Raw genomic sequence first — 72,089 nt, forward strand, 5'->3', positions numbered from 1 at the left:
GAGCTTTTGACAGGAAAGGTACGTGGGAAATAGGCCAAAAGTTAGCAGCAAAGTCAACATCAAGACCAGATTTTTTTAACAGTGGGCTTACAGAAGCAATTTTAAAAGTGAACGGCACAGAGCCAGATAGGGTGCTATGTTCATTAGGTTGGGAAATATAGGTGGAACTAACTAGAGCTAAGACCAAGGCCACTTGAAGTTGGAGTCAGATAGGAGTGTTGAATGAATGGAGTGAGGTAAAACGTTTGATAAGAGTTGTTATAAATGGAAGTTTGCTGAATTTGCTAATTGCTCGTTTCATTTGAATTGAGACTGAGTGTACAGGGTGGTCTAGATCTAATTATGCAGATCAAAGATCATCTGGATGACTTTGATTTATGCGTGGACGATTCCAGTTCGGCGCAAAGATGATTCTTCAGGTTGTCAGTTCACACACTTCTCGATGGTCCGGGATTTTTCAGGTGATTTTCTATGTTAAGATATAATATGTTATAGCAAAATAAAAATTGCATAATTAGATCTGGACCACCCTATACATCACGCAATAATGCTTGATTCTGCCTGCACATCATGAGGTCCCCAAGTGCCTTCCTTGAGTAGCGTGTTTCTGTCACAACACCCACAACAACAAAAGCATAGGCTAGGGGGGCTTAGGGATCTTGACATGATACTTGACAATGGCCTTGCCTGGCCAAATGATCACTTGGAACCAGGTGTGATGAGAGGAGATGTGATGAGTGGAGATGTTCAAATGATTTTACAGTTAGTGCAAGGTTTTTTTGTACACTATTAAATCTAAAATGTGACAATGCAATTCCCGAAAAGTATCTATATTAAAAATGTGTACCATTCCAGAAATTAAATTGTCACACTATGTATAAATGTGCATTAAATACTGTCCACACTGTAGCAAAGCATGACAACTAGAATGATTAGCAACAGGCATGAGAAACGTACATACTGCAATGTGTTCTTTTTCAGAAAGCCGTACTTCCATCATCACTATATTAATTCAGCAGTTGACAAAAGCCCCAGGAGATACTCTGAATCTTTCTTTATTTTCCTTTTCAAATGTATTATTATTACTGTATGTTTATGAGTTACTGTCGGCATAAAAACATTAAATTATTAAAATAATATACTTGGGAATCAAGAGTATACAACCACCATAAAATTTTACCTTTTGTTACTGAAAAGACTGAAATCAGGAGATATAATGTTATATCTTTTCAACTTTTAGTAAAAAATTTTATCTAGCAACCTTCAAGTGAAAAATATGGTTTTATTAGTGTACTGCTTTTTGAAGTTTACTTCATTATTGCAATGTATGTATGCTTTGGCTGCTAGTTGCGACTTTGTGCTGATTTTTTCTAATTCAAAGTCATACTTTAAAAAGCTCCCTCCCCACACATAACAGTCTATAAAATAATGTTATTGTAAATGTTTAAAATATACTGTATAGATAAAAAAAAATGTCTTACTGCACTGCAACAAACACTCTATAAAAACATTTCAATCCAAAATCGAAAAAAAACAGCCAGTTGGTCCCTGAAATCAACATGAATGCAGACATGCTCAAATGACCTCATTGCAAACTAAATTGATCTTTATGTTTGATATAGAGCTGTGATTTCTGAAGGTTTTATTTTTAGATGGATTTACATTTTCACCTTGTACAGTCAAAATTTTATATGCATATACACAGTATATACACACACACTGAAACCTGCAAAAGATCTGGGCTTTGTCCAGACTCCCTCTTTATTGTCGGAAGTTACAAGCAAAATAAACAAGCAAATGCACTATCAACAGTTACTTTAGTATTTTATTTATTAATACCTTGTTCTCCCTTCAATCCTCAATCTTCTTTCTACAGGAGAGTCTGGCTGCACATTTTTATCAGGCCATCAGACTACAGTTGTGGTGACATTGGGTGCCTTTTGTTGATTCACCATTGGACAAACCAGAGTCAAACCTGAGGTTAATCCTCTTCATCTTCTCTGATCAGCACAGTGTTACTTTGGAAAAAGTAGACAGACAAGTTACCCTTTCATTTGAAGGCTGTGATCTTTTCTGCATCACCAAATAAAGTGAAATACTTTCACTGAGTTATTTTATTTTCAAGATGACGCTATGCACTTTTGTCCAAACTTATAAAAAATATTAAAATGCATATATTAGTTAGTGGAACTTGCTGGCATCATCACTTTAGATAAGAAAGGTGTAGATAAGTAAACATTTTCTAAAGGCAGAAATTTTACTGTTTTGGAAATGTTTGTGAAAAAAGGTGGAGTTTTTAAATATCTGTTTTCTTAACCAGCTCAGACTAATATAAAGACACTGGGACATGCAAGGTAAAAGGTAAAAATCAGCCCAGCACAAACAGAAATAATAACAAAATGGACCAGAAAATGGGCGTAGGAAAATAAATATATTCAAGCTTAAATATTGTGTTTTATTTATTATTATATTCATTGTAATGTATTTAAGATTAAATACTACTCGTTTTTTTATTTAGAATTACATTCTGTATAAGTAGCAAAACTAATGATCAAGTACACAAACAAAACAAAGTTATAGCTGTGTGTCTACTTAAATATAAGTCTTACGGGGCCAGACATGATTCTCACACGAGGGATAACCTGTTAAAAAGTGTGCAGTGAATAGTGGCAAAATACTCTTCGACAAAAGCTATACTCAAAGGATTTCTACCTATAACACCCACCCCCAATTTCTCCAGTCCATGCATTTCAAACTGCTGCTGGGGTTACAGGGATAGAGCAAACAATACTGAACATAACAATTAATACTGAGAGAAAATAAAAAGCTAACATTTCTGTTATCCATTCAGGAACTCATTAGCACAAGGCAACTAAAGCTAAATTTTTTTATTTGTGTGTTGTAATGAGCACTGCAACACTGGAAGCAAACAGACAAACACACTTAGACCACTGCAACTACTGGACTCAACACGTCGGCTCTGTCTGCTACAATATCTTTCTGTTATTTTAACTGTTACATCACTATATGACATAACAACAGCAAGCAGAGATTCGATAAGTTTTATAATCTATGCATATACAAGTTGAAACAGTTGTAGCTATTTTGTCATTACATAATTGCATTTCCAATTCAACAGTAATATTAAATTTCTTTAGTCTTTTGTTTAGATGTACAATTAGAAGATCTATGTTGTGCAGCCTCATCTATGCTTTACTGGTGTTGTTAGGCAGATTTGTTGATTCAGGTTTTGAGTACTGAAACCTGCATGTCCTGTGGCTCTTCAGTATCAACTCTCATAACAGCAGCCCTTTTGATGGAGTTTGATACACTGTTTACTTCAAATAAATGCTTTGCAGTTCATATTTTCATAAATATAGCTGTCAATTTGTTCAAGCTTACATCGACTCCTACACTATTGCTGTAATGCTGAACAACAGACATCACACACAGCACCTGCAACAACATATCGTTCACGTTTACCATTCATCCATTGATGCTATCGAATTCCACTGCATAATCTAATGGCAGAGAAAATTTTTTCCCTTGCATCCCATTCTGTTTATTTCTAAAACAGGATATGTTTACTTTTAAAATGTGCAATGTGCTCTCTGTGCATGCAATACACATTTATATTTCTAGGAGAATTTTTGATTGTAGACAGTTCATCGTAAACAGACGCTTGCTCTCTGTTGGGCCAGGTTAGCAAGAGCACCTCTAATATTTGCAGTTCAAAATCATTGCCCCTGCTTTGAGCACCTCCTTCATGAGGTGTTAGATTGGTTTAGTAGTGTGATACTTAGTGAGCCATCACCAAATCACTCATAGTTATCTCCGGATATATGTATTATACATCTGGCTTCAGCAAGACTACTTAAAGACTGGAATGTGTAGCATGTAATGGTTTGGGAGATGCCAAGCTAGCTGTGGGCACTTCAGTATGAGTAAGGTTAAAAGCTGAAAATTAAAAACATATATATTATCATCACACTTGTGTATGTCAAAATTAACAGAAAATAAGATATTCTCTTACATATTTTAAACTTTTAAACACACTTTAAATATGGATTAAAAGTCCAATATGGCTATGCCAACCCCTGCTTTCTTTTAAATTTCATGTAGGTTTAACTCTCCATTTATTTTTTATTTTAGACATTTCATTAGTGCCTTCTCCTCCTATTCCTACAAATATCTATTTTCTAAACCTTATTTTCCCATTACAGGATCATGGAGAGATTCATGCACAATGGAGGAATTAAACCCGGTTGGGATGCTATGATATTGCCGGATAAACTGATGCATATGTGTGTATTTATTCAAATATGACCGGTTCAGAGGTACCATTCAACCTAAACAATTCAATACTCTAAACTGAATTAATTGCATAAAAACCTGCATGGAAAATAACAAGCACAATTCAAACCCATGTTCCTGAGCCTGAGAGATATCGATGCTAGCTACTGCACTGCAGTTCTGTACTTGTTACGGTCAAACCATGTCATAGTTACATGTATTTGCAACAGAGATGGGTTAATGGTGAATATGGATCTCAAAGCATGTGCATAAAGATCATTTTTAATGGTTCACTGCAATTTTTTGGTGCCTGTAGGTTCACAAATAAAAAATAATCTAGTTACTTTTCTTGTAATTATTTATGCCTTTAACAAATTAAAAATAATCTTCAGATTGACTCTAACTTAATATGAGTATATTTCGTAATGTCTTGATAGTTGATTTTATATTACATAGACTGAGTTAAATGAAAACTGCTCAATTGCTGTCTTTACAGTCCTTTGTGGTTATTAGTATTCAGAGGTTATAGCATGGGAACAATGGTTTATTTTTAAAAACATTTAAAGAAAAATTACAACCTATCAAGCTTTAAGAAATAACTGTGGTTAATAGCAGAGAATGTCATGAATGAAAATTGACCATTCGTTCAAAATGATGACATGGCTCATATGGTGACAAGACACAGCCTTGACAGAGTCCAACACCCACAGTGAAAGCCAAGTATTTGGATACAATTCTCACTACAGTTGTATGGGGAATATGCAGCATGCAAGGGCTGCCCTGTTTCCCCATATTCTTGAAGCACCTCCCATAACACACAACACTAGGACATGGACATATGCTTTTTCCAGATCTACAAAACACATGCAGAGTGGAATATCATACTATCATGTAGTCTCCAACAACTGTTCAACAGCCAGTATGGAATTCACTTTGGTTTTCCTGTATATTTGTCTCAACTATTGGATGGATTTTTCCCTCCAGCACCATGAGAGACAATTACTAATCTTAATATATTAATGCACAGTAGTATATTTTATTATTCACTAGGTGACTTCAAAGTACACAGATAAACCATTAAGTCATTCAAGATGTCTATGTCTACATGTATTTAAAGCATTTGTTCAGTAGTCAAAGTTATTTCTTCATAATTGTGGTATATATTAATTAGCCATATGAAATTGTGTTCTATTGTTAAGCATTTTTCATAAATTAAAAACAAAATACATATCCTATTCTAGAATTTTATAAAGGGTTCCAAGGTAGCATGAAAAAAGCATGAAATAAGTCAATTTTTCTAGCCAAAAATTTTATCGAGTATTGGTCCACATCTGGAGATTGCACACATAATGAGAAACAGCATATCCATGTCATCTTAGGAAAGAAAACTGTTTAAAAGCCATTAAACTAACCTGGCTGCTCGTCTTCATCACTCTTTAGTGTTGGGGCATGGTTTCACCTTAAAGGCTCTTCTCCAAATACTGTTATTGACATTACTAAATGTTAATGCCCAGATGTGAATTACTGTCTTTGATCTGTTGACAACAAGACAGTAATCACTTAAAAAAATCACACAATCATTAACAGTTTTCAATTATACAGCAAACTATTCCATCCACTCAAAAAAAAAAAATTGGAGTATTTCGAAAGATATTTTGCTTGCTGTTGCTATTATTATAATGTATGCATGTGTTTCAATAGTCTAGTGAGAGAAAGGTTCAGAATGCGCAGCAAAGTGACAAGAACTTAACAGATGTTATAGGGATACATTTAGCTTTAACCAGGTTGAATTTTAGTAAGTTTAGAACAAATGTTTTAGCATAGGCAGAGTGGTAGCGCAGGGCTGTCATTCCTTTCATTCTATTGTATTTCCTCCCCATATATTTGTGTCAGTGGGTTTAACCCCTTAAAAACATTGTCCTCAGTTCTTTTATTAGCACATTCTGAGTAAGAGAGATGCAGTATACCCTATAAAATTCAATAATTGGCTTGTAGCGCTTCGATATGTTTCATAAAAAAATGCAACGTGGTGTAATCAGCTCACTCAGATTAATTGTTATGTGTATAAAGTACAACGAAACCGTTATGTGTGCTGTTCACCATAGCTGTTCCACTCTGCGTGAATTTCACTCTGCAGGTTATGAAAAATAACAACAGAGGCTGTAATAGGCAGAAAGTTAGTGCCAACTAGGAAAAAAAATCATAATTTATGCGCACATCTGTCTGTTGTTTCAAGCCATTCTAGTGTTCTAACAACTGAAAATACATCATTTTAGAAACAAAAGTAGCATAATACGTAGCCTGTAGTTTCAAACATTCAGTGTCCAGGGGTAGAGATTTATCAAACCTTTTCCCATTATGCCCACTCAAGCAAGAAACATATCCTTACCTAAAAAAAATAGTACCAATTTATGATTAAACACATTACTTACATGGCTCACAAAAGCATAAGGCTTGTTTTCTTAAATTAAAAACTTTGCTGTGTTAAAGTGGATGTATTTGGTAAGTTTTAAGACTTTAATTTTCACATTGAACATAAGACATTTAACCAAAGTGAGAAGATCATTGAGTCTTCAAGCTCGTTTTTTTAGCTAGTAGCTAAGCTGTCCCAATATCTAATCCAGATTCTTCTTCAAGGTTGACATTGGAACACCAGTACCCTGAACCTCCATTATAAATGCAAGTGTAGTATTTTTAATGAACCAAATTAATACATACCTTGATTGTGAAGAAATAACTTGAAAACTTACCCTTTCCCTTTGGTTTCTGCCACAATGCCTCACTGTGACAGCCAAGTCAGAACATTTATTTTAATGATTTTCTTGCTTTACAGTCATGCAGGTGTGCATTCTGACCAAATTGTGTGTGTGTGTGTATTTATTTATTTAAAGATCTTCTGTACCAAGCCAAATTTCCCCCTAGGGACAAATAAAGTCTATCTATCTATCTATCTATCTATCTATCTATCTATCTATCTATCTATCTATCTATCTATCTATCTATCTATCTATCTATCTATCTGTGATAACTGGCCACATGCATAGTTTATAGTCACTATAATTATGTTGCAGACTTTCCACCACCAACTGAGTATTGAATGAATTGTCTCTTTGGTGTTTGCCATACTTAAATAAATGAGGGTTATGTGGTACTTTGTCCTGTGAGTAGCCTCACAGATAAAATAAGAATATTCCTTCCCCAAACCTAGCATAAGTATATGTGATTCTACAGAAACTTGATTACAGTTAGATTATTTAAATTTCAGATCACATAAAAATGTTGTGTTTAATAGTATACTTCAAAAATGTTAATAACCAAGACTATGCACACAATGCAGAACTTTCAACAAATCGTTAAACGTAGTATGATATAATGCATTCATAACAAATATGAAGAGTATATAAAAATGGGTAATTTATTGCAAGGCTGGTACCATTTTTCCATGCAAGTAATTATATTTATCTTGATTGTGCTTATTGTTTACACAGACTTACTAAGTCAAATAGGAGCATTACCACTTATCCTTGCGTTAATTAATAACCCTCTGTATTGACAGGATTAGTTTGAAAATTGCTTAGTGAAATGTACATGAAATAAAGCACATCATCTAAGTGACTGACTAGCTGGCTTTGCAATCTTTTTTTTAATGTGTAATGAATACCTGTGAAAGGTTATATGCCATAACCCCAGCATAATCAATTTATCTATTGATGAGCATGTTCCATTAAACTTCAACCAATAACATCCCTACATTATATATCCATTTTTGACTAAATTTATTGCTCAAACTATGTCAGCCCTTTCATATCAAAATGCATTTACCAGATTGTCTTTGAACTTGACTCACAAAACTAAAAATGTTCTAATATAAAATGAATTTGTACTCCTTAGAGCGTGCTGCAGGCACATTATCATTAAACAGGCCATCCCTATTAAAATTGGTGCATGAGGCAGTCCAGAGTGAAAACTTGGGACCACAAAATTATACAGCATGAGTAATTTTGCTTAAAATACAGCTATTATTCAGCATGTGTTGCTTAGGTTTAAAGCTTTATTTTTGAATAGGATTGATTATAGTTTAAGTTGTTAGTGTTACAACTCTTAAAACATAGGATTGAATCTCATCCTGTCTGCCTGGAGTTATTCTGTATCTTCCTGCGTGTGAACGTTATGCCTCTTAAGTTGACTGGTAAATCAAAAACTGCCCATTTATAAGCTGGTATATATGCACCCTGCTATGGGATGCTGTTCCATCAAGTCTTGTTTTCTGTCTTTTACTCAAAGCTACACCTCCTGCAACAAGATAATAACAAATATAAAAACTGAAACTGGATGATTTTTGTGTTTTCATTATTCTTACTGAATTATTTCATAGACTTCTGTTATATTGTCTATAAAAATATTTTAAAAGTCCATGAGTAGTAACAGGTAAGTGACTGCATCTGACAGAAGTTGTGACCCTCAGCATTAGAGTTTTGCATCGCCATGCTGAAGACTTTTTTTTAGCTCAAATCATATACAGGTTTACTAACTTTGTGTTATACCAGACACATTTCCTCATAATCACACCCAACAAAGAAAAACACCTAATGAATCTGTTATTCATGTTTTGGGTCATTTGCAGAAAACCAAGCTTTGATAAAAAGAAAATTCTCTCTAAGTTTGCTGTCAGAGATATCCATTGATCTGTTGTACAAGCGCTTAATCTTTTCTTTTACATATATTTACGACTGAAAAATGAAAAGACGTAAAATTTGAAAAGCCAATGAAAATGTATCAGTCTGGACCAAAGTCTTATAAAGCACATCATTCTATTCAAAGATGATTTTGTAAGCTTATATCAAACTTAACACTTAGAAAATAAAAGTAATTTTTCATGGTATTCATAAGAAAATTTTGAAAAAAGATCCACATGTGCTTATCTTTCATGAAAAACGCAGCAGCAATTAACAAAATTCAATAAATGTTGGGCCATTAAACAATTAAGTTATATAAATAAATTAAGGTCTTGATCATACTCAATAAGGCAGATGGAATTGAGGTTTCTTCTGAAGTTTCTGTGTTTTAATAAACAAAATAAATCGCTATACCTCTCTAAACACTTGAAACAATGGAGTGTGGTATAAAGCAAGCTACATATCAGCTTCTGTCTTTGTTCTATCAGTTCAGAATTTATAAATCATTTTTTTAATCTATAATAGTAATCAAAAAAAACAATATTTTAATTCTCCATATTTTTCAACTATCTGTAGTCCACTCTAATACATTGTGATGGACAATGCAGGCATCCCAGCCAGGAAGGAGGGTGGCTCCTTAACCAGACAGGAGGCCAGCCCTATGCCACTCCAAGAAACAGGGTAAAGAAAACTCATCCTACCCCATAATAGAGGCAGAGAATGTTGATGAAAAAGGGCATGTGTAATGGAACGACTAGAGAGAACAATGGATTTTGTACATTGCCTCCCCCAGAACATTAGATGGTAGTTTCCCTGGATTTAAATAGGGACCCTGGTTCCCACAGACCACAATGGAACTTGAAATTCTTTGTCTCAACCCTGTTGGGTACCTGTTGGTGCCGCCAGGGAGTGCTGCGAAAATGGAAGAGCCATATGGTATGGGGTTTCCGCCTAACCCAGAAGTGCTAGTAGACCATGTGGGCAGAAGAGCAAAAGCACCTCTGGGTTAACCAATATAAAAGGACTGGCCACCCTTATCCAGGCAAGTCAGATTCGGGTTGGAGTGAACAAAGCTCTTCTGGGTGGTGTTGAGGAGTAGAAGAAAGAGACAAAGTGAGAAAGAGAGATGAGAAGCTGAAGAGAATTGTGGTGATTATGCTTCTGGACCTGTGTGGAAGGTATTTGTATGAATAAATCAGCATTATTTGAAAGGAGTGGTGTTTGTGAAGTGTCTGGGGTTTGGGGCATTCTGGAGCCCCAATAATGGCTTACAACATATACATTTGAAAACACTGTTTCTGTTTCACAAGTTTTCTGTTCACGTTAGCATTTTCAGATCATCTCTGAAATGATACATATGCGTAAACCATTCCTATTGGGCTTGTGGGGTTTGTCAGGCAACAGCAATATGTGTTTACAAAGCAATGTAAAGTAAATCAGACACTGAAAGCACAAGAAAAGCAAAAGGCACCTGACATCAACATAAAATAAGACTTCTTTGTCTGGATAGATGATATACAGCTGCTTTTAAAGTTTACAAACAAGTATAATGTAGCAAAAGCCCTGGAAAATATAGATACGGGTTCCACCAAAATAAAAAGCATCAACGATTTCGAGACACAGTATAGGTTGGCTGATGTACATGAATTAAGAAAGAATTACAAACCTCACAGTCAAGATTTTTCTTTTTCACACTGCTATACAAGACCCACCATTTTCAAATGTATACATTTGCAGGCATTTTTGAAAAGGCAACACCGTTTTTGGCTGACAAAAAAGAATTGTTTTCAAATATATTCATGTTAGTGTGTACTAAACTTAAATTGTTACAAAATGATAAGAAAAGTGGAAATGTTTGCTGAACTATCACTCTTTATGCCTGCCTTTCATTGATGCTATTTTGATATGAGTTAAGGGAGAAAACTCATCATAAAAAATACTAAAATCAGAAAATATAAAAATGAGACTCCTGCATTTATTAATCAACTATCAAAATACACGTGCTTCGCAGCGGAGAAGTAGTGTGTTAAAGAAGTTATGAAAAAGAAAAGGAAACTTTTTAAAAATAACATAAACTGATTGTCAATGTAATTGTTTTGTCACTGTTATGAGTGTTGCTGTCATCAAGGATTTGATTATCATTATTTCTTTCAATCAGGTTCGCATTTGGAGGATGTGTTGTGTTCAAATTACATTCCATGTTTGTCAACCGCTGTAAAGATAATAGGTTTTATTCATCGAAGTGTTCACTACCCAAATCGCTACTCGTGAATGTAAGATGTTTAACAGGCATTCCCGGTATTAACTTGTGCTAAACGTACCATGGTGTGACGTAAGGGGAGCTGACTGTAAAAAGGCAAGGAGGCGCGTATTTTGAACGAAAAGGGAGAAGACAGCGAAGGAGCAGAAAAGTGAGAAGGAAAACTGTTTAAATAAAGAGCTAGGAAGGTGAATGGAAAGAAGCAGCCAGCGGTAAAGCAAGGAAGGCTTCGTAATAAGGATGGTTTGGTGCACGTAGAAGGTGTAATAATAAGATTGTTAAGCCTTATGATAATGTCCCCGCACGGAGGATTTAGAGAGACGCACTGGGAGAAGTATAATCTGAACCTCTCTACAGTTTTGTTTATTTTCGGGTTGTAATGTTCATCAAATTTACGTATCATCTGGTCCAGTGGCGGACCGTGCATTTCACACCTAGGCCTTCAGTAGTGTTCCGTCTGAATCAACCCGCCCCTCAAAAACTAATTTATGGTTATAAAAACCATCTTAATATGCAGAAATACAGTATAAAGAGCCGCTGCATCGCAGATAGATAACTCCTGTAGCCACAATAAATGCCTTTATTGAATAGACAAACCAGGGGTGAACAAGTTCCTTTCTACTGCAGCTACAGCTGTGACACACATAAAAAACATCAATAATAACTCATAAACTTGCAATATTATTTAGGAAAATCACAACATTTTACTCACCAAAAATTCGGATTATTTGTAAACAAAATCCAACCTCCTCTCTTTCCTCAAAAACAGTTCAATTACTCTGTCGTACAGATTATCCGTGTGCTTCAGTTCCATCAAAAAGTCCCTTTCTATCGCCATCGAAGCTAATGCTGAAAGTCGAACCTGCCCTGTCGTATTTCTGGCATAAGTTTTAATTCGCTTTAGGGCTGAAAATGTCCGCTCGACAGAAGCAGTGTACATGGGAATGGTCACCGCCAAATATACCAATGTGTACAGCTGCCCCATGCTCTCATTCAGATTTTTCTGATGAAGGAAGTCAAGGAGATCAGTGGGAGATTTTCCTGCAAAATCATCCATGGCATACATTACAGTCAGTTCTGTTTTTAGCCGAGACAGATCACAAACTGCTCCATGGCTCTTGTGTTAAACTGGAGAATGCTGCATGCGAGAAATTTTTCTTGTATTCCCAAAACCTCTGGGGGTCGAGGAGCGTGACAAACATCAGTTTTTCGTGGTCTTGAAATCTAGTCTGTGTCTGGCAAATAATATTGTCCAGAATCCTGCCATGGAGTTGGCAGTAATGCGCACAAGGATCTTGCGCTCGGAGCGCCTGCGGTGCGTTCAGTGGCCTCGTAGAATTCCTCATATCAGCTTCTATCCAATCAATGGGTCTGAATACAGTGACGTTGCCGTACGCCTGCTAGAGGGCCCTACTGACACCAACTCAAAATCTGATTGGTTGAAGCAACAGTCTAATCGACATTTATTCTGTGTTAGAGGGCCTGCAGAACGGATTGTGAAGGCCGCTCTGCCTGGCAACAAATGATGGCTGAAATGTGATTGGTTAAATGCTTTAATACGAAAATACATGTCTGGAAGCAGCACAACCATCGGAAAAGCTATGAAAGGAATCGGACAGACTATTTGGAATTATTTAATAAGTATTCATGGACAAAATATAATTAACATCAGTTTGTGATTCAGATATTTTTTTAGGCCAGCAGGGAAGGCCTTGCAGGCCCTGACGGCCCACCACTGAAGCTCATGATTAACTCATCAGGTTTTACATCACTGGTCAGCGCCTGAAACAATTCTCTGCCGCTCTCTCCAATAAGATAACGGAATAATCTGACCTTAGTGTTTTCCTCTGCCTCCAGCATTGCAAGTTTTGTGTATAATGTGAACTCATCCTTCGATGTTCTCCGTGACTTCGCCAGGTCTTTAGCATCGAGGCTTTATACCCTGTGTCTTCTCATTAAACTTGTATCTCGCGAATATCTTGTTCGATCTTGCGATGTCCATGGCTTTATTTAATTTTAGCTCAGACCCGGCACTTAAAAGTTTCTCTCGCACTTTTGCTGAGGGAGGGTTTCCGCAGTACCTGCACTTATGAATATGCTAAGCACAGTCCTTCACCCGCGAATATTTACCTTATATGGGCAGGCACTCAATTACGTGAGAGGCATGATGATGCAAGACGCAACTCCTCCTCACACGGCGACCGAGCTGCAGGCTATGGCCGTATACAGTATATGGATGAAAGAAGGTTCCAGTTATGACCGCGTAGAATTTCGAAATGAAACCTGCCTAACTTTTGTAAGTAAGCTGTAAGAAATGAGCCGGCCAAATTTCAGCCTTCCACCTACACGGGAAGTTGGAGAATTAATGATGAGTGAGTGAGTGAGTGAGTGAGTGAGTGAGTCAGTCAGTCAGTCAGTGAGGGCTTTGCCTTTTATTAGTATAGATTCGTTTTTTTCTTAGTGCGCTTGATCCTATTCCGGATTTCAAAGAGAAGACTATTTTGTCAGTATTATTATACACAAGATATGAACCAACAGTTTCAGGCTGCTTCAAAGTCATCAAAACACACAGTACATCTTTGAAATGTATGCAAAACCCTGAAATACAAGGAGAAAAACAAAAAGGCATGGAAAGACTATAAACTCAATACAAAAAAGAGACTCTTGAGTAAAATCTTTTTTTAAAATATACCAAATGCATAATACAGAAGTGAAAAACACAGCAGAAAATAAGAGAAAAAGTAGTAACAAAGAGAAGACAGAGTGGCAAATGTCATATCTACTAATGACATTTTTACTTTTCATCTCAAAACAAATAATGACAACGTATTTGTGTGAGAAAACTACAAAAAAGTAACTAAAAAGCTCTTCTGAATTTCTAGACTAAAATAATTGAAATAAAAAAGTGAATGAACAACATGAATAATTAAAACAGTAAGAGTACCATTTTCATTTACAAAAAGAATGGGTTGGAACTAAATTCTTTAGCTCCTAAAGTCCTCCATTAACAGAATTAAATGGACAGACACTAACATTTTAATGCATAACATATTTTAAAAAGTTTATGAAACAGACTGCTTGTAATGTTCAGCATCTTCTTCTTTCGGCTGCTCCCGTTAGGGGTTGCCACAGTGGATCATCTTCTTCAATATCTTTCTGTCCTCTGCATCTTCTTCATTTACACCCATCACCTGCATGTCCTCTCTCACCACATCCATAAACCTTCTCTTAGGCCTTCCTCTTTTCCTCTTACCTGGCAGCGCTATACTTAGCATCCTTCTCCCAATATACTCAGTATCTCTCCTCTGCACATGTCCAAACCAACGCAATCTCTCCTCTCTGACTTTGTCTCTCAACTGTCCAACTTGAACTGACCCTCTAATGTACTCATTTCTAATCCTGTCCATCCTCGTCACACCCAGTGCAAATCTTTAACTCTGCTACCTCCAGCTCTGTCTCCTGCTTTCTGGTCAGTGCCACCGTCTCCAACCCATATAACATAGCTGGTCTCACTACCATCTTGTAGACCATTCCTTTCACTCTTGCTACATAATGATCATAATCGCAAAAAGCAGGACATAGTTTAGTTTACTTCTGTCTTGTACATTCAGTTATCTAACATCCTTATTCTAATGCAAGATCAGCATTAGCCCGATCACTGAAGGATTGTTCATAAGGCAGGAATCAACTCTGCTTAATTATTATGATCAGTTTGGGCAGGTTAAGTGTCTAGTTGAACGGGGTTTATTATGAGTGAGGTAGAAATTTGTGAATGTCTTTTAAACAGAGAAACTAAAATAGTAGTCAAAAGCTGAAGCTAAGATCTTTAAAGCAAGTGTCCTTTGGAGGAAAACAGAAAAAATCCATAGTCAGACTCAAAGAAGAATGCTAAAACAAAAGATCTTCGAAAAGTAGTTTTCTTTCTCTATAATTGCTTGAGTTCTATTTTCTTACAAATCTTCGCTAAGGTTTCTGAAAGTTTTGACATATCACAATACATATGGCAATCTGTTATGGCATGTTTCATCATATCCACCAAACACAGGCTTACACAAAATGGTGGTGCCCATGAAAATAGCCACACAAGGTGGTAACTAAATGATGTTTCTGAAAAAAAAATCAACAATTGATAACATTCAAAATAATTAAATGAAACAAAAATGGACCTCTGTGTTTGGGACTACATGCAGGTTTGGCCCGTATTTCTGTTTTCGATATTTTCTCTCTCTCCCTTCTTTGTTTGTTGCTTTCATTTTATTTAAAATGTGTAACTTTGCCCTGGTCCTTTTGCCCAGCATTTCTTGTTTGATACTTTTAGGTGGGTAAATTATAGTTATCTGAGACAACAGTTGCCACAGCTATACCAAGCTGTGACGTTTGCTCCTACAGTAGTGTTCTTTAGCTCTGTTTGAGCTACTCACTTATTTAAGATATTCCTTTGTTTTGGATTGCATGCATGTAGTTTCTGGTTTTGTGGTTTCTGACTTTAGATTGTAGACTTTGGCTAGTTACTGTTCTTTATTAGAATTTTTTTTTAAGTGTTTGAATATTTATACGTTGGTATTGTGATTTTTTTTTTATATTGAAAATTTAGATGTTTCATATTTTAAACTTTTTGGACTTTGTTTTTTAATTTAAATCTATCCATAATAATAATTTAAATACTAAAAGCATGTAGAGTCAATTTTGTTCTTAAGCAAGTGGATATATATTAAGGAGGAGGAGGCATGACTATGTGTCTAATGTCATTTTCACCCCAATGACTTTGGCTATAAGGTGCTGTGTCTGCATTGCTGCATTCCATGCAGAACAAACGGTTAAAACCAGCAGCACGTGGGAAGGCATGCCAATGTGTCATCAAGTATACACCTGGTCTGACATAACCTACGCATAGCTAACCTAAACTCAAGTAACCTAACCTAACATTAGCATAATACATACATCATTTAAAGTGATAATAATTATTGAAATACAGTAATAATAATAAATTAATAACAATGTTAATATGGTAATACAACCACTTATGACAGACAGCATTTTAATGCTATTCGATTTCATTTATTGTACCTCCATTGTTAATGTGAGATGCCGTTAGTTGAGACGTTGTTAACCGTCATGACTGTATTCACATAATTTTTGCACATTATTGATTTTCTTTCTTGGTGTATCATCATATCTGCTTCTGGCTTTCAATCTTTACTTGCTCTTTGTGTAATCCATTATGTCATGGAATCATAGGATCATAGCTGTGCAAGTTGGTGTAATGTAAGTCTGTGAACAAGGTAAATCATCAACCCTACTGATTTATTTAGAATGGAAAGCTGTGTCAAGTGTAACAGTTGTTGAAAGATGTTAAAGTCTTATTATTTATTTGTCCCTTTTCTGCTTTGAACTATTTATGTATCTTTCTTTTTAGTTTTTAGTCTACTTTACATAGAGCTTTGGTATTATTTGTGTGTTTATTGAGAGTTAGCTTATTTAAGCAGTCACTCTTGTATGAGCAAGGAGAGTAAGACAAGTCCTTGTGGGGGGAAAAAAAAAACTAAGTTCTTTGTTTACTAGCTTTTTATTTTGGGCAGATAATCAGGTCTTAAGCAGAATCTGCTCTTTTTTATATATGACTCATTGTCACTACTGAAATTGCTGAACTTCAGCATCACAATTTGTGCATCCTAAAAAAATATGTATTTGTGTATTTGCAGCTGATTCATGGCCACATCTAGTTTTTCACATCTGATTCTTATTTAAATAAATTCAATGTTTGTCAGAAATCTTTTGATGCAAAGTTAATATTCAGTATGCCTGGTGGTATAAGGTCCATCTCAAAGGATCATGTTCTAAGTCAAATCATAAACAGGCTCTAAAATTTTCAAAGAGGTCTGTTAATACATAATAACAGCAAAGTGAGAGTGATTTAAAAAATGGATGTCATAACTGTGCTTATCTCTCAGAGAAATATACACATCAAATAAAGTTGTCTATAGATATGTAATTTAGATAATCATTCTATAGAAAACATCCTTTCCCTTGTTTTTTAAACTGAATGTTGCAGTTGGGGCTGACCAAAAACAGAAATGGTAAATTTCTAGTCAGTAATAAGAAAAGAGCCCTAAGGGTCAAAGAGTGAAATTATTCCAAGGCAAAGAGAGCTCCAGTAATTTATTTGAAGTAAAGAGGATGACCAAGGACAAAATCTGTCTGATTGTATTTTAGGGTAGTTGCTGTATTTGCCAGAGTTGACCCATTACATATAGTAAGCATTTTCCCATGGTGTACATACCCTGTGAAGAACCACAGAGAACATAATGCTCTGGGTGCCTCAGGGGAAATTGGTCTATTTCTCTCAAACAGTTAGGTGACATTAGTAACACAGAGAAAGAAAATACTGAGATCCCTCAACTTAATGGCAAGGGCAGGCAGCACAGCATACTTTTCTGGTCCCTGACTTTGTGGCAGGACTCAGTTGTGCAGAGAAACCAGACATTATTGGGTATTCAAGACTTTATTGGATGGTTTATGATTCCAAATGTGACTCTGAGACAGACGACTGTATGGAGTATGAACTTGGAATTTGGACACTAAGATCAGCGACTCTCAAACAGAAAGAACTGTCTGCAATAAACTGAAGTAAAATACAATTTAAAAGGTAAAGCACAGGAGATACTACAGGCAACAACCAGTGATCATTTAATTACTCATAAAAAGCCTAGTGACACAGAAAATTGCTATTTACAGTACAGTGCATTGAAAAAAATATTGAGCAAATATGCTTTTTGTAAGTATTCATGTGATGTCATTTTTAAGATGCTTAATCCAGACAAGTGTCTGGTTGAGGGGTGTTGCTGGAACCTGTCCTAGCTAGCCTAGTGTTTAAGGCAGGAATATACCCTGGACAGGGTCCCTGGCCAACGTAGAGCAAACATACACACACACCATAACACACTAGGGCCAATTTGGCGCTGCCAATTCACCTAATCTGCATGTCTTTGGACAGTTGGAGGAAATCCACGTAGACACGGTGAGAACATGTAAACTTCACACAGGGAGGATCCAGGACACAAACACTGGTCTCTTTACTTCATATTGTAATATTTTATAGAGTCAGCACTTGCAGCAATAACAGCTATACCAGCTTTGCACTGTGGCTTTGAAACATTCTCCAGTTTGATTGAGTCAATTATAGGATATTCAATTTGCCACACTCAAGCCACTCCAGGGTTACTGTGGCATACTTTTGTCCTAGCTTCAGTTTTTTAGCAGACTGAAACATGTTCTCTTGCAGTATTCACTTGCTGTTTTAAACTGGCCAGTTTTCCTTATTTTTAAATCAGTTTCCCTACACCATAATGCCTCCAACACAGGGCTGTCTCAAAGGGGTGAGCATGACCATAGGGGATGTTTGCTGTTTACAGTGACTAGATTTCCTTCTGTGTAGCATATTTGAGATTGGCATAGAATGGGAGGGGGGTTTGAGAAGAGATTTTGGCCATTTTGGGGGCCCCCCAATCTCTGAGTCCCAGGGTAACTTCCTCCATTGTCATCCATTAATGATGTCTCAATATCAACATCATTCTTCACTGTTGGTATGTTACTGTGTACAGTGATACATTTGCAACACACACATTGGGCAATAAAGTTTAACTCAATTAGTTTGAACACTAAACCGTTTCTTACATAACAAAGTGTTACTCTCCTGATTTTTGGCCATCTCCAGACATGCATCTGTATGACAATTTTTGAGTGACATTTTATTTTGTCATTCTCTTTCATCCAGGCCAGTGTTATGTAACAATGTTGATACAGCTGAGTGGTGCACTTTTACTCCAGTTTCAGCTACTGAACTCTGTAGCACTTTCAAAGTGATTATTGGCCATTGTGGCTTCTCCTTCATTTTTCGCTTGTAGTTTATAGTAACAGCCTTTTCAAGGAAGCATTTGGTTGGCTTCTGCTTCCTACTGATTGGATCAACAGTATCCACTGGGTCTTCCAAACACTATGCATTTGTATTATCCTTAATGACTTTGCTCTTACATCTTCTATTTCACAGATGTGATTCAGATTTACAAACTAAATAATAACTGTGGGGTTTTTATCCAGGAAATGTGGCCATTATTGTAATGGTTCACCGTGAAGGGCAACGGTAAGGCAGATATTTCCTTTTGCATTTTACCATTTGTTTTTCAGCTCTGTAAACTGAGTGTTTCCACTACACAGTGGTTGAACACTGATGAAAAGGGCATATCTTTCCTTTATCGTTAAGATTTTCCTAACAAAAACAATATCATATTACTAAAACTGATTTTGAGCATCACTGCTTCCAACAAAAAATTCAAAAAGAACAAACATTCAATGCCCGATTTAATATTCAGTAAAATTAGACAATTGGTAAACAGAAATATCTAATCTCATAATTATGATTTTAGTAATGATATTGCACATCATGTGGATGTGTTGATGATTAAACCCTAAAAATATAGCGTAAGGTTTTAGAAAAGGAAATCCGACACCCAATTTCTTTCTAAAAATGCTGATATTTATTCTAAGAAAACAAGGAGTTTACACTATGAAAATAAAAAAAAGAAAATGCATCGTTAGCAAGACTGCATCCATCAAGAATAAGGAATTGGCAATGAGAAGCCAACAACATATGTTGCCCAAGTGGAATTCATTAGCTCTAATAGCATCATCAGCTTACTGAAACTGTTAATATCATTTCAACAGCAGAAAAAAACAGCATTTGTAAATGTGTTTGCTAGCTTGTAAATATAAAATGTATTTCACATGAGAGGATTAATTGTTCCACCTGATTAGAAAATATTCAGAATTTTGATGAGAATGTGCCATTAGTAATGTTTATACAACGTTTTGTTTCTTGGTAATTGCAACTTTTTCTGATAAAATTACTATTTATAGTATGGAATTCATTTGTATGAGATCTGTTAATCTTGCCACAACAAATTAAATATGCATTGGGCTCCAAAGTAAAACCCAATGTGGTGTGAATACTGTTTAGTTTATTGCATCGGCAGCAGATTAGTGTCTAGTGATGCCCTATATACACAGATTAAACATAGCATATTAATGTGAAAAAAAATCTACTTTGTCAATGTAGTGTTTTATTTATTTAGCGGGTAAATAAAAATGTCAGTATTTGACATTTGACAATGTAACGTGTCTTCTCCAAATAAACAAATAATGGCAGCTAACTTTAACAATTCATTTTAGCAAATTTAACATAGTGAATATTTTTACGAGATATGTGGCTGAAGATCAAGAGATGATCTCTACAGTTGATTTAGGACTTTTGAAAGAGTTTTGGATTTTGAGATGAGATTATGTAGAAAAGTGAAGAATAATTCATTGTATAATACAGAAATAGTATTTTTTTTAATGCAGTGGTGTAGAAAAAGTTTACTTCTTTTTTTTCTGCTGAACTAGCTTAGGGACAGTTAATGAGATGGTTTAATCCTGCAAACAACTCAATGTTGTGAGAAAATTGTTTATAATTTCTTGAGTTTTTATTTTTATTTGTCTTACCAAACCACAATCTGACACTTTATACACTAATCATACTAATGAAACATCATTGGATTGTTTTGTATTTTTAAAGGCATTTCTGTTATAGCAATGTAAACAGTATCTTTGAATTACTCACTTGGATTATACATCTGTCTTCAACTGCTGTATAATAACATCACTGTATCTAGTCTGTTCTATTACTGTTCAATATAGAATACATGTGTAGTATCTGTGCCAGAGGAAAATATATTCATCCTTGTGAGAGGTGTTTCACTGCTTCTCTAATTGTGATAGGAGATGTTTCAGACATAATGCTACTTAACAATCAAAATTGTTATTCAAACCTAAAAGTTTTTTCCACTAGCATCTACTTAAAAATGTACATATGTTTGCACCAGAGCAAAATGTTATTGTGATGAAACTGTTAGAACCAAAGAGTGTAAAAGTGTGTGAAATGGAAAGAGAAAAACACAATGGTTTTTTGTAATGTTACTGTAATACACAAAGATAATGACTAATTATTGACCAAGGCATAAATGATACTTTTTGATAACTAGAAGCTCTGAAATATTCACCATATTCAATACAATGAAAAATGTTTGTAGATATCTCTGTGCCATTGGAAGAAGCACAGAACAGTTAGGGATGATTTTAAGGATTGTACAGCTTGTGTACTTATGAGCAAATAAACAACATGGGTATTTTTTTTTTTCTAAAATTGTTTTGTGGAAAAAAAATTACAAATATAGAGTATTAGTGAACATGTGTGCGTGCGTGCACCTTCTTGGACTTGGGCTGATCAGGGTTGCTTCCTGTGTTGCCCCCTGAAGAGCCAGTATGGGTGTAATAAACCTGTGTCTCTGATCTGATTAATCAAACTACAAAAAAAAGTATAGATGAATGGTTGCATGCCTGGGGACCACCCTCCTTGCTTTGGTGAAGTAAGCACTTCCACCCTCGGTCGAGAGGGGGCACTAATGCTACCATTGTCTTCCCCTTGCTCATCCGCAGCCAGGAGAAGATACACAATGAGAAGGTCTATCCCTGCCTTGATGCCCAGGGACAGCTCTGCCCCATGCAGTATGAGTCCTAAAAAGCTGGCTCGCTCCCGGAAGGTGGCGTCAGATGCCCAGCTCACACTTGACAAGAACAGAGCTCATAGTTCTTGCCTCCCTGTTAAGATAAACAGAATGTTATTTTTTTGTGTTGATGCCAGTCTTTTCGCTATTAAAAGGGGATATCAGGCTGGTACAGTCAAAACACTCTCTCTCTCTCTCTCTCTCTGTATATATATATATATATATCTAGACTAATAAAAGGCAAAACCCTCACTGACTGACTGACTAACTGACTGACTGACTGACTCACTCACTCACTCACTCACTCACTCATTTCGAAATTCTACACGTAACGGTCATAACGGTCGACAACGTCCGCCATGTTGAACTTTCTTATTTATGGCCCCATCTTCACGAAATTTGGTAGGTGGCTTCCCTGCGCTAACCGAAACCAATGTACTTACTTATTTCGATGGTATGACGCCACTGTCGGCCGCCATATTGAATTTTCCAAATGTCACTAATTCTCCAACTTCCCGTGTAGGTAGAAGGCTGAAATTTGGCAGGCCCATTCCTTACAGCTTACTTACAAAAGTTAAGCAGATTTCATTTCGAAATTCTACGCGTAACGGTCATAAAGGTCAACAACGTCCGCCATATTGAACTTTCTTATTCATGGCCCCATCTTCACGAAATTTGGTAGGCGGCTTCCCGCGCTAACCAAACCAATGTACATACTTTTTTCGTTGGTATGACACCACTGTCGGCCGCCATATTGAACTTTCCAACGTCCCTAATTCTCCAACTTCCCGTGCAGGTAGAAGGCTGAAATTTGGCAGGCTCATTCCTTACAGCTTACTTACAAAAGTTTAGCAGGTTTCATTTCGAAATTCTACGCGTAACGGTCATAACGGTCAACAACGTCCGTCATGTTGAACTTTCTTATTTACGGCCCCATCTTCAAGAAATTTGGTAGGTGGCTTCCCCAAGCTAACCGAAACCAATCTACATACTTATTTCAGTGGTATGACGCCACTGTCAGCCGCCATATTGAACTTTCCAACGTCACTAATTCTCCAACTTCCCGTGTAGGTAGAAGGCTGAAATTTGGCAGGCCCATTCCTTACAGCTTACTTGCAAAAGTTAAGCAGGTTTCATTTCGAAATTCTACGCATAATGGTCATAACGGTCAACTAGATCCGCCATGTTGAACTTTCTTATTTATGGCCCCATCTTCTCGAAATTTGGTAGACGGCTTCCCTGCACTAACCGAAACAAATGTACGTACTTATTTCGGTGGTATGATGCCAATGTCAGCCGCCATATTGAATTTTTCAATAGTCTTTGTTACTTATGGGCCGATCTTGAAGAAATTTGGTACACGGGTTCCCAACACTAACTGAATCCTACTTACGTACATATATACGTCCATAGCCTGCAGCTTGGTCACCGTGTGAGGTGGCATTGGGTCCCCCATCCCAACGCCTTCCACGTTGTTGGCTGCCTGCCTATATAAGACCGCCCATCGCTCCTGTTTCTACATTCCCTTCCTTGCTTCGCCACGGGATTCACGTCTCCCTACTGATAACTACAGCCTTTTTGTTTAATCCACGGTTTCTCCGCTGTTTTATTGTTTGTTTATTACAATTATAGTTATTGTATAGGTATTTTAGACTTACTTTACATTGCTCAGGTACCCATTTCCTTTATTATTCCAACCCCCATTACCATGTCTACCGAGATGATCACTATCGATCAAAGAACTGTCACTTACCAAGTGGTTTCCATGCCCGGAGATAGCACCTACCTTTTCCATTCTCTTTGTTACATATTGCACGGCCATATCAGGCTCACTCTTGATATCCGGAGGAACATTGTGTCTTATGTATTGAATGACTGGGACAGGTTCAAGGTGTGGACTGATGATGGTACAGGAGATAATTATACTACACAGGAGCACTATAAGAGTGAAATGCTTAAGCCCTTCACCTATTGTTCTGCATGTGAGTTGATGGCTGCCACTGAATTGTTCGGTTGTCGCTTTCAAGTGTACCAAAATGGCCAGATATTTTATACCTTTCGACAACCGCCAATGCCTCTTAAACATCTTAGATTCACAGGTGACGATTTCAGTAGTGGACACTTTGATGTTTATGAATGTTTAAACTCTCAAAAGCTGGATGTGATTTTATCGATGAAACCGGTTGTGTGCTTACAACGCTTGACAGATGCAGAATGTCATTTCAACACAACAAATCCTGCAAATACTGTCGTAATTGAAACAAACCATGAAACTCAAACCGATTATGACAGCAGCAATCCAAGCTGTGAGATTTGAAACAAGATTACTGTTCACATGGCCAACTGTAAATTGCATGCTCAAGAGTAAGCTCAGCGCACAGCTTGGTCATATTACAACAGGAGGGCCGAAATGACAATGTGGTATACAAAGAGATCCTTAACAAATAATTATTGGTATATTTTCCCTCAGTTTAAAAAGGTTTAATTTTCTTTTTAATTAAAATTTTAATGCAGTACTTCGCCGCTGCGAAGCACGGGTATTTTGCTAGTATATAATAAAACACTAAGGTCTCTGTTTCCAGTCCTTCTGAGCAATCTTATTGGTCATTTTGGCTTTGGTGACACAACAAAACATGAAATGCAAATGTGAGACGCCATATGAGGTATGCTGAGAGTAACCTTCATAGATGGCAAGTATAAAACCAGATATGAAATGATAAAGGCGCCTCAAAAATAATGACAAGGTCAGAAGCAGGCTTTACGGGAACATGTTTGAGAGACAGAATGCTGGTTAAGAGCTCACACATTTATTATCTAATAAACCATTTTGAAGTAGTCCATTAAGATTATAGCTTTTTTAACTGAAAATATTCATGGTTTTACTGTTAATTTGATTCAGCAACATTGTTGTACAATAGAAACATTTTGATCATGAGTTTTAGTTGAGTAAGCTTAGAGTACAGCTCTGACTTTGTACTCTTAAATCGTAACATTAACATCTCCTTGACAGATTATAATATGGGCGACGTTCAAAGTTTCCATACTTTTTTTAACTCTATTAAGAATTTCAAAGACAAATGACATCACTTTTCTATATACAGTAGTCATCTTTCTTTGCGATGCAATTTTCCCAGCGTCGTACCAACTTTTTAATGCCCAATTATTACTCCTCCTGCCTTCACCATTTCCAAGGAAAACATAAAAGTGCAGAAACTTTTTGAACGTCCCTTGTATTTACAATGTTAGAACAATATAAGAGCATCATATAATTTTATATACAGCATAAAACCTTAAAGTTGACAAATACTGTAGGTTGTTACAAATTACCTTCTAGGGTGTTAATTTTAACAGAGAATGTATACAGTATAATGAGATATTAATAATCTGTAAATAACTGGTTTAACAAACAATTTTGTAGAGTTTGGCATGTAGAAAATCCCTTCCAATTTTAAAATTTGTTTGTAAATTGGAAAGATTTTTTACAAAAAAGAAAAACACAACTCAGTGTTTTTTTAAGTATGGTGATTAATGCCTTGTTTCAGTGTTAAGTAAAATTATTTGTGTTACAACAGTCTCTATTAGCCTGTCTGTAAATAAACCGAGTTTTAAATGGTTTCCCATTAAACACACCCTAACCATGTATAAATATCAAGGCCTTGCACCCATATAAATGTAGAAAACCAGTTTGGAGACAAAGAAGATATATTGTAGTCTCTCACTGCAAAATCTCCTGTCTTTGGTAAGGTCCATCAAGTAAATACGTGTAAAATTTTATGTATGTGTGCATGTCCCATTTTAAGTTAAAATGTCAATGTTTAAGTAGAATGTAATTTCAAAAAGTTAAAAATCTGTGACGGACCTCCATCCAGAGTTGGTATCTGCCACACACCTGTCTTTCTTGGAATAAACTCTAGTCCACATAATCTAGAATACATTTAAACAGAAGAATAAACTTATCTTGATATGAAAGAAAATTAGTAAAAGAAAAAACTTGATGATTTCATTTTTTTTCAATTTACTTGCATTTTTCATCACAATGAACTAGTACAGATATACAAGTATAAGAATGACCCTAAGTTTGCACTCTGACTGAGCACCCTGACTGGTTCATAGTGACAGATCTTGTTGGGATGGCAATTCTCCAGCTTGTAGGTGTAAGGCTGACTTGTCAGGATGAATGGAAGTTGACAGGCCACAATACAAAGATCTGACATGTAAGCAGTGACGTGTGAGGTAATGAATCACCACAAGCAGAGCTGTCTTTGCTGATGTGCAAATAAATAACATGGCAAGGCTAACAACACTTGATGGAAGGCTGGTTATTTCTAGTAGCAACAAAAAAGACAACATGCTTAAAGGGTGTAATATGCACAAGGTTTTATTAGATTTGTCCACTGTATACGGACACAAATGTGGATAAATGTTTTCAAAATAATAAAATACAAAGCAACTGAAGTTTCTATAGTTAGAGTGTAATGGGCCAGGTAAATTCTGTTTTATTGGAAAACTTCACCAGTATTGACAACTTAAAGTGTTGAGGTGAGTTGGGATTTTTTGCCTGAAAATCAGTATCACATTTCAAGAATAAATTGTATTTTAATGTCTTTCAACATCCATGATAGTGCCACTGATGCCATGTGCAGTGTCCCTCGCAGTCAGTACAATACATTCCCTATAATACTACCTAAAAAATAATCAAAACACTTTACAGGGAGGTACTGGGACTATAAGAAGTGGGCTGGCAATACTTTCAGACCCTAACACTCTATGCATCTGGATACACCAGGGAGTTCTGGCAAGAGACATACCAGGGGCTTGGTTGATGTCAGATCAGTGAAAACTGGCACGGGCTGTTAACCAGCCAGGCCTGCAGGTCAGTCCTCTTTTATGTGACTGACAGCTTTCAGGAGTGATTGTTGACAGTCAGTGATTGGCAGGGGAATGATGGGGTCAATGGATGCTTAAAGAATATTGAAAGGCCCAAAGGCCCACTCTCTTGAGCAGAAGATTTTTATTATTATTTTCTTGCTTACATACACACACATTGTGGTAAGTTTTATTCAGTTTCACAGGTTGGCTAGAGAGTGACTAGGACTGTGGAGTATAAAAATAAAACAAAACAATGCTTTTAATTATATTGCAATTATAAAATTGAGTGTTTGATTCTTTGATTATTTTACTTACTTCACTATACTATTTTGCAAGCTGGCTCTGAACATTGTGTCTCGGAGCATACAACTGTTAATAAAATTCATGAATACATTTGCACTTCACATAACATCTTTTGAGTTCAACATTTTAAGAAAAGAAATTCTCAAAGCATAATTTTTTTAATTCAATTCTGTATGGATTTTTACTTGAGTGGTTTTTATAATAAGTTAATAATTTCACATTTAAAGACACAGCTTTTATACAGAACCACTATGTGTACATGTGATGCAATAAATTATATTGCATTTTATATGCTTCTGGTAGCCATGTTATGGTTAAAAGCTAGCTGATTAAGATTAAGATCAAGTTTGTCACATAACACAATTATACGAGTACAACATGTTGTGAAATGTGCCCTGATTGGCCAAGAGACTGTGCAATAAAGTTAGCAAATAGATTAAATTAAATTAGATTAAAAAATTAAATCAAAAGAAATTATATACAACATCTGACCATTTTAAAAATGTAATAAAATAGAATATCTATGTACTGGAAAATAAAGCACATTATGCTAGCCAGTGTAAAAGACTTGAATGACATGGTGGCAGCTGAGATACATTGAGGGAGAGAATTCAATTTGTGTTATAATGAACAGTTGATAGAATTTGTGGTGGCATGTTCAGCTTAAGAAGTCATATGGCTTGTGGATAGAGACTCTTCCTGAGCCTCTCAGCTCTGGCCATAATACTCCTAAAGTGTTTTCCTGCTTTCAGCAGATTGAACAGATAGTTAGTAGAGTGAGATGAGTTTCTGATGATCCTATAGCTGCTCTGGTCCTGCATCTCCTGGTATAAATGTCCTGTAGAGACAGTATATCAGATCTGGTACAGTGTTCTGCCTCCTGGATCACTCTCTGTAGTTCATTAATGTCCCATACACAGCTGTTCCAAATGTTCTATGTCAAAACACTTTCTAAAGTACCACAGTAAAAGGTTCGTAGGAGCACTGGAGAGACCTGACACTTCCTCAACTGCCTCAGATGGTAAAGCTGCTGCCTCACCTTTTTTTACTAGGCTTGAATATGTTCAGCCCATGTCTGATCATTGGTACACCCAGATATTTGAAGCTGCTCACCTTCTCCACTGCAATCCCGCTGATGTTTTTTGTGGGTTCAGGACCACTGCTGTCACCTACCAAAGTCAACCACCAGCTCCTCGGTTTTGCTAACATTCAATTGGAGGCAATTCTTCTGATACCATGATGCCTGGTTCTCTGTCTCCTCCATGTATGCTATCTCATCATAGTTGGAGATGAAGCCCAGCACCACCATATCATCAGCAAACTTGATGATGGAGTTGTAGGCATGTGTGGCCACGGAGTCAAAAGTGTAGAGAGGGTGGGGAAAGAGGGCTGAGTATACAGCCTTGTGGAGCTCCTGTATTGAGAGTGATGATGCTGGAGGCTCAACTACCAACTCTCACCACCTGTTCAGTCCCAAGTCACTCAAGTTGGTGAACAGTCTATGGGGGACAACTGTACTGAAAACTGAACTGTAATCAATGAACAGTTGTCTCAGATAGTTTCCATGCTTCACATTCACATGACTGAGGGTGGTATGCAAGACATGAGAGATGGCGTCCTTCATTGACCTGTTGGAGCAATAGATGAACTGGAGTGTCTGTGGGGCTGGAGATGAATGCTGTAATGAAGACTTTAATGAGTCTCTCAAAAACCTTCATGACTGCTGAGGTCAGTGGTCATTCAGGCACAAAGTTTCAATGTTCATTGGTACCGGAACTATAGTGGATCTTTGAAAACATGTTGGGACCATAGACTGAGCCAGAGACTCAGCTGGTCAGGGCAGCAGGCACCCACAGATGGCGTCCAGCCCTGGAGCTTTCCTGATATTGACCCACTGCAGCACTCTGAGGACATTGTGCACTACAATGGTAATGACAACACCGCTCTTCATCAGCAGGCTGTGTTGTCACCAGCATTAGCACAATTAGCCCTAAAACAGATGTAGAATGGATTAAGTTCATTGGTGAATGCAGAGTTGGTGCTCGCAGTCGTGCTGGATCTGCTTTTAAAGTCCATAATTGTATGTAGTCTGTGCGCATGAACCAGCGGTTTATGGCTGGCAAAAGTCTTTATTGTTACCCTGATATAATATCATTTTCAAACATTCCTACTAAGCTAACAAATACATCCACAAACTCATAGTTGTCTTCTGTGCTAATCCAGTCTACACCATGGAGTGTGTCCTGTAGTGTTGCTTCTGACTGGGCAGACCAGAGCTTCCAGACAAAACTGTTGCTTATATTCTGGCATGTGGAAAACAGTGTTATGGTCTGATCTCCTGAACAGCTGTTGTAAAGCAGCTTTGTAGCCCTGTTTATACTGCGTGTAACAGTAATCAAATGCGTTCGCTCCTCTGGTTATACACATAACGTGTTGATAAAGATTAGGAGTAAATTGTTTGATGATGGCTTTGTCCCCCACTACAATGATCGCTACATCCAGGTGTTGGGTTTGAGTCGCACTAACCACATTGTGTATTTCAGGCAAAGCCATACCTTTGTCCACATGAAGTGGGATGTAGATCACTGTGGTGTTAACCAAGCTGAAGTCATGAGGCAGGTAAAACGTACAGCAGTTTATCGTTAGATATTCCAGATGAGGTGAGCAGGAGTGAGAGAGAACAGAAACCTCTTTGCCTCACACCACTTGTTTTTCACCATTAAACAGATTCCCCCACGTTTAGATGCGGTTCAAGGAAAAGGAGTTACTGCTTGATCTGGCACTGGGAGGAACAGCCACGTTTCAGTAAAACACAGAATGTTGCAGTCCCTCATGTTCCCATTGTAAAGTCACTTTTGCTCTAAGATTGTCCAGCAACTGTATGTTTGTGAGCAGAATGCTGAACAGTGAAGGGTGATGGGCTCGCTTCCTCAGTCTGTTTTGCACACCGGCGAGGTTCCCCCAGTGTTTTGTTGTTTGTTGTCGGGGGCCTTGCCCCTGCATCCTTTGTCTTCATGCACTCCGGATTATTTCAGCTGGCCACAACAGACTGGGTTAAAAAGTTCAGAAGCCAAGCGTGAAACTTGATTCCCAATGTCCTGAAACATTGTACTATCATAAACTACTAAACCCATTGTTGTATGGGCATGAAAGACGGTACAAAGTAAATAAAATTTTAAATAAAAACACAGGTCAAAAACACTCTGAGCGATCAGAAAGTCATCTGAATGTAGCTACCCCATCTTGTATAATCTAAATGTTGTGCTATCTGTCTAAAATACAGTAGAATGAAATCTAGATAGTTAGTGTAGAGCTCAGTGTATTCAGTGTTACGTTTGTAGTGCACCATCTATTGGAATGTATTCTATAATGCATATAATAATTAAATGCATTGCACTTTTCATTCCAACAGATGGCGTAGCACAGACATTTGTAGTAACAAAATGCATTGCATTTTTCAGTCCAACAGATGGCATATTACAAACATTAGAACTGCTTTTACAAAACACATGCCAAAGACATAGCAACCAGACACTTAGATACAAAGATACTCTTATTATTAAGGTGGATTAAAGTATAAAAGACAGTTACGTTGAGTTATTTGACATATATTCTGACAAAGTCTCTGCATTCAAAGGATCTCGCTTCTTTGGAAGACATACTACCCAGTTCCAGTGCCAGTGAAAGTTAATCCATGCAAACTGAATGATTATAGCTTGTTGCCTTAATATTCTGCATCATGTAAATTCTGGAAATACTTATATACACCCATCTCAGAATCCAGATGTTATGACATTGATACGTTGAAGTGTTACTGTGAGAGCTTGAACTAGCCAGGATATAGCAACAAAAGCAAAAGAAAATTGGAGCAGCACTGGACACTGGGTAATAACAATAATGACCTTATCAACTTATAAACACAATTGGAATGGTAGGCACCAAGCACTTGACTATGGGAGGAGAGAATAATGGTTCATGAGATGATTGGTGAGCAGTGGTGATTTGCAAATGTCTTTATGTGAAAGTCTGGTTTAGTTTAAGTTAGTGTGAGTTAGTAACAATGTTTGTCTTATTCCATCAATCTTGTTTCTGAATGTTTTTAATCAATCCCCAAAATTATGCTGTGAAATCAATCAGATCCGGTCGATGGTTGATCACTGACTTTTCTTAAAAAGTCAGGGCCTTACTAACCACTACCTTGGCTTCCCCTTTTGTCAACAATAACAACATGCCACATTTATAGTGTGTAGTTGCAACATTGTGATTATATTGAAATCAAGATACAAAATACAAGGCTGATTCTTGTGTGCACAGTTCTCAACAAGACAAGCACAAAACCACGTAATTCACACAAACGACAGTTAGCAGTCCATCAAATATTAATCCCAACGATATTCCGGTTCAATTCATAATCAGATGAATTACAGTTGAATGCCATAATGAAGCTTCAAAAATAAAAAAACACATTTTATTCCCACCGACTCCTCTACAGCCTGCAAGCAGTCCAGGGGCCTCATGTATAAACGGTGCGTAAGCACAGAAATGTTGCGTAAGAACTTTTCCACATTCAAATCGCGATGTATAAAACCTACACTTGGCGTAAAGCCACGCACTTTTCCACGGTACCTCATGCCTTGTCGTACGCAAGTTCTCCGCTCGGTTTTGCAGACTGGCGGCACCCAGCGTCAAAGCAGTGCTACTGTTCCTGTGTGGTTACACCTTATTTTCCTGACGCGGCTTTATAAATACACCGAAACTAACCGCATGTTGTTTATTAGTGTAATGCATCTGATTGTAATTAAATTGTAACAATATAATGGTCCACAGAATGGTCAAACTATTCTAAATACCATAACTGCTTTAGCGTTGTTACTCTCTTCTTCTTCTTCTAGCTCCTCCCGTTAGGAGTTGCCACAGCGGATCATCTTTTTCCATATTTCTCTCACTGCACCACTCGGAGTATTTATATCACTGTATCAGAGTGTGAATCACAACAGCAGCTGATCGGAAAGGGAATTATCGATATACAGCTTTAAGGACACGCTGTCTCAGCCACTGCAAAACGTTTTAAAGCCTTTCTTGTACGGACCTCGCGGTTCAGAAACAGTTTCATCCCAAGAACTGTAAATGCATTCAATCAATTGCACCTTGTAGAACTGTTTGTACTTATAAGTACAATCACCCCACTGTAAACTTGCACTACAGTTATAATATCTCACAACCTGAGCCACTTTATAAAGCGCGTATTTACATATGATGACAATATCATTTTTAAGGTGAAATGCAGCAAAATATGTTTATTAAAATTATACAGATAAAACTTTAACTTCATTTAAATAATCTATATTCTTCACTGGGAGTGTCGTTAAGGGTAGAATAATTAAACATGTACTACGAAGATATTTCAATGTTCTTTAAACGTTTTGAAGAATCGGCGCTAAGCTTACAGATGACTTAACTATTATTACAGAGCTGATTGTATGGCGATCGGTTACTTGGGGAAAGAAAAGCACTGACTGCAGTGACGGCTACGCCAATATATATTGAATATAAAACAGAAAGAGAAAATAACAACACAGCTAAAAACGCAGCGACATATTTCGGCAAAAGTTAAATGCTTGTGTCATGAGCACGAGGCGGCTATGCACTGTCTGCAACGGACGTAGCCTTCTACCGTGCATAAGCTACCTTACTGACGGGCGGGCGAAGAAGCCACCGATTCTTCCTCTGCCCAGTGCCATCACAAGCCTAGAGCCGCCCCTGATACTGCTGCAATAAATTTCATCGAAGTGAAACACATGTTTAATAACGTGCTTTAACTCCTATCATCATGAAAATGACATCACGTATACATCTCAGTATTTTAGTTATTCAGAGAGCTGTAATATCATGAATGTAATGGATTCTGTGTCCAGTTGGAGGAAGAGAGCCGGTTTAAAAAGCAAGTAGTGATTCACACACATAGAGCACATAGAAGATCAAATACAAAACAAAGCATTTAACGTGCTACTTCAATTACGATGTGATTTGAGAAACTGATTAATTAAACGATTTTAAGATAAAGTTTATGATGTTCTACTTTAATGACAAAATAAACTACGTGATTAAAGTGGAAATTTCGAGATTGAAGTTGACATTTCGTGCTTTTTCCCCACTGTGTGCCTTTTTTCTCTGTACCCTAATAAGCTTTCATATGACACTCAGACAATGGGCTTACAACTCTTCTTTTCACGGCGACTTTGATATGTGACTTCTTTTTTATTTCCGGCACTGTGCTATTTGTGAATGTGAGCTTTCAAGTTTCTCCAACACTCTATGTCACTCGATCAACTTTCTTTTGTTGATTATACCACGGTTTATTTGAACAAATACAGTAGTATGTTTTTCCTTTGCCTCCACTTGGTATTCGCTGAAATTCTTATATTTTCCCCCGTGCTTTTCCCCTTTCCTAACTTGCCTTACCACAACAAGTATCCACCTCTGGATGGTACAAAGCCGGCATCCATCCTAGTAGGTTGAATTTCGTCCAGGTTCTCTCTTCTACCAATTGGTAAATCACTCTTGTGTTTGAAAATTCCTCCTTGTTTGGGACTTCCCATTGGCCAGTCCCTAGTAAATCTTCATCCATTAAAGGTACAGATCTTACCTCCACTTTGGAGCAATTCAATATAGTCAAACAATCAGACAAACAATAAGGGTGGACAACAACACCAAAGACAACACTGATTTGGAAACTGCTACTGTTTGATAGTGGTTATATTCCTATATATTTCTTATGCAGTTGCTTATACTAGATGATCAGATCTTTCAATTATTACACATTGCAAAAAAGCTTAGCTAAAAAATAAGATATAAACACTGACTTTCAGGAGGAAATGACTTACTCTTAATGAAATTATCTGTCCAAGCAGCAAAATTATTTAACTTGCCAAGACATCTTAAAATAAGTAAGTTCTAGTCTAGAAATAAGAAAATTCTGATAAGTGTTCAAGGGTTTGAAATACGTAGAAAATGCAGCTTTTTAGCACAAATTACCTGAGATTAGACTTTCTACAGTGGAAATACACTGAATACTAGAAAACACTTTTTAATTCAGTTATTTTGCATTCTTAATTTTAGCACACTGAAAAATGAAGGCCAAGGAACAAGAGAATAAATCACTAAAATAAGTGGAAAATTCTTAATACCAGTGGAGAATGATTGTTCTGTTACTTGAAACAAGTTAGGTCATCTTGAAATAGATAGTCCAATATTTAATTGCAGAGCATACATCTTAAAACAGGAATTTATTTTACAAAAATCACAGGACATGCACTAGACCACTTGACCTCTGCAAAGTTTTATTGTTAACACTCTGAAATAAATGGAACCCACCAAGAGCTGCCCCTCAGTTTTATTGACTTCACCACCAACTTTAACACCATATAGCTGTTATTGCTGGGAGATTAGGGGATATGTAAAGTTTAATTATTAAGGTGGGTGTCCATTTTGTATCTTAGACAGGCAGGCCGCAGTTTACCTGTAAGAATGGATGGTCAGCAAAATAAATATATTAAATTATAAAGACGTTTTTCAGACATACCACCGATGGTATTTCTTGTATGATTCTGGAATCATGGAATGGGTTTTTGGTGGACTACAGGAGTTATACAGAGGTCTTTTGATTGGTACAGAATTCCAGTCGTCTTTCAAGGAGAATAATTTGAGAAGTTCCAGGTGTGTGAATACTTTGACAGTGCTTCCTGTGGCATCTCAAGTCATTTGGCATAGTTGCTTTCTGCGTATGTTCTATGAGTTTGTGGTTATAAATATATTATTTAATGCTTTTTATCTCTTAACAAGAGATGCCAACAGACTTAACACCTTAATCAAGAAGGTTGGCTCTTCCTCTGCCTCCAGAAAGTCCTCTTTGGATGCAGAGAATAGTATATTACCTGTATATGCTGTCACAAATGACTAATCCCCTGTGCATGTCAACTTGCATGGCATCTTCAGCACTAGGCTGATTTTACAATAGTGTTCCAGGAGGTGCTAAAAACAAAACCTTTACAGAGCTCAAAAGTTTACTAAATTAATTTGTTGAATGATGTAATCAGCCCCAAAAGACAAAAGTAAAAAATTAAAGACTTATTAATTGATTACTAAACAATAAAACAGTAAAATATAACTATAATAATAATTGTTTATGAAACTGCCATAAAAAGAAATAAGGACTTAAATCAAAAAATTTAATATTTCTAGTAATAATTATGCAAGAAAATGAGGACAGTACAGTAAACAAACAGAAAAAAAGTAATAGTATAAATGGAAATAAAAAAGCACAGAATTTAATTAAAACAATTTTATGTTTGTTTCAGTCAGACTGTCATCTCTGGCTAGTAGTATTTTTTTTTTAAATGACGTTATTGTTGTTCTTGCAAAATATATATATATATATATATATATATATATATATATATATATATATATATATACAGTAGTTGTTAATCTTTTGTGTTAATGAAATGTTTGTTTTATGTTATTTTTTGTAGTTGCGAGCAGGAGGTACAGTATAAAGTATAGTACAGTATAAAGCAAAACACTTGCATAGATTTCTTTCCAAAATTCCCTACGTCACTTAAAAGAAAACCACAACACCTACACTTTAAAACCAACACCTTCTGTCATGGCATGCGTCTAGAGAAAAGGAATTGCGACTATTTTTACTGTACCTCATTTTGTGGAAGGCATATCTAGATAGGCCGTGTGAATCAACAAGTCCCTTGATAAAGAGTACATTTTGTGAGCGACCCACTGTGGCTAGCAAATCAAACTCTTTAAACATTTTTAAATGAAACTGTGCTGCTTTTTCAGGTGATTGATTTGTTCTTCTTACCTGGTGCATTCCTAAGATTTGGACTTGTTAGATATTGGCTCAGCCACCCCATTTCAGCTCTTTGTTTCAATACAGTCAACTTGCAAAAGGTTGATAAAATTGGTTCTAAAAAAGAGAGAGAAGGAATAACATCTGTTATTTTGTGCCTTCACTAATCCTTAGCTGCAATAAAATATTCCTTTGACATCAGGGTTACTGCTATAAATTTTTTTTTATAATTCCTTCAAAAATCCTTTCATTTTTACTTGAAGCAAAACCTTTAATTTCAAATAATAGGTACTTTCATGGTTGGGTAACGCTCAAGCAAGTGTAACAAATTAAGGTATATGTGTTGATGGAAGTAATCACAGATGTATACTTAAGTCTAAGGGTGATGTCATTGTTTTACTTTTTCATTTTGAATTAAAAAAAAATCAAAATTGTATTTCTGTTCTGACATTATGTAGTAATTTGTATTATTTCTTTTTAATTTTGACACTTTTGAAAGTTAAATTTCTGATTGTTTCTTATGGTTATACAGTATTTGATTCATTATCAAGAATTACAGAGTGGGTATTAGGTGCATTATTTGTGTAAACAATTCATATCAACCTATTTAATATTTTGTACTAATTGCAATGTTAGAGTCATGTTAAGAATGTATTGCAAGCTGGCAGTCATAGTTAGCTTTTCACTTTTTATTCAGTCTGTCTTTGAAGGCAACTCTCAGTGTTGCTCCTACAAACCACTCCCAAATGATGCCTTTGGAGTAGCTACTGGTTAATTAAGGGGCCTTGGCCCACTGTATTTTGTATGATGGCTAGGAAATTTTCAAAGTGCAAAGAACCAGCTTCAAGTACAAAGAACTCTTTCCAGAATTAAATGGTTCTTTGTCAAGCAAAAGAGCTACGTGGAACCACACAATGTAGTAAAGAACCATTACTTTTAGGTACTTCACTTTTTCAGCCAAAGATAAACAAGTTAAGATTATTTAAGGATTCCAAATTGTCCCCTTGTATGAGTGGGTGTGTGCATGAGTGGGCCCTGAGAGGAACTGGCACCCTGTCCAAGACTGCTTCCTGCCTTTTTCCTCAATGCTACATGTAGGGATAGGCGGTGGCCCTTTAAACCCTGAAATGCCCCAAGTAGGCATGAGAATGTTATTTAATGTTACGCTAAATCCACTTATGTTATTCTGGGTTGCAAGAGTAGTTTAATATGAATGTTACTCAAATGACACATAACAGATCCAAATAAAATATATGCTAATAATGCATATTCTTCCCCTATACCAGAACTGAGCAGACAAGGTTGGAGAGAAAAGAGTTACAGATGGTGAGATTAAGCATTAGTACTAAAGGCTAACATGACAAATATAATAACCAATCTGGCAAAAGCCTTATTTGTCCATGAAAAACTGGCTCAAGAAGAAAGACTATAAAGAAAGACCCTCAGGCTGAGACAGATCGTTGGCATTGGTGAAAAAGGCCGTCTGATCCTTGACACTAAAGCAGAATGTACAGCTGTTTCATATTCAAGAATCAACAGTAATCAAAGCAGGCAATACATTTACTGTGATATAACATTTTAGCATTTTGTACAAATATATAGGCTATTTACAGGAAGCCCACACTTCAGTTTCAATTTACTGATATGCTGTAAAATATTGCAGTAGTGTTTCTATAATGTTAAGGCTGCATGCTTCCACGGTTAAAATTAGTTTTCAAGACTTCAAGATCATTTATGTTCACAATTTGAGCATAGTATATTTAGAATAACTGTACTTGTGCAATAGACGTGTTATTTGGGGTGGTCTACACATAAAGTTAGACTGCACCAGTGGACTCTGTTAAGAGATGATAACGTGTTGTTTGAATATTTTGTACAAGATGCCTTAACATTACCATTGGTGTTAGTTAACATAAACATTATCATAAACATTTCTATACTGTTAATGTACCACTATACTTGTGCTGAATTTACTGAAAGTAAAATGATTATTTAATGCAAACTTCTTTAGCCATAATGTGCTATTATGTGAAGTAAAATTCATTTAATCTTTTCATTTCATTAAACTTTACATAATAGACTTTCTCTTTTGATAGCTTCTATGTTAATTTGTAAAATCAACATAGGAAACTATAATTAAAAACATCCTATATCTGACCACTAAGTGCTTAATATGGATAGACTAAGAGATGTTTATTTACTTATTTATGTTTTATTTAGGTTCAATAAAAAACACAGTTACTGTATAATTTTTAGCAGATTTCCACAATTTATGGATTGGCTTGTTTAGTGATTTTCTCGTGGTTCCATTTATAACTCTGCAGCCCTGTGTTTTACAAACCCACATTTTAACTGCTAGGCCACACTTTAATTTTCACTATATGCTGCTGTAAGTTCACAGCCCATTTGGGGATAGTTTGTTGTGTCAGATCCCAAACAGTGTGAAATTGTGATTTACCCTTGTCTTTGAATTGCTGCAGTACTGATTCTTTCAACAGAATTGCTGCATATAGGAATGGATTTAATATGTCCAGATTTCTGTCTTGGATAAATTAAATGTATTAAGAAACTGATTGCTCATCTTTTCTATAAGACCAGGCAATTTATATAAAATCAAAATACAGTAAAGTTTATGGGTTGCTGAGTTTAAATAGCACTTTCTCATTTGATTTATTTTTTCTTTGTAAGTTTTCAGAACTTTTAATGCTTCCTCCATTCTATGATATTTTTCCACCGGAAACCAGTGTATTGACAATTTTTGCATTTGTTTGCTATAAATTAAGTCATTAAAAGAATACTCCACAACATGTAGTTAGATGGATGATTTAAATTTTTAATCTCATGTTTCCATGCAGAACAAGAGAAGACAGGTTATGATGTAATGGGATGTAATGGTGAACCTTCTGTCCAACAGTAAACAATGTGAAATCATCCATGGAAAAATTAAAAGAAATTTGCATGTAATTCCTACCACATAATCCACCTGTCATTTATCCATTTGTGTGTTCTTTACCGAAAATGATTGTTTACTTACAGTTTGAACAGAGCAAATTATAAACAGGAAATGAAAAGCCTCATATGGATCAATTTTTGAAGTGAAGACAGGACTCTTTACCAACGAATGAGGGGGAGAGGAGGGTCTTCAAGTAAAAAAAAATTCAGTCCCATGAGGCGTTGGGTTTCCTGTTTATACTGTATATGTGATGTTAATTTAGGAAGTAACTATATAACAATATTGTAGCAAAAATGCATGCATTTAGCATGTTTTGAGCATACAGCTGGATAACAGACACGTGAGATTTTTTTCCATGGATATTTTATACATTGTTTGACATTGTCCAGAGCTGGTCACTATAGAGTTCCATTCTATCAGAAACTATTTTCTTTATTTATGAAAACATCAAATTATAACATTTTCTCAGCCACCACTACAAGTACATGGGGTAAGTTTCATATAAAATTAATATTCTTGGGTGGACTTTGCCTTTAAGAGAAACTGTTAAAATACCCTGACAAATATCCCCTCAGTATTTAGCATTTAGTCTAGATTCTGCTTAAGTATTGAAACTTTGACTAAGGTTTGAGACACTATCATTTTGATTAATGTTTCACATGATGATTTTGTTTTCTTAAACAATTGAATAGAGTAGTATATGAAAGACACCTTTTTGATTCTTCAGCAATTTGCCTGTTTTATCAATGACAAGACTTGAATAATTTGTAATCAACAGAAGACATTTCAGGTACTAATGTTACATTTAAAAACCGATTGGGTTTTACCAAGTGCTCTGGTAATAATGAATTACTTACATGCCATAAAGGAGATAGGTTGTTCAGGTAGGATGTGTTTTGCTTCACGTCCGAGGTCTTGTCAAGCTAAACAGAATTGTAGTGTAGCCTGTGGAAGGTAGAACATAAATCAGGACTTTAGAGGGTTTTTTTTTGGTAATTATTTCAGAAGGGGACTTTTTTTGATATCTTGGGTAACCCCATTACTGATTGTTGTCATGGCTGTCTGCAGGTTGTAGGTATTTGCTGTCTTGCAAAGGAGTCACCACTTTGAAGTTTTGGCTGGTTGAGTATACAAACAATAAAAAGTTGTGATAACAGAACTGCTCCTTCCTTGGAGGATGTTTATATTTACCTGACTTGGAAATTAACATGTTTGACAATATTGGTTTCTAATCAGCATATCTGTACTCATTCATGGTTGGTAACAATACATTTTGTAAACTTGTGTTTTCATTAATTGTTAAACCCAGGAAATTTAAATGTGCCATTGTTTAAACCGATTGTCCAGGACTGACAACAGCAGGGACTAAAGGGTATTTAAACTTATGGGCAGGAGAAGGCAGGAGGAGAAACAGTCCACTGAGAATGTTGCCAAGACACTCGGACAGAGCACAGGGGCTCGCAGGCAGACAAGGGTAATTGGCTGGCACGACTTGAGGCACAAGAAAGGCAACACTTACTTCCAGGGAAGAAGAGACAGCTCCACAAAGAGATGCCGGTTGTGGGTCCGGCGAAAGAGGGAAGCTGCACAAAAGGACCGAGCAAAACTGGCAGACGAGAAATGAGGTGTGCCTAGATCACAGCAACACAAGAAGCCCAGAGTTGGAAAAAAGGAACGACGAAGAGACACTGACAGTGATTCCACGATTTTGACAAAACTTCTGTTGGGAAACGAGTGTCCGGTGAACAGTGTGCATCCGTGGACAGTTGGACGATTAATTGTTGGGGTAACACAGTGCGCAAACTGGAGTCTGCACCACTAAAGGTTGTGTCCTCCAATCATTGGTTTTAATGGACTTTTAGAGTGTGGACTGTGTGCTTTCCTTTTTAAAAAACGAATTTTGTTCCTGATATTGTTAGATTTTTTCATTTTCATTTATCTTTTTAATGTACTTTATATTGTCTTGTGTAATAGAAGTTACTGTTGCTTTTCCTGAAATTACTGTTGTGTCTTTCATTGTGTGTTTACTCACCACTCAATTTAAAGAAGCCTGTGTGCTATTATCAGTAAACTTCAAGAGTTCCCAGTCTCTTAATAAAACTGGGTGGCATAGTCGGATATTTTAATGGTATCTAAGTTAGATTACCTGTAAGTGTGACCAGACACCTGTCACAATATTATTGAATATTTTCAGCCTACTTAGTTAAGAATATCAGAAAAATGATTTTGAGCTTTAACAAAGTCTGAAGCATTTACTGTGTTGTGATAAACTATAAAAGATAAAGTCAGCATGCTCTGGTTACCGGTGTGTATTTATTTATCTCCTGTTGGAGCAATAAGAAGGGGAGCTGATGCTGGAGGGCCTCCCCACTCCCATATTCTGTTTTGAAAACTTCCAAAAAGTTATTTGTGTGGTTCCCTTACTATATTCTTGCTTTGCTGAAGGACACATAACCTGCAAGAAAAAGACGGTATCTCAGAATGAAGTGATCATCAGCATCCTACTACTTGTCCTTGGACTGAATGAAAATATAAAGCACCCAGATTGTATGATTCTAAGTCCATATAGAGTACCTGCTGTCACTGGTTTTAATGAAAATAACTGTAATTTACAAATAAAAGTTTAAATGTCAATGCATTTCTCAAAATATTACTAGCATTGCCGACTGCTAGAATGTCTATTCCTTGTCTAGATGTGCTCCTGTAAGGGCACAGAGGAAGCCTTTGTGAATAATTGTATTGTAGATAAAACTTGGTTAAAGTAAAGGATTGGAAATAAAGCACAGTCTCTGTTAGCAAACAGTGCACAATTAAAGGTACAATTAAAGGTAAGGTCAAAGGTTAAATATGCTGGGTATAGTATGGGCAGTGACTGAGGTACAAAGTAACAGGTAACACGTTTATATAGTAGTTGGTTTTGACATTTTTTTTCTATGCCCTATTAAGAAAAGAACCTAAGAGGTTAGTTTGTACCTTTTATGTTGGATTATCTGATACCACAATAAGGATTAACAGCCTTAACCTAATCCTACAGAAAGCTATATTGCATAAAAGAAACATTAAAAAATATGCTTACTTCCTATTACTTCTTAATGCAAAAAGACACATTTTGTGGTTTTCCTGGCCTTTACAGAAATTATAATTTAATTCAAAGTATTGAAAGAAATAACTGTAAATATAGTGTATTACTGTTACTAGTCATTATTAATATTTAGTTTTTTTCAGTGGGGTGCACTGGCAGTTTTTCATTCAATTGTAAATGATTATTAAATAGAACAAAAAAGCACCATCACCACCCAAAATGTTTCTTATCTTAGCTTATATTTCATTTCATGTTTTCAAATCTAAATAATCACATTATGCATGTCTAAGAAGTCTTTGAAAGATTAAAAACAAATATATATATATATATATATATATATATATATATATATATATATATATATAGTATTCTTTTCCTATTAATTTTTTCTTTCATATTTTCAAAACAAAAACAATGTACAGCCAAGAGTGCTGTGCTTACCATGCCACTCTTATAACATGAAACCTGGGAATATAACACGGGAATATGCAGATAAAACAAAACAAACAACAGACAGTTACTAAATAATAAAACATGAACAATTACAAAAATATTATAGGAGCCTCTTTTCCAGGGGTTTAAGTCCAGCTACACGCAGGGTGGTATTTGGTGTATGGATATACATAAAATACAAGTCGTCACAGGCAAAATAAGTGAAATTCATTTACTTATTTGACTGACACCTTTATCCAAGGTGACTTACAACATTTGAGATACAATTGGTTACATTTCTTTCGGTTTTCCAATTGGGGCACAGGCAGATCAAGTGACTTGCTTATGGTCATACAGTGTTAGTAGTGGGATTTAAACCCACGGCCTCAGATTTTAAAGTCCAAAGCTTTAACCATTATGCCAAACTGCCTGTCTAAAGAATGGACTTGAAATGTATGGCAGAGAGGCTTGTGTGCCACCATAATTCTCACAGCTATGTTGTCGTCAGGTAGCCTCATACTTTTGGTAGTGCTTTCCATAACAAACTGGTCTGAAGAGAAGGGCCAAACAGAGTAATCCAAAAGTAAGACACATGTGATGGCACTGGATAAACAACATGAACCCACGTTTGAAAAAAAGGTAACAAGGACCCTTTGGTGGAATGAGTGGTGGTTTCCAGACACATCCTGGTAACCATATGGGTATGTAGCTCAGATGAAAGGCATAGAATGGGTTTTGAGTGCAACACCTGAAAAGATATAGAAGAGAAAGATCCAGACATATTAGACTTTGTCACTGGAAAAAAAGATGTGAAAATGACATCTAAGTACTGTCAGATTCGCCTATTCCCACAACAGTGGCTCTGGAATCAGACTTCTTGACCAAAGGTGGTGTCTCTGCATATACTGGAGTTTGACAACTAAAATGGCCATTAGCAAGGGTGGGAAAGCTCATAAGTACTGGTTTCCTTGCACTTTCTAAAAAGTTTGTTTCACTTGGAATTCACTGTTACATTGATTTCTGTTCTAATTTCTACTGGCAATCTGTGGCACCCCATGGCCCGTGCCTCGTGTAATCCCCTGTGCCTCACGCTAGATAAGTTTGTGCAGCTGAACTTGATTGGCTAGGGATAACTGGTGCGCAGCCCTTTACGGCTTATTAACTCTGATAGTTAAAAAACAGTTGGAGTGCTGGCAGAAGGAGGAGCAGAGCTGGATGGGAACATAAGGGGCATCATGCTTGGAAATGAGCACAGAGAAAGAGAAGGCCTGAGTCTGAGGACAAAGGATGGAGCTAATGTCTAGGGTGCTGATGTCATTGTTCGAAAAAGTGTATCCAGACCTGTTCATTTATTTTGGATGGAGAGCAAAGGATCAAGGGTGAGAAAGAAAAGAAATAGTATGAGGGGGAATGTTTGGCAATATTAAAGTCACAAAGAGAAGTGGGTCTTCGCCCAGCATACCAGGAGAAATGGAAGACAGTAGTGGATGAAAAGTTATGGAGCGAGTCTGTTAAGGGGCGCTTCTCCGGAGAGGAATAGATCTCTTTCTTTTGCACTGATTTTTTATTTTTTTCACGGATGGTTATATTTTATCCTCCTTGCTGCTATTTTTATTCAGTGTATGTGATTTGTAACCTATTTTAACTTTATTGGTTATCAATTTTAAAATGGATTTACTTATTTTGTACAGAATTTTCTGCACCTTTAATTTTAAGTAAATATCTCTGATTATACACTGAGCAACTGGCTCTTTTTCTTCATTTCCCACTGGTTCATCTTTGGTTCATGACTATTGATGTCCTGGAAAATGTAAAGAGCCCATAGCTATAGGCATCGGGCCATCACACAAAAATTACAATGAGCTGGACTGGTAAATTCCAGATGATTCTGGAGCTTATCTTGGCCAATAAAAGTTTGCATATGATCCTGTTATTTGTTCTCTTTTTCAGTTTACCAGATGCTTACTGGGGTGGTATTAATTAATTAACAGTTGGTCAGGTTTAATTGAGATAGTTATTGGAGTAAATATTCACAAGCTTGCAAGTGGGTACTATTTAGTTGTAGTTTGTACCAGAAGACAAGTAGTTCACATCAATGTATCTTTAACACAAACAGAGGAAGCTGTACATTGTTATTTGAATCTGTGTGTCTTACAACTATTCAGAGTCAGAGTAATCTGCCTTTTTAGTCACAGCAATTTGAGTTGAGCACAGCCTCTGGAAGTGTTCTACTACATGTAAAAGGAGTGTCTGCATGGACTTTGTTGAGACACTTAACAATTGATGCAGCTGCAAGATGTGGCCAAAAAGTGGGCAGTAACCTTAGGACTTATTATGGACATAACTATTGAGGAAGATGAGATTGTTGCAGCTGTGGCACTGGCCAAAGTGAAAGAGCATAGGTGGTAAGAGTTTGCTAAAGCCATGAAGAGTACTGTTTCAGCAGCCTCTGAGGTTTTGTCAAGTCATTTGGTGATTTATATACTATCAGCAGGATCACACATGGGATTCAGCCCTCTTTTTAAAAGAAGACAGTGGTATGATTATAAAGTGAGTTTCAGACTATTGGCATGGCTGCTGTAACTGAGCCTGTAAAAAAGATTCATAATGTCAAGAGAACCAACCAGAACAATGGTAGTCAGTAGATCCTGTGAAGATATATTTTGTTACTACTCTCTTTGTGATTGTGGAAAATGGTTACAGTGTCAAGTCAACTTATAGACAGTCATCATTGTTCTAGTATTCAAAAGGGTAAATAATAATGCCAAGGCATCACACTCCTCAATCTGTGTTAATCAATGCACTGGAATGAAAACTGTAGCTCATAATCAAACCTTTGATCTATGATTAGCAATATGGATTCCATCCTGATCATGAAGCAGTAGAATCAACTCTGCATTTGTGCTGATTAGTGAATTGCCAGCTGAGTTTGTGAGCTCTGTTTACACATTTTTTGTGGACTTCAAGAAGCTCCACAACAGCAGATTGTTTAACACATTATGAGAGGCAGCGCTAAAGTCTGCATTCGCATAGTGAAAGCAAGGTTTGGATAATGGGCATAAAGATGAAGTGAGCATGAGACTTTGTCAAGGATGTTTCTTGTCTCTTCTTCTGCTCATTAAGAGATTATAAAGGTGCAGCCAAGGCATAGAGAGTATCCCCTAGGGGAATGATGAGCAACACCTCTGTTTTCTGTGGATGAAATAGATTGCAACTTGTAGCACTGTACTCATTGGTAGTAGTGAAGTAGGAGTAAAGTAGTTTAGTCTTTATCCCCTTTCTCAGGTTTAATCAGGCAAGGTTCACTGAAAGAATATCATATTGTTTTCATATCATATTATTTAATATATTTATATTTAATATCATATTGTTTGCTGAACGCTTTACATATGTGTGTAGTCAGAAACATTGCATTATCAATGGTGATTATGCCCATGATTATTCAGTAAATAACTCAATCAAAAGCAAGAGTTGGAGACCATCCACATATTTCAAAACTTTTTAAGTACATCTGCTATTTGTAAAATATGAAAACTTTCTATTTTTTGTCAATGTTCTTCTATTACATTTAATTTAGATTGGAACTGGCAATAAACAAAATGTGATACAAAAGGTCTCGCATATTTGAATCTACTGTGTATAAACTATAAATATATAGACTTTTCTTTCTGTAATTATAGTAGGTTATTGAAAAAATATTTGACTCACCACTTACATATGCTGTTAGGGTTCATTGTTCACATTTACTTTTCATTCCACCAGCATATGTGATTCATACAGCAAATATGGATTAAGCCATGTTTGACTTGTGATTTACGTGAAAGAACTTGTAAACACTTAAAGTATAATTCATTACCTTTGGATGCTCTACCAAAGGCTTTATTATTAAATATTTAGTGAGATTAAGGCTGTTTATCAGTATAGTTACATTTTAATGGCAAATTTGTTTGTCACAATCACATGATATAAATGTGACCAATACTTTATCTCTCAAAAAAAAATTAAAACAAAGCATCAAATTAAGTCTACTGTAAGTCTTGACTACAGAAGAACCTGACTCCATACCCATAGCATTGTATTTTTATTAATCATACAAAAGATTACCATTTCTTAAAAATATCTAAACAAAACAAAATTTAATGATCTTCAGTCTCTGCATTCAAGTCATATATACTAAGCACACATGAATTATACAGTAAATATTCAGCACATATGCTGAATAATGCTGGATAATGAAAAGAAATATTTGAAAATTGTAAATATAAAAAAGTAAATAAATGTAGCATTTTCCCTCACCAAAAATAAACAAACTTTATTGACAGCAAAAACTATTATTGTTTTTAAACTGAGAATGGTGTTACAGCCAGACTGAAACTTACCAATAGGTTTTTGCAGTTATGCTATATATGTGAATCCAAGTTTTTTTTTTTTTCAAATACTTAGAAGAAAAGCTATATTTAAAACAGCTGTTTAATTATTAAACATATTTTTCTGTAGGTATTACGCAGTATTTTTATTGATGTTGGGAGTGGGTTCAACATATAGAAATGAATATGGCTCTTTTGTACTACTATTACATTTCAGAGATTACTTTAAAAAAGTCATATTTTGTCTATTTTATCAATCCAGAATGTAAAGAATTAGTGCTGCTTATGATAAGAGAAACATGGGAGTTTAGTGTTTGGAATGCTCAAATACCATTGACATGGGGCTGGATAAAGAATTTTGGCATTCGTTTTAACACTGTCAATCAATACAGTCTTATAAACTTTTGATTTAGTTGGTCATAATCATTACTGGAGTCTTTGATATTACAGTATATGAGTTAATGAGCTTGTCATTAAACTATGCTAAATTTCTTTAGGCTCCAAATACATTTGTTTTTGAGCTATTATATCTAATGCCCCATTTAGAAATACAGCATGTGTATGTGACTAATGATCTTTATTTGATTTCTAGAATAAGTTTAGCATAAAATGTACTGTTGCAATCAAAATGTTGCCGCGTTGTCACTTTATACTGATTTTTTTTGCAAATGCCAAAAGATTATTTTATCAAGGTCAGATTGGGAAGAATGCACTAGTAACTGCGCTTCATGGCTGTAGTGCCATGACTAATGCTCCCTCACAATGCAGGTAATGTGCTTCATTCAGGAATCCATGAGCAACTTCTAGTTTGACACAAAGTCAAACCTGCAGTTCCCAAAGATTCTCTTAAGAGAACCCTAACCCTAAGGAGTCTAGTCTTTGTGTCAGGTCACTGGATAGTGTCCATGTCTCACACTCATATAGCAAAACAAGAAACACCAGGATCCTAAAGACTTGGACCTTCATCCTTTTGCAGAGATTTCAGGAGCACCACACTCCCCTTTCCAACGACCTCATGTCCCCCCCATGCTCTCTAGACAGACACACTGCTGATGGCTGAGCAAAAGAGGTAATTAAAGGCCTGGATCTTGGTTTTTATCCAGGACACTCACAAGCCCAGACACTCAAACTCCTCACTCAGTCTCCTGAGAGCCCTGATCAGAGCCTCCAATGACTCCATGAAGGTTATATCACCTTTGGAAAACTCAAGATCAGTAAATCTTTCTTCACCAACAGATGCCCCACAGCGGCTGGATTGCATGACTCTGTCCAACACTCAGTGCATTCAAACACTGAACAGAGTAGGATCAATAATACACCCCTGAAAATCCCCAGAATCAATTAGAAAACAAAGAGGTTCTGCCTTCACTCTGCACAGCACTCAGAGTACCAGTGTACAGACCAGTAATGATATCCAGCAACTTCGGGGGTATCGACAAAGGCTGCAAAGAAACTCTGCAGATATTGTTGTTTAATGGGAACCATCGTTACCAGGATGAAGTCGATAGTAGACTTCTTAGCAAATAAAATCAGACTGTTCCAGTTGCTGGTAAGTGAGCAAATTATCACGGATCCTATTGAGGATGACCCTAGCAAGGATTTTACCTGGCACTAAAAGCAATATTTTCCACCTGTACTGTAGTTGCTGCAATCCAGGTGATCACTCTTCCCTTCCAGTTAGGTTGACGCCCATCTCCTAAATGGAGGCAATGCCAGGAGGAGTGCGTTACCACCAGTCCGGAGAAGTTCACTTTGGATACCTACCCTCAGCTGGTTCACCACCTGTACAATCTCAGTGAGACTGGGTGGTTTACAGCTAATTGGAGGATTAGCCTCAAGAACTGTGGACCGAGAGATGTCCAATATCCTAGCTGGAGGATCAACTTTAAACAGCTCCTCAAAGTAGCCAACCCAGCAGGTCACAACTGCAGTGTCATCTGTAAGGACTGCTCCATCACCCACTCTACCTGCAACTCTCCAAGGAACAGATTAAGATGTGTGTAATGCTTTGATTCCTCTGTAAGCCAGATGTGGATCAGTAGAACATAGATGTTGTTTCACTTGCTCACAGATTACTCTAACAAACATATTACATTTTTACTTTCAATTCTATACTGTAGACCTTGCTAAGGTGAGCTTATTTAAAAAAAATCCTCAAATAATTTAATTTTGAAACTGATTATTTTATGTTTACCATGATTTTATGTTGCATTGATCATATGCAAAAACGTAAGCAGAGCAGACTAAATATCTGTCATGGTCACTGAATGATCAATATTGCTTTAAATAAGTTTTTTACAGTTAATTCAACTAAATGTTCCAAGCTTTTCATTTTTTTTGGAGGACAAATATTTACATACAGTATTTATTTACTTTGGTCAACCTATTTAAAAAAAAAACTATGATGCAGATGCACCAGAACAGAGTGTGGAACTTAAAAATAAATTATAACAAGTATTGAAAATAATCATTTGAGTTTGGTTTGGAAAAGGCATATATAGGCCTACTAAAAGGACTATTTCCATCTTAATTATGAAAAGGTAGTATGTACAACCGATATAATACTTAAGTTTAACACAGCAACTTGGAACATTACACAGCTGTTAAAACAAATACAACAAAAGCTATTCTTGTAAAAGGGAGCCCACAAAACACTACTACGAGTACTTCTTTATATGAAAACTTCAAAATATTTTTGACACCAAAATAATGTTTGATTTTTATAACAGTAGTTTTCTACACTTATTACAAAAAGGACATGAAAAACACATAGAAAACATTAAACAAGAGTGGTTTGTTCAATTATTTTTACATTGAATTTCTTCTAAATCTGAAGATGTCTAATCACGATCAGCAATTTTGATTTTAACATATTTGGGCAGAAAATGAGTAATACCTGCTGAATGAATTCAAATGTGTAATTCATACTCTTTGGGTGGTTGAGATGTAAAGCTTCGGTGAGACCAAAGTGAAATCACAAAGTCTGTGGAGAGTCCTGAAGGTGGTCGACAACATTGTCCCCAAGGATAATCCCAATGGACAATGAATTCATGTAAAGAAAGTTAAGAAGCAGCTAAACAATGAGGATCCCAATTGAGAGATCACTGAAGGACTGCTCTTCATCAGTGCTCTGAAAAACATCTATAAGTCACTGAATATTACTTTAATAATGTAACTTCTTTCAAGATATCTCTATTTCTATCTCTCTCTGTCCATTTCTCTCTATCCCTTTTTCTCAATCTACCTCCTTTCTTTCCATCTCTATTTATCTCAAACAAGGTAGTAACACAAGTAATACTAAATAAATACTAAAGAAAACTTACTGAAATTGACAATAATCTAAGAATTTCTTAAAAACGATTCACCTTATAGTTCTTGCCTTGAAAAAATTACTGGAATCATTTCCAAACATGACAGGAAGTCTTCTTAACACAAGGACAATTTGCACAATAGATGGCTCTGAGGTCTGAAGGGGGATAAATTCATATCAGAATTTTGTATTTACCTCTAAGACTCCAGAAGAATAAGTGTACAAAATATACACATACCATTGCTTGCTGTCAAAGCTTTGGTAAATAGTAGTGCACAAACTCATCCCTTTGTCCTGAACAGTTCATTGAGGTGATACGTGTGCAGAAGTAGGCCTTCATAAAAGTCATGATTCTGGTGAATACTATGCACACCTTATAACATTACAAGACCAAAAAATCCCTTTGTGCATTAATGGATTTAAAGAGCATATGCATTCCTTATGAAGACAAGAAATGAGGGTGGTTCATGTGTAGCTCCCATGCTTTAACTGATAAGGCTTCAATAGGTGGGCTTTAATTCAGTACTGACAGAGCAACATTTAACATTCCACTGTATATCTTTTTACTTGTAATAGATGGAATTTTTTATATATAATTTTGTCAATATCAGAATCATATATCCTGCAGTTGCTATTAAAAGAGAAATTTATTTATACTTTTCACAGTCTTTAGTACACCAACTGTCCTGATTTTAGAACAGACTGAGGATACATTAGAAATATTTAAAGGTGTACATATGACATTATATAGTATAGCAAAAAGCAAAAAAGCTTAACTTCCTTTCACATGGTAATGCAAATCTACCCATTCTAACTGCTGAAGTAGACCATCTGCATGTATACAACTGTATAGGTCATTAAATGTGAGGTGCATTCATTTTCAAAGTAATAATAGGAAAACCTTTACAGATTTAGAGTTATCATTAGGCCTTCTCTTCAACAAAATATCTTAAAAGTAAAACACTACATCTTTATCTGTATTAAAAGTACAATCCATGCTGGTAAGAAATAAGCAGATGCAAGAACAGCACCTAATTACACTGCAGATATGCAACATAAGAAAAAGTATTTCCTTTGAAACATAACTAGTATTATCTTATGATTGCATCCTTGTATGCCATGTCCCAAAGTGCATAATAGCTTCAACAATGTAACAAACATTACATAGTCGTGTAGTGTTTCATGCATTGCTTAGTATGTGGTTTCTGAATGAATGTGAGGTGGTGAAACTCAACCATTGCTGCAAAATTTAGCTCAACTTAGCCCACGGTTATGTAGACAATGGATCCTTTAACACCCAGAGTCTGTAAAGTTTGATGGAACAAGCTAATATGTCAGCCCTTACTATTGATGTCATTGTTAACGTTGCTTTACAATGCAAGCTAGGTCTGTAGTTGCATTTGTAAAGTTGAATTATTCCAAAATTTAGCCAGCTGAAAGAAACTTGAGCCAGCAAATTTGATGATCGAGTAATGGACATAAATGTCACGAAAGTAGTGCAATGGCAATCTATAAGCCATTGCACTATTTGTAATGTTAACAAAATTATTAATGAATAGGTCATGTACCAAAATTTGAAAGTTCAGAGTGAATCAAACCATCTTTCTGTCTTCCTTAGACATACTGACACCATCTACATCCAGAACACTTTTTGAACAGTTGATCCAAACAGTAAGGTTTAAATTTTTCCAATGTTTTTGAACCTAATATAAGAAGTATATAATATGTATTTTGAAATAGACAGTATAAACCAAGTGGCTGGATTAAAGTATGTTAATATGTTGCAAAAAATTAAGCAATTCTTAATTGACCATTTAAGTACATGCAAAATTAGAGTTTACAGTATACAATGAATAATTACATCTAAAGTAGGGATGCTACTGCATATTGGACATTTTACACTTTTACAACAAACCCTGACTAAGTTCAGTATGAATGCAAAGCATATGTTAAAGGAGTCAGCCATCCTCTGTATGAATAACAAACTCAATCATTAGCATCAATTGATCATAATTTATGGCTGAGTGAGGTTAACTTTTGTCTTAAATAAATACTATAGAACAAGAAGTCTATAAATTATTTCCAAAGTGAGCACCTCAAGGCATGCAGAATCAACTATAGTACAGTTTTGGAAGCAAGTCCATTGAAAATTATTTGAAGACTTCAACCAGTAATTATTAAATCACTGAAGAAGATTTAACCATCCAGCATAGCAAGCACTAAAGGAATGAAATCAGCGTTTCTGAGGCAAGTTGTATTAAGTAAGCACACATCTCATTTTAAACTTAGTAACATATCATTAACTAAAACAGCTTTTTTCTCCAAGCAAGTGGACGTTTAAGAAGAAGTCATTTAAAATGTATTAGACTTTTTGGAACAGGTTTATATCTTTCTGCGGTGGGCTGGCGCCCTGCCCGGGGTTTGTTTCCTGCCTTGAACCCTGTGTTAGCTGGGATTGGCTCCGGCAGACCCCCGTGAACCTGTAGTTAGGATATAGCAGGATGGAAAATGGATGGATGGGTTTATATCTTTATAAAACGAACAAAGTTATACTGTAACCTGGGTATTATCTGGTATAAATATTTTGGAAATAAGAAGATAAGATCTCTTTCTATGTTGATTTCCATTGACTGAACAGGATGAAAAGATCTTAATGTTATGCACCAAAGTAGTTTAACAATTAATAAATAGCACTATTACCTACAAATAGCTCACCCTTCATTTAGAATCTCAGGTGCTCAAAGGTTCATGGCTTGTTCCATGGTGATTTCTTGTAAATGTTTGCTAGTGTTCTTAACAATTTTATTTTGACTCCTGCAGCTTATCTGGATGGTGTGGTAATTTTCAGCCTATATTTTTGATTTTTTAACAATGTATTCACTTATTTTATTCATGGTATTATAAAATTACTTTTAAATCTGACTGGGGCAGTATTTTATAGAATTTGACCATGATTGTCTTTAATAATATCCATCAATCAATTTTCTAACCCAGTTAATCAAATTTAATTTAATGGAGTGTAAGGCAGGAATCAATGCTAGGGCACGCCCTCACATAAATCCACATAGATGTCAGAGAAATGTACAAACTCCACACAGGCACACAGTCAGGACCAAAATCTTTATGACTTAATAATGTTTAATCTTTGAAAATCACGTAATTCTTGTTTTTGCGCTGTCACTTCCAAATTTTGAGAAAAACTGAAAATCTTGTTACTATTTTTCCTTATCTAGAAAAAAGCTGTTGTTTTGTTTTATTTTCCAAAATGGTAGATTTTAACACATACACTCTATTATAATTATATCAGTAATGCATTTTGCTAATCACTAAAGGTGGTGAATATCAAAATTACGTCATAATGATATTATGTAATGTGCTTATTAGCACATGCAAATATGAACTTCACTGCACTGTGTACACATCACAGTAATAACCTCATAACCATCTTTATTGGATTACATACAATGTGACATTTGCATGAAATTTTCAGGTTGAAATAACTGATAACATAGCATAACTGAGTTCTTATACAAAGTGCTAATAGCTTTGTTTTGGTCCAGGAGACATTTTAGCAAATGCAGTGTCTAATGGAAAAGTAATATTGTAAGTTAAGCAGAAATTAACATAATTAGATGTGAAAATAGTGCTTTAATAATTGAAATGATTACTTTTTGATATAGTGTCTATTGTTTCATGAATGCGGTTTGCTCATTCTGTCTTTTTGCTAGCTATTAAAAGAAAGCAAATACTCCATTTTTCATTAGGAATATTAATTGCAGTTGTTCATAGTAATAAATTACAAAGCATTTGCTACTTCACATGACATAAAGACCTAAGGAATGTCTGGGAACAAAAGACCTTGGAATGTTGTAAAGGTTCTCATCGAAATAGTTTGTCCTCATTATAGTCCACACTGAGGACCACAGAGTTCACAGTCACACAGCTAAATATGCAAGGCATTCAAACTTTTATAACCTTTTTTACTATTGTTGAACATTTGAATTTAAATGCAGAACATTATGTTCAGTGTGAAAACTGCATGAATATACCAATTCATATTTAGAAGAAGTGACATTCTCTTGTACAGACAGAAGTCAATGTAATAAAATAACAGTTTGGAATGCACTTGTGGTATATTTATTAATAAAAAACACAAGCAAAATTATATGTTTACTTCATAAAAGATCTTCTATTTTGGCAGACTGACCCATAAAATGTATTTAAATGTACAACAGCAAATTAGCATAAGCTGCCAATTCTCTTTAAATGAATTTGAATTATTTTCCTGCAGGACCTTATAAGGAAAATGTCAGCTCCTCTATATATGTATAGCTTTTATGTGAAAAGCTGCAAGGTTAACTTTGCTGTCTCATAATGTGTTCAGACCAAGAATCACACCTGGTCAAAAAAAAACAAAAACTTTAAAGCCATGAATTCTGCTTTAATTATGGCAGAATTACTTCCTGGCTTCCAACTGTCTGAAAATGCTAAGTGTTCTCATGAATAACTGCAGTTGGTTTGCCATGATATTCCTGCTCATTTTCACAAAACATTAACAATAAATTGCAACTGAAGGGGGCTTCTTTGCTTAAAAAAACTGTAGCTAAACCACTTTTCTAAGCACCTTTTTTCCAATTACGCAGGGTAGGTTCCCACATCAAACAGTTTCTGCCTTGTGCTTGTTACTACCTGCATAGGTTGCCATACCAGCTGCCTATCAGTTTCGGCCTGGTGAAGTACTCAGCAACACAAATGGATACATTACCACCTCAAATTAAATCTAGATTGAGCCTTTTTAATATAATTCTTCACAACAGTAACACGTTTGCTAAAAAAAATCTGATAAACGTGTAAGCAGAAATGTATTCATTCATTCTTCACTTGTTTTATTGTAAGGTGTTGAACTAGATTATATGCAAAAAAAAAAAAAAACAGACTTAGATTCAAGGTTAAATTATTGAATGCATATAACACTCTAGCTATAAAAGCAAATTTTTTTTGTCTTATATACCTTTATATAATATAGGAATTTTAACACTTTTAGTTTAGGGCAATTAAGCTATTAAAATACACTTTTTCATTAAATACTTAATTATACTTTACACAATTAACTATTGAACTGACATTTGTTTTGTCAAAGCTTAGCTAATACGACAAACCAAATGACTACAAATGTTATATACATCACGCTCTCACAGTGTGTGGCTGCTTTAAATATGCCAAATATAACGCTGACAACAGTTATAACCAGGGTTTTGTCCATATTGTTTCAAATCAAAATTTAACTGCTGCAAGAGAGCATTCATTTGATTCCAAAATTGTTAATGTTTAGTGGAAAAGTGAGCTCCATTGTATAAATGTCTCCTTGTCGGTAATCACATTAGGTGCAGCTTCTAATTCAATACAAAAGATAATAATCTTAGTCATGCCGGCTGCATGGTGTATCCACTACAGGCATTGTAAACTTCACAAAGGACTGATCCGTCCCATAGTATTTAATGCAAGGCTTTTACTATTATGGGTATTTTCAATTATTTTAAATCTTTATGGATAGGGAAACTCACCAACATTGAGTTAAAGTAGTATGAAGCAAAACTGAAAAATAAGTGAAGGATTTCTTTACCTTTTCTATCTATAGGAAGATTGTCACTTGATACTATTGACGAAAACAAGATTTCTTCCTTTATAAAAATGTTAAAATAGATTTTTTTTTAAAAGTTACTATGCATGATCTCACAGTTTAAATGTATTTTAAATGTAAGGCTAAACTAGAGTGGACAGCGTTGCATTAAATTATTTTTAAAAATCTGGTAATTTTATTCTTACATGGATGCAAAAAGTAACAGCATTTTTTGTTCCATTCACAGGCAAACATTACTAAACAAACACAAATATGCACTGTTGACTTGTTTACTGATATTTTAAAATATCTATGTTTTGAGAACAGACCACTAAAATGACATTGTACTATCTGGATCCAGATGAATACATTTCTGTTTGCAAGCACAACATACTGATGTTTCTAGGTAATTGAAATGGTTCCAATATTGTTTGGAGTTAAACTTTAGGAGCTTTGTTCTTTAATATCCATTGAAATACATGCATTAGCTTGACACAATGACATGCCTGGAGGGCTCTGATGAAAACTAGGGACCGTAGGCTAAATAAAAAGGCTTCTCCAATGCAAATTTAAAAATAGAAGATGATGAAACAAAGAAATAGATTTAGGAGTGGTTTATGACACTTGGAAAACTCTTACTGTATTCGGTTTATGCTGAATTTGAGGGTTAAAATACTTTTCTATAGGAAACTGTGCACGGTTTAATGCTATATTTGTTCAGTGCATAACATAGTAAATAATACAATTGCTTAAATCAAAGGATTTTGTTACTGGTGCCATTGTAAAAACATAAAATCTCATCTAGATATTAAAGATATGAAGACATAACTATTATATAGTAATTATTTTCAATATATATAAAGATTGAAATTTGCTTTAGAAGGAAAACTGCAATTATATATTAAGTGTAATATGAACAGTTTTAAAAGCTACCATCATCATACTTACGTCTGAGTTTGTAATAGTAAATATATAAATTGAACTAAAAGCATAATAATTTAAAAGACAACTAATAATATATATTCATGCCTGCATTTATGTTTCATGGCATATTTAGTGGCTATTTTATTATAAAGAAATACAGGTAAATACAATGTACTTATTTGTAATATGTGATATTTGAAAAATATATTTGAATCATCTTCACCCTAAAATAATTCCAGCAACAGATGGAATTCCAAAAGTAAGAAGCTAATGCGTTGCATAGAATGTGTGTGAATGTTATAAACATTTAATGTTCAGTTTCATGTACTGAGAATTATGTCAACATGTACTAATCAAAATGAATGAAAACATTAAGGAATTACTAAGTGAACAACTCTACACTTTCATACACTGAGTTTCCTTCTAAAGACACTGAAGTAGAAAAACATGTTTCTTTTGTACAGTATATTTACAGACTGCTACATTATTAGACTGTTACTTTTTAGTAATCATGGTGCATGCATTTGCAAGATTACATTTTTGTTATGTACACTTTCATTTAAAAACTATATACCTCATTTCAGATAATACCAGCTAAGTACCAGTTTAAATTAAATATTTTTCTTTTGATATATATACTGTGAATAGTCTTTCATTATTGACTGGGTTTGAGGTGCTGAATGGCTTAAATTTGAATTTTATGGTTCCATATGTACAACATAAGCAAAACACATGTTAATATTTCATTTTTTACATTGATCCTATATGTACTTTATAACATTACTGTTAGTGCTTCTGTCTTAAAATGCACATTTCAAAGTCTACATACTAGCAAGAGTTGTTTAAATTCACGTAAACATTAGAACTTTAAACATGAAGTTTACTTTCTTCACTATTTCCATATTGAGTGTGTAATATTTTATAAAATTTTAAAAACACCAACAATTCATTTTGAATATTTTACCCATTTTCAGAATAAATGGATGCCACAGAGTTCAATTTTATGCCTCACATTCTACATGCAATGCTAGTAAATTATCTGGGTTATTTCGATTATGTTTAAATCAGATTAGCAATGGGTGAAAATCAAAAGAACAACACTTCTAATAAAATTTTAAAAATGAAATAATATTTACTTTGCAACTATAACTAATTCCTCAAGCATGGATTCTTCAGGTAAAGGATTAAATGTGCCCTCGAAGTGTTGCTGATTTAACAACGAATGTCGCAATCAATCTTAATACTGCAAAAGTACAAAGTAAACATTTTAATTTAAAGTCAAAAGCACTCTGTTTAATTCACTTTCCAAGGGTACTTAAGAATCGAGCTTTCAGTAAAGGACAAACTGCCACATATGAAAGAAATTAATCACCTGTTGAAAAGGTCAGAGATTTCAGTGACTCTGCTGTTTGAGGGTAATTGATTTCTTTCACCTTCTTTATTGTCACTACTGTCTCTCTCTCTCTCTCTCTGTGTTACACAGTAGTTTATTTGTAGATTTTTGATATATGAGCGGAAAAGGGAAATCCAAATTGTTCTTTTAAATATACTCATGTTATGCCAGCATACACAACAGCCCTATAAACCTATATTTGTTTTTTGTACTGGGTCTAGATACAAATGGTTGAAATGCACAGTGTTGTAATATTTAACATTTTTTTCATGTGGAGACTAATGCAGCAGTTCACATATACTCACTATAAAATATAAAGTTTCTTTCTTTTTTTTTTCTTGCTATTTTGTATTTGTATTTTTTTCTCCAATGAGTTCCTCCATTCCTGCTAATGTAAGTAAAAGCTGTCATCTATTTAGGATTTTCACAATGTATTTTAGGGCAGTTATTATATTCCAGATTTTCTTAGAAAACCAAGATGCAACATATTGTGAATTTTTTTATTTCAAATTTTATAAAACCATACCTGTTATGAATGAATCTGCCACAAAAAAAGAATGATCACGTATCTTAAAAAACTACAGCAGGTAACACCTGGATTGCCCAGTACCTGAAAAAATGATGTGGAAAGCACCTCAGGGTATACCTATCAGCATCTTGAAAATCTGAAAGTGTGATGTGTTCTTTTGAATGCAGGTAAACTCCTTCATGCATATTAAACTTTAAATGAAATTTGGCAGTTAGAGCAGAAAAGAATATAAAATATTCTTATAATATTTAAGAATTTTAAATCTAAGGTATATGAAGCATACCACATTAGCAATCTACTAAGTGTAAAATGTTTTTTCTTTTTCTTTATGTTTTTCTCCCTATGGTAAAAATTATAATCACAAACATGCCAATAAATGTATTGAATATTATCACTAATTTGAATATTACAATTCTCTAATGTACAAGCAGTAACCAATAAAATAGGTCTGTAAAAGTGGTATGGCAATAATCACCAAAATATTCCCGTATAAGCTGCATGACAAGACTCTCAGGTCCAGACTGATGACAGATTTTAGATGTCTAAGTGACCACCTCATATTTAAGGTAATGTAATATAATTATTTTTTAAGTTACTAGCAATGTTTCAGCATTTAATTAAGTTTGACTCCAATTTGAGAAGTTTCCATGTTCTAAACATATTGTTAGTCACAATAACTTTCCTTTATTACAATTTACACTGAAAATATTGTGGCGTCAGTTAAAACTTGTGGTATGTACAGTATTATAGTTTATTAATAAAGAAGCACTGACAATGACATATCCAGAGGAAAAAGCACTTTGATACTTATTCTCTTCTCTCGACATTTCCTAAACACATTCCCACTTTGGTTTGTAATCTGATTGCATATCACATGCTGAAGCTACGAAAAGGGGCGTGGTTTCATGAAAATTTTATGCCAGCAGCTGTTGTTGTAATAATTACATGATGATATATTTTATTGCACTTATGTCCTTTTAATTATTTACTTAACAACAAGCTACTTAGAACATAGTGGTGTTATGTTACATATTGCTTGTTTCATTTGGACCTATCATTATAAGCACAGTCCCCAAGTCCTTGAAATGACTTGGCAACTCAAGATATACATTAGTCAGGTCCAAGTTGTCTAATTGGCATGTCCTTGTTTCAACAACTGAGAAAGAAACCAAAAATACACAGCTCACAAACAAAGCTAGTTTAGTTCACATTAATACCAGTGCACGGTTACTATTGCAATTTGTTGTGAATTATATGGCTGTTCTTCAATGCATATTTTTACATTTTCAATGTTGTGAGTTTAATGAAGCAGAATGGAAAGTATATGCCCATATGAATCACACAAGAATACATCACTTTTTTCTAAATTGATTTAATAACAGACTTGGAGGGAAAAATACATTTTTAAGATAACATGTTTAGTGAATGTGGCAAATGCAAATTATGCTTTAATTTTAAAAAATGGTAACTTCCCTATATCTTTCCCTCAGAATTATTTGTGAAATGCCAGCACGAACACATACATAAATACAGTATACATAAAGTATGCCCATGTCTGCTCGTGCAGTGCATATTTATATACACCTCATGTATATTTGTTGCAAAGGTTCTTCCTTTACTTCAATTTTCCCACTATATCAGTACATGCATTTAGACTCAAACCTTCAAACCTGCTGCCCAATTCCAAATCCACAGAGAAAGACCACAAGGGATCAAAGTGATATCTAGGACAACAGGGGTTTCATTAAAATTTTCAACTTTTGCCTGAGGAAAAAGAAGCAAACACAGGGTGAAAAATCATCTGGTCCAAACAAGTTTAAAAAAGAGCAAACCACCTGTGGTATCCCTGGAAACCGGCTGCCACCCCCTCCAGCCACCTTTTAATGAAACCCTAGAGCCTCTTTATTAATTTATTAAGGAATCTATTTTCTGAAGTTTCATAAACTGCACATAGCTCATATTCTGACATGTCTCTGCTATGCTAATAGGGATGAAAAGCATGAATAATTAATCATTTAATTAATAACAATTAGGCTTTGTGATAGGTCAAAAAAATTCAACTGACAACATGCTCTTTTGAAAGCTGCATTTAAAGGTAACATTAAGTCTCTAACTTTTACACTCTCTGGGCAATGGGCCAAATGAAGCAATAAATGCTGCTTTTCTGAAGCCTGTACTTACACACACCTACACATAACACACACACACACACACACACACACACACACACACACACGCACACACGCACACACTCACACTCATGCCACTGTTCCTTAGTTGAATTCATTCTTGTTTAACTTCTAAAAAACTGTTCTTTTATTAATGAAATGTAGTAAAACTGCAATATCTGTGGTACATTTTAAAACCGTATAAATAGTAAATGATGGTATTTGCTTATCATCATCATGGGTTCAGCTAAACAGTTTACTGCTGTGTTTTCAGAAGCAGTAATCAAACCTTAGATATCATGTTTATCTAATGCAGACCTGGTTTTGAGACCAGCAAATGCAATAATTTTTTTAATGAAAGTGTGATTTAGACCTGAAATCTTTAACAGAGTTCCAAAGAATAAGCAGCATTTAAAATAGAAGTAGGAGAAAATTAAGAACTGTGCATTTTTACTAAATAACTAAGTCACAAGCAGTTCCTTAAGATATATTGTGTTAGAAGCATTCACAATAAAAAATAAAATTTAAAAAATAAAATTTATTTATGAAGTAGTGTTTTTTACGTACTTTTATCTTGAATTCAGCAGTTTACTATTTGTGAAGTATGCATTATGAAATTTCATATTAAATGTCTGTGCACACTGTATGCTACAGATATACAGACCTATACATAGAGTAAGCTTATCGTTTTTTTTTCTTCAATACTTGAATTTAGGTAATACGATCATAGCACTAGGGTGTTGTACCCTGTTAGCCATTATGGATATAGTGAGAAGTCAATCAAAATGACACCTTTTAGTGGCTAACTAAGAAGATTACAATATGCAAGCTTTCGAGGCAACTCAGGCCCCTTCTAACTGTTTAGTTAGTCAGTAAAAGGTGTCATTTTGCTTGATTTCTCTCTGCAGTAATATGATCAAAAAATATTTTTTTTTTGTGTTTTTTTTTACAGGTTAAGCATGGTAATATGTTCAAGCGTAAATATTACATAAAATATTTCCAAATCTGAATCTCCTCAATATTTTTAAAATATTAATGTTTAAAAAAGAAAAAATGTAAGACTATTCATGAACCTGATAACACACTTGCAATTTTAATGATCATAAGTATAATTTGAATATCAAGTAAACAATACAGACTTTTTTAGCTTGATAATTATTTTTTAGAATACAAAGTTCAAATGTCTTTTAACTTTGCTCTTTAGATATAGTGTTGAACTTTAAATATTCTTATCATAGTCCTTGGCAAATGTGGATTAGGCATTGAAAAGTTCCAGTTTTTAGCATTTATGTCTATCCCTGTACAGGTGGTGCTAAGTTGTGAACATTTAAAGGAAATGTGCTCTCTTCTTCTCACTTTCTCAGGAGTTTTTTTCATTAAAATATCATTAATTTCAGAAATATTCTACACAGACACAGATGTCTGAATATACCATTTTGTAAGTATACTTTTTAAATGCAGGGCTGTGTGAAGCATTTATCTTTATCACATTAGGGTTGAAGAGAAATAGGACATGGACTGGCCATCCAGCAGTCAGTCGCTGGGCACACTCACATACACAACAATGAGTATAATATTTCACTATGGAAAGATAATTAGTGATTGAAATATTTTTTTTTCTGTTAGCATACTGTTACAGCTGGCAATACAGTATAATGAATTACAATATACTTTTTATTGTTCACATATGTCCACACTGCTGGAAGAGATGGATTTCTGAATTGCTAACTTCTTCAAGGTCATGTAGAATAATGTAAAAAATGGCAGACAAGCAAAAATGTGTAATTCAGATCAGACAGTGTGATTGTTATCCTGTTTGCCGTTGACCGATTTAACTATAAATGTAAAATTATTTCAGAATATCACATGATACCAGTGCACATATAACTTCTTCTTATTTAAATAGCCATATTCTATGACCTGAATTTCATTTGCTCTTGACATAAAAATATTATTAATGATTTTTCTTTATAATCCATACTTCCATATCAACTTTAAAACAGCAAAAGACATTTTTTCACACATATTAAATGTAAAATAATGTGCTTTAATCACATTTAGCATCTCATTATGCTAGACTTGTACCATCTTTTTATGTCTAAATTTAAATGGATTACATTTGACTGCAATTGTTCTGTACCTGCTTTTCTCAGAAAATAAGGAAACATACTAGCTCATTCCTTTATGTTATTTTTGTGTTATGTAGTAAATAGTGCATTTTATTTTTCTAATTACATGGAACAACAAAACTATTGCATCTTTTGATTTGAGCTCTTCACTAACAAGCAATTTTGGGTTTTTTACAATTAAATTATTAAACATAATAGTCAATTAAATACTGAAATAAACTCTGACGATAGTTAAGATTTCATTATTTGGTCTTTTATAGTCTTTTTTTCTTATTTAGTCTTTCAGAAACCAAATTGACCTCTGGCACTGTCACAGCTTAACATGATACACTGCATAAGACAGCCGTTCTCATTGGTACTGAACTGTAATTAAACAAGATTCCTTGTCCGTAATATAATTATTTTAGCACTTACTGTTCACCTTCCTGTCGACTGGTTGAATGCAGGTGCTGCTTTTTACTAAACTAGGTGGTTAAAAAAAGACCAGGTGCATACAGATGCATGGAGCAATACCATAAAATGATTTCCCATGGAGGAAAATGGATTTTATTAAGTTCTGTAGTTTATTAAATTCTTTGAAAACAATATAACTTTTAACATTACCAACAATGTTTACCTAAATTATTTATAAGACTAGAGGGTGTAGTATTCCTTTTAAACTGGTATTTATTGCATATTTTAAGACTTTTCTATTTATCCATTTACCAACCTGTTATAAAGCATATTTAATTACTAGCATTTTGCCTATTTTATTTATTTACTTCTTAGTATTATTAATGAGTCTATTCTTGAAAAATATTGAAATTTACTAAGTACAGCAATTGAATTAAATTACTAATGTGTAACCATAATACTTGGAGTAATGTCAATAAAGACATATGGCTACATTTATAAGCAGCAAGGAGGCCAGATGCAGTTGCAAATTAAAAAACTAAATCCATCAATTTCTGAATATGCTTAATCCAATTCAGCATTATGGGAGATGAAGCCCACCCCATCAGCGTCAAGCAGAATAGAGCAGGAGGGCACACCCACATCTGCTCCTATGGGAACAATATACATTTGCCATTTAACTTAACATGCATCTCTTTGGAGTATGAGGAAACACGTATATCTAGAGAAACCCCACACAGACACTGGGTGAATACGCACAGTTAGTACTAATGCTAGAATTCTTAGGCAGGACTTTTAAACCAGGAGAGCTCACTATTGTGCCAACATCCTGACAAAAAAAAGATAAAAAATTACATTAGTAATATGTAGGTGGGCTGCATGGTGATGCAGTTGTTTTGATTCATTCCAGTTTATGGGACTTTAGATCAATTCCAGCTTTATGATAGTTATCAAGTTTCTTTTAATAAAAAACAATATGCATGTTTATCTTAAAAAGAAAATTGACGATATGTAAATCATTATTACTGATAGATAGATAGATAGATAGATAGATAGATAGATAGATAGATAGATAGATAGATAGATAGATAGATAGATAGATAGATAGATAGATAGATAGATAGATATTATACACAAAATGAAACTGCATACTTTCAAAAATGTTAGTAAATAAAATGAATTCTAAAATGCATATAGTTCTTGTTCTTCAATATTTTATCATTAATAGGTTATGTCAGACTGTCAGTCATTTTTGAACCTGCTTAGTCCTGAACTGGTGTCACAATGGGGGTGTTGATTGATGCCAGAGTTGATCCCAGCCAGCATAGGACGTAAAGCAGGGACAAACCCAGGACGGTCGCAAGTCCATCTCAGGGTGAACAAACACAAACCCCAGCCATACACTCTGGTCAATTTAATATCATCACTCCACCTAACATGCATGTCTTTGGACCGAGGGAGGAAACCAGGATAAAGCCACGAAGATACAGGGATCACATGCAAACTCCACATAGGAAGGACCCGTGACGTGAACCCTGGTTTCCTAACTGCAAGGCAACAGCGCTCCCACTGTATCACCCATTATGTAATGTATATATTTTATTCATTTAGGATCCACATTGAAACATCTGTATTTTCAGACCAGCATGAAAAATACAGTGTGTTAAAGATAGCCTGTTCATAAAAATAGGATTATATTTTTCTCAAAAAAGCAAAGAAGGAAGAAAATCAAGATGTTTCAGCCATTCCAGTAATTCCACAAGCTCTCTTTCAGTGAGTTTCTTTTTTATGACTCTACATTGGGTTTGGTTTCAAGTGAAAATTTATGAAGCCACCACGGCCTGGGATGACAACAAGTGAAATTCATCTCTTCTGTCAGTTGCATGATATTTTGTTACTAATGACAGGCATCCCAGGTGTATTCCCCCTGGCTAGGGCGTGAAACCCTAGCAAATACCATGTCCTTTTGTTGCATTTTATCTTATTGGCTAGGCTGTCATGAAAGTGTCTGTAAGTGTGTATGAAAACAGAGCTAATCCAATTAAAGAGTCACTGAATTTCCACTTTCCCAATTCTTCTACCCATTTAGCAGGCTTGGCACCTTTAGCAGATTATTAAGAAGGGTGTTCACAAAACAAATTATTCAGATTAAAAACTATGCAGCCTGAAACAACTGTGCCAAAAAAAAAAATCAAAATTATTGTGCAGTTATTATGGACTTTGCCCTTTTAAGCTTCTAAATAATAAAAAATAATAATAATGCTTAAAAAGTATACTAACAAAGGACTTCAGAAAGTAGAGAGGCAAAAGGATTACAATATATAACACCTCCAGTGTGGTCGTTTTGCTTGAAATACAATGAAATCTCTTAAAACTAGAAAAAAAAGTATTTTCTCCAAATGATGGATGTTAAAGATGTTATGGTATTTGCAGCTTCTACCAAAATATTAATTTGCTAGGAGAATAATCTCAGTTAATTAAATGTGGCCTATAATGAAGTGCAGTAAAATAATTCTGGTTAAAGTTTCTTGTAAGCAAATGCTTGTTTTCGGGTTAAATGGTAGCAGAGCAAACAGCTACACAAACCATTATTCAAATATCACTAAAAATTATAACTGGATCAGAGACCCACCCCACCTATGGTGTCTTCCTTTCAAAACTTCATTAAGTAATTAAAAAAAAAATTCTACTGAATCTTACTTCAAGAAATTAAAAAAAAAAAGCTTTTCAACACTTTTTATTGAGACTTACCTTTAGGAGGCAAAGCACAAAGTTACACCCTACAAAATAAATTAAAAAGACATTTATAATTTTGTAATCATATGTTGACAGCTTGACATCCCCTTTGATGACGGATGATGATCTCCCTACAGCATTTTGTTAAACAGACCTTTTCAGTTATCTTTAAATATTGTTAATTATACTTACACAAATAATAATAATAATAATAAGTAATGTAGCAATGTTAATAATGATTCTTTTAATATTTATGAACCCTTGAGGTGTGCAAATACTTTAAATTATTTTCACGTTCCCCTCAGTAGTGTGAATTCTTTACACAGACTATCTAGTATTTTTTACGCTGCTTCAGTCCTTCCCAAACTGGCTTATCTTGACTGTCCCATTAGTTCAACCTAACCTTTTGCCACTTTTTTAACTGTTTTTCTGTTTGATATTTCTGAATTTCTCTCTTATTCCAAGCCTTGTTCTTTGGATCTTCTGTTCATCAATCATTTCAAATTTGGTTGCACTCCATTTATATACACAATTAATCTGTCCCTTCAGTCTGCCTGAAAAAACTATTTTTTAATATCTTGATTTAGTTTTGAATTTTCTTTAATGAACTATTCCACTAAAATGCATTGCTTTTGCTCAGCATAGTAATGCTAGATATCCATCTGCCTTTCTTATTCCTGGCCTCTCTGTTGCTTTCAAAACTGCTGTCCACACCAACCTCCTGAAACCCTTGAAAAATTTGATAGGTACTGTAAGAACTAGAAATGTTCTAAGCTCTCCAGGTGCTTGCTGTCATTGGTCATTGTTATCTAATTTACTTCTATTCTTTATGAATACTTTATGTTGTCAGTTTAATGCTTGATTCATCAGCATGTGTGTATTGTTGACTCATGTATTTATGTTATGCAGCTTTATTTGCACATCACCACCGGATGCATAATACCTATAGAAAAATCCACACCTTGTCACAATGGCTTTAAGATATTTATAATTTATTACAATGGGAAAAATTTTAACCGTCTTTAATATTATCAGCTCAATATGGTGAATTAATTCCTTCACATTGAAAGGTTCCTGAAAAAAATTAAAAACTGTCCTGTCTTAAATTGTAGAATCATTTTTGAACAGTGCCTTAAAACTTTGCATATTACAATTTGGCTATGTGCAAATTATTTATTCCCAATAGGATTATAGTCATTATCTGTTAAATGCTCTTTTTGTAACAAGCATTAACAAAATCCTCACTTACAACAATTGTCATCTTTACAACTCACTTGACTAAACTACTGGCTTTGTGCCTTGTTTTAAAAATTAGTATGCTACAAAGAAGACATGAGTTAACTGCAACACCTCAAACTTCCTATCACCATGAAATGAAATGCAGAACTCCTTTTTTTGCAGCTGAAAGAGAACTGACCTTAACTGTACTTGTACCTCCTTGTTTGCTATTCAAAGGGAAAGTGCACCAGTTATTAGTGTTGATTTTACCAGGCTTATTCAGACTCCCTCAAACTTCAATTTCATAGAGTCCCGATCAAAAGTTTAAGAAAAATGGCAAAAAATCATATTTTGCATCGTTGAATCTTAACAAGGTTCCAAGTAGAGCTTCAACATGCAACAACAAGAAATGGGAGTGAGACAAAATATTTTTTGAGCATGCAATTTAATGAAAACAACGATTAAACTGAAAAAAAGCTGTTTTACAGCTGATCCAAAGTGTAGGACCACAGCTCTAAAAAAACCCGTAAACCCCCCCAAAACAGAAATCAAACTTCCAAACATGAACTCAGTACTAAGTAGCTCCACCGTTATTGTTGATCACTTCAAAAATTCGTTGCGGCATGCTTGATGCAAGCGTTTCCATGAGGTGAGTGGGAACATTTCTCCAAGTGGTGAAGACGGCCACACGAAGGGCATCTACTGTCTGGAACTGTTGTCCATTTTTGTAAACTTCCATTGCCATCCATCTCCAAAGGTTCTCAATTGGATTTAGATCAGGGGAACAAGCAGGATGGGCCAAAAGAGTGATGTTATTCTCCTGGAAGAAGTCCCTTGTCCTGCGGGCACTGTGTACTGTAGCGTTGTCCTGTTGAAAAACCACACAGACGAGGGCCCTCAGTCATGAGGAATGCTCTCTGCAACATCTGGACATAGCCAGCGGCCGTTTGACGCCCCTGCACTTCCTGAAGCTCCATTGTTCCACTGAAGGAAAAAGCACCCCAGACCATTATGGCGCTCCCTCCATTGTGGCGCGTAGAAAACATCTCAGGTGGGATCTGCTTGTCATGCCAGTAATACTGGAAACCATCAGGACCATCAAGGTTAAATTTTTTCTCATCAGAGAATAAAACTTTCTTCCACCTTTGAATGTCCCATGTTTGGTGCTCTCTTGCAAAGTCCAAACGAGCAGTTCTGTGGCGTTCAGGGAGACGAGGTCTTTGAAGACGTTTTTTGTTTTTGAAGCGCTTCAGTCTCAGATGCAGTCTGATGGTTAGTAACGGCCTTAATTTGGGTCGAGGATCGTCCAGTGTCTTGACGGACAGCTAATTTAATCCTCCGGCTCAGTGCTGGTGAAATTTTTTTGGGTCTTCCACTTGACTTTTTTGTTCCATAACCCTCAGGATCATTTAAGAAATTGCAAATGACTGTCTTACTGCGTCCCACCTCAGCAGCTGTGAGAGACCCTGCTTATGCAGTTCAACAACCCGACCATGTTCAAAAAGGGAGAGTTTTTTTGCCTTTGCCATCAGAACATGTGACTACCTGACAGAAAATGACAATGACTCCACATCTTTGCACAGATTTGGCCTTTTAAAGGCATGTGGTCCTAAAACCTTGATCAGCTGTAAAACAGCCTCTATTAATTTAATTGCTATTTTCAATTAATTTAATGTTCAAAAAATGTTTTGTCTCACTCCCATTTCTTCTTGTTGCATGTTGAAGCTCTACTTGGAACCTTGTTAAGATCCAACGATGCAAAATATGATTTTTTGCCATTTTTCAAGTGGTCTTAAACTTTTGATCGGGACTGTATCTGCACATAGCCCTTTTATAGAAGTTTCCAGTCCTCTTCTGAAAAGAAAGAGAAGACTATGAATCTGAAACCCCTTGTCTTTTCTTTTACAGTGGTCCAACTTGTGGTAAACGGTGGAATTCCAGTTCCCTTGTAGGGTATATCCTTCTTTAGACACTTTTTTATCCCTCCCCTGAAGAGGGAGAAAAAAATACTTTGAGGCACCTGGAGTTGTTCATTTTTTCACCCAGAAGGCTTTTTGTCATTCTCTCAACTTAGTTCTCAGAGGGAAGTGGTGCAAATTGTGACATCCTGGAACATTATTAATTGCTGGACCTATCCTGTGTTCATTGTGATGTGTGTTGACTATTACTGTCAAATTACACATTTGGTTGGTATGTGTATTTTTATACTGGTAAGATACTGTATTCCTACAAGTTATAGAATGGTTGGGAGCATGCGCTGATTACAGCACCGCACTGAAAAATGTGTTTTTTTTACAGTGGCTGGAGTGCCGATCCTGCCACCAACCCCCAAGTTTTCCCTGCAAGTTGGAGGTCCTGCTTGCAGGTATGGATGAAGGTTAATGTCATACCCAGGATGGAGTAATTGCAGGTTAAAGGCCATGCTCAGGGGCTCAATGGAGCAGAGTCACTTCTGGCGTTTATGGGATTCGAACCAGTAACCTTCCAATTGTTGATGCAGATCCCTAGCCTCAGAGCCACCACTGGAAATTATAACTATTGTTTTATTGTGCATTTAAATGTTCATGTATAAGAGTGTACAAAATAATGGAAGCATCTAACAATATATTAATTAGAAGGAACTAACACAGAATTACAGTATCCTTTACCGTCATAAAATATTCAGTTCCTCCTGAAGTGCTGTCATAAAAGTCCTGAGTTTTGTGTATCGTTCATCAAGAAGAAAAGCATGTTTCTTTGAGGATTGGAGGAGGTAGAACTTCACACTTTGTGCACCTGGACTTCCCAAAAAGGTTTAATAATGTTTAACCCTGGGGATTGAGACGGCTATGGAAGGTATCTGAGTTAATTCTGGTAGTCATGTAATCACTCTTGAATTAGTTTCCCAGTGTGTATGGGAAATTATCATCCAACAGTAAGGTAAATTCAGAGTATGTCTCTTGTCCTTTAAAATGGCCTTATATTCCTTGGCTGTTACATGAGCATAAAAAGGAATTTTTAGACTCAATTGCTCTCAAAAGATGACAGCCCATACTATTTCAGATCCCGTGCCATTTTTAACAGCTGGCAACAGACATTGTGGGTTAAAGGTATCCTTTAGTGTTCACAAAATGTAAACCCATCCAGATGTAGGAAATAGGGTGAAAGTCATTAGACCATAATACCATTTTCCACTGCTCAAGAGTTCAAGCTATGCTAGTTTATACCTTTTTTGCATTTGACTTGGATAGGGCTGGTTTCTCAGTGACAGCCTTTCCATAAATTCCAGCTTTGTGAAGCTCAGATTTTATTGAGATTGGATCACATACATAGGTGCGGATTTAATCCTGTTTTAAAGGCTGTACTTATGTGGCAATTAGCATCTATCTTGTGAAGTATCTGTCTGTACTGATGCTTGGCATATTCTATCATTATCCATCCAGCCATCCATTATCCAACCCGCTATATCCTAACTACAGGGCCACAGGGGTCTGCTGGAGCCAATCCCAGCCAACACAGGGTGCAAGGCAGGAAACAAACCTTGGGTGGGAGGCCTACCCACTGCAGGGCGCACACACAGACACACACCCACCCACACACCAAACACACACTAGGGACAATTTAGAATCGACAATGCACCTAACCTTCATGTCTTTTTAGATAATTCCCTTTGATACGAGGGGTGGTGGCAGTATTGGGCCTGGGTAGGCCTAGGACCATCTACTCTCCTTATTGGCCCACCCTGTTTTTTTAGCTTAGGTTTGTTAATTTTTTTGCTCCTCAAATGAAAATTAACCTGTACTGCACACATGCATGTTATTGCACACCACTGTTTATTAAAATATTAGTTGATTATAAACTTAAAATATCACTTGATTATAACTTAATCACCAGTGTTAACTTTATCACTAGAAAGGTTAACTTAACTCTTAAAAAGTACTTGGAAAGCGCATAACTGGATGCTGATATACAGCATACATCTACATATCAAGGTTTATTAAATAAGGTTGACTTAATCACAGCTACACAAAACATGTGACATTAAAAGAAGGCTATCAACTAGTACGTTTCTGAAGTTACTTAGCATTTATGTTGAACTCCACTGAATCGATTCATATGATTCACTGAAAAGAGCTGTTCAGAAAGATCAAATCAGTTGTGAATGTCTCAACAAAGGTTTTATTAGCAGAAGGAAACACACTGAGCTGCAAAAATGGCCAGAGTCTGATGCTGGCACTGAAAATTTGGGTGATGCCCCAATGGCGAGTGAAACCCTGGTGCTAGCTGCATTTACTTTAGCAATTGGTTTGCTATCAATTGTTAAAGGACTGGCATGTCAAGAATTTGTCTTATATCCATAACTCAATCGGTATTAAAATTATATTCTATTCCAATTGGTAAGGCATGCAGTTTTGCTGCTCAGTGATGAAACAGATAACCGTGAGTGGCTGGAATACAGGATATCAAAAGATGAAATTTTGGCATTTTTCTAATAATCTAGTTGAGGACAGGTTCACTTGTGTATTTGAAAACTGGAACTGTATGCTTCAGGCAGCCCGACTGTTTGTTGTTACTGGTCAGTATTATAAAGGATATTACTTTGCCAGTTGCCATACAATGGGCTGCTGTGTCATGCGTATTATCCAAAGGTAGGCAGTCAGTCTGTTGTCACCATTTGCAAGTAGATTTAAATAAGTGTTAACAAAAACAAATAAAACAAGTCCTGCACAAAAAAAATCTTTATGTTGGTATGACTAGATTTATATATATTTTTTTAAATGAATGCATATTCAACAGTAATAAAAATAATAGACCCACTTGTGACAAATTTAGGCCCACTCTTTTATGAAATCTTGGTTCCTCCACTATTTGATACATGAAATAAGTAACAAAATAAATTTTTTTTCAGGAAATCTCTCTTTGGCCTCATTATATCTCTGGTAGAAACCTCATGTTGCTTTAAAAACTGACACAACAAAGTGCTGTTTGTCTGA

The sequence above is a fragment of the Polypterus senegalus genome, chromosome 3 (genome assembly GCF_016835505.1).
Source record: "Polypterus senegalus isolate Bchr_013 chromosome 3, ASM1683550v1, whole genome shotgun sequence".
Classification (NCBI taxonomy): Eukaryota; Metazoa; Chordata; class Cladistia; order Polypteriformes; family Polypteridae; genus Polypterus; species Polypterus senegalus.